This window comes from Tetrao urogallus (genome assembly GCF_951394365.1).
Source record: "Tetrao urogallus genome assembly, chromosome: 2".
Taxonomy (NCBI): Eukaryota; Metazoa; Chordata; class Aves; order Galliformes; family Phasianidae; genus Tetrao; species Tetrao urogallus.
The window spans coordinates 2407688-2479776 of record NC_136814.1 but is presented as its reverse complement, the minus strand read 5'-3'; the positions used below and the strand labels follow the sequence as shown (position 1 = coordinate 2479776).

Here is a 72089-nt window from a genome sequence, read left to right as displayed (position 1 = left end):
GGACGCTGACAAACTTGGAGCTTACATCAATGCTATGAGCATGATGGACAGCACACTTGAAATAAAGCAGCAGCCTTACCCATTCCCTCTCTTTCCACTTTGGCATGATGGTTTGCATTTTTCTCTTTAATTTCAAAGAAAAACTATAAATAGGAGTTGGAAACTGCATGTATGTGGTGATTGATATGGGTTTTGTTTACTGTTCTCATCTACTTGCCTTAAAAAGAAGGTCTAAGCTTAAATTAAGAGCTAATGATCCAGCAGTTTGTCATCCTATGCCATGTCCTTGATCCATTTCCAGCATGTAAGCTTCATTCTCTCATTGTGACATGTCATTGAGTTTTGGCAGGACTGGTTCAAGCCATAACATAGAGCTTTCTTGTTTAACCATGAACAAATATGAAAGACTAATAGATTTGAATTAAACTTCTGTCTTCAAAAATGACTCCTGGGACCCCCTACATGTTTATGTTAGTTTTTATTGTATTTTGCTTGGGAGAAAAAATAAATCAACTTAGTTTTTTGGGCATGTGGTAAGAGCTAGTTTAATCTAGGTCTCCTGATCAGAATGTAGAACATACTGCTATAAGAGGAAGGATGAAGAAAGGCAGTAAAACATTTACAACTGATTTTTGTGTGTGTGTGTGTTTGAGGAGAAAAACTACTGCAAAAATCCAATTATAAATCCCATCAATACTTCCTATAGTTACACTTGCATGTTGCTGTGTTGTTGAAAGCAAGTTTCCTAAAGGAGTTAGGTATGTGGTATTTAGTTTATGTGGTTACTTATGCAAGCTGTAACTAGCTCAAAAGATGCCAGAATTGTTAGTAAAAACATTAATAGTGATAGATGTTAATAGCTGTAAGGGTTTCTTTTAAAACTAGGAATAGGCAAATGCATTTGGGGACCTGAAGTGTGTAGAAGAGTATATGAAGTTTTTAATGAGCAAGAGCAGGTGCAGCCATCAGTGAAAAAAGGACTTCAGATGTAGGGAAGAAAGAAAAAAAAGGAAAGATGCCTCCCCAAAGCCCACATTGCAGGTCTAGCTTGGTACAAACTGGTTGTGTGGGCAAGATCTGCGTGTAATTGCCTCCATCTTCCTAATTTCGATCTCTGGTATTTGTTATTTCTGGTTTGCAGCAAACAGATGATGTTCAACTTCCATAGCCCTGCTTGGAGCTTCCAGTGTTGTGCTGTGGTGCTTCAGTTCCTGTCTTCAGAGCTGCAGCTACAGGATTTTAAGGTGTGTTGTAAGCTACCTTGCAATCATGGCAGTCCCTGTGCACACAAACATCCATTTATGTCTGTCCATCTTTTTGGTGCATTCAGAGATGTCCGAGATTAACTTTAATGCAGAAATTGAGGTCTCCTTCAAATACATTTGCCTTTTTAGCCAGGCAGGTGTGTGGTTTTAGTTGTACTTACAATTTGACGTGGCCTGTCGCATCAGCAGCTGATTTCTCTGCCATGTGACAACCAGTAGGTATTTATCATTACATTTGATCTAATTTTTTTGGCAAAATTGACTATAACATATATAGCTCGCTGATGCTTGTGTACAGTTAAGTTTGGATGCTGCTCTTGCCTTTGACGGAGCAGAGTTGCAAATGAGATCTGGCACCTAAGCAGGCCTGTGTTAGACTGAAATTACTGATATACAGTCAAGTAAGTAAACGAATGAGGAATTTGGAGTCTTTCTAGTTTATTGAGCTTTTTTTCCATTTGGTATCTGCCTTTTTAACATGGAGCTGGCCAGAATGGTCTTGATATTTAAGCTTTTAATCCTAACAGCTCATTTATTTATTTCTAGGAGATGTTATTGGCACGTGTAATAAATTAATGGGATTTAATGAACCCAGAGTAGCCCTAAAAGGGAGGAAGCATGTTTGCAGTGTGATGGATGCATCTGAGCAATTGGGTATTATGTGCTTTGCTGTCAGATTGGTGTCCCTGTAAAGCTGAGCTGCATGGCACTATGGCTCTGTTCTGCACTCAGGTGAGGTGTTGTTTTGCTGAGTGGCCTCTTTTATACTTTGAAGTGCTGTGAAAGGATGTGAGCCTGTAAATAGAAACAGGTGCCCTTGTAAGGGAGAGGTGAAGAGGAAGAGTAGAAGCACATGCCACTGCACATCCCATGTATAAAAGCAGAAATAGCCTCAAAGCAGCTTAATCTTACATGGGAGGAACTGGTGTAACTCCAAAATGAAGCAGCAACCAGCTTTGGCAGCTGCAGCATCCACAAGATGAGCTGTTCTGCATGGTGCTCTGTGTGCTCCTGTCACTGCTGACCTGGGTGACATGTGCCCAGCACCATCTGCCAGTGGCACTTTTGCAATGATCCTGTGCTGTGCTTGGTGTCAAGCTGGCCTTAGAGAAACCAGCCTGTGCATCCTGACAGTGGACTGAGTATTTTGGCCTCTTGGGATCTGTGATGCTGGTGTTCTGGGTGGCTTTTGATGCTGAGACAACCTGTAGCACTTGCAAAATTCTCAGCATCACTGCATTAAGTAGTACTGCAGCATCAGACCTCACTGTATTTAGGCTTCAGGCTTGCATCCAGAGGTATTAAAAAGCTTGTGTTAGGCAGGAATGCTACCCTCGATATAAATTTCCATATAAAAATCTCTACTTGTCTTCTCTCCATGCATTCCCCTGTTTGCCTCACCCTTACATTTTTTTATTGCTGTTTCTGCTTGGCAGTTGCAATCCTCACTGTGTTAGCCTTCAAGGCAGCTGCTCTGGGGCAACACAGGGTGAGCTTTTTAAAATTAAAAAAAAAAAAAATGTTTTTAGGCTTCCTGAAGGCTCTCTGGGGCTTTTTGCCTGCTTGTTTATGCTCGGTAGAGGAAATGTGTGAGCAGTGGGATGTGGCTGTGATGGGGGAGTGACAAAGGATGTGGTGGGGGCACAGTGCCCTGTCCCCCCTTGGTCCCCTGGCCTCTCCTTGGTCCCCCTGTGGTGGCATTTACACCTCTCAAACCTCCTGGGCACTGTGCTGATGAAGGAAGGGCTGTGTGGTTGTTGGCTCCAGCCTCGGCGCTCCAGGGCATGGTTTCAACCATGTCTATGGAGACCAATTTTCAACATCAAAACAAACCCATGTAAGTGGAATTTATATTACCTTTAAAAAGTGCGAGTCAACAGAGCGGAGGGCTCTGCTTCGAGGAAGCCTCTTGGGTTTGTTCAGCGAATTACTACAAATATTTTACATCCTTTCTGGGACTCCAGGCAACCTCAGGAAACAGCTGTCAAAATGCCCCAAGCTGCACGGCTGATCCAGGGTGACTATTGAGCCTGTGGCACAAGAAAGACATCCACCTCCACCTCCAATCCCTTCACTCCATCACCAAATATCCCGCACTGCCTGAAAGCATCATTTTCTTAGATATCTGGAATGTGTATTTTTACTCTGAAGCACTGGGTTTTGGGCTAAGGTGATGGTGGTTGAGAGAAAACAGGGTAGAATCTCTTAATCCTGAGTGCCCCAATGTATGCAAATTTTGGTGACCTAAAGGCAAAGAAATGCTTTGTTCCACAGAACAGCCCCAAGATGGAGATCATCCCTGCAGGTGTGTGACAACAGTGGAGAGATGTGAGTTTAGGTGAGAGCAGGCTGCAGTGCAGGATGTATTGGTTTGCCACCTGCAACCCAGTGGGTAGGCAAGCCACGGATGTATGGTGGGGTGCTCCATTCCCCCTGAAATGTCTCCAGTTGTTTGAAGATGGAAATGTACTCCATTTTATGGTAGGAGGAGAACAGGCCAAATAACGTGTTAGTTAGCTTGGTACCTTGGAGGGTGTGGATTTGAGTGAGATGTTGATGCCTGCAGAATCCTCACCTTGCGTGTCTGCACTGTATGAATGTATCGTATGTAGATAGTATGTACATCTTATCTTTCAGGAGGGCTTTAATGTTATCTTTGCCATGATGTGAATGTGGTTCTTCTGTTTCTAATGTTTCTGTTTGCATGCAAAGCACAAATGGAAGCTCTGCAGTGTTACTGCAGCCTCATTTTCATTTCAGCTAGCTCCAGAAACAAGGGGGAAAATCCTAAACCAAGCAAGAAAACATGCCTGAAAAATATTTGAGATGGAATTTGGCAAGTTTCAAGCTGCTATGATGTAAATTTTAAGAGCCAGCAAGGCCTGTACTGTGCAGAAGGGAAGAAAGGGCTGTTGGAGAGGGGCAGCTTCCTAATACAAATGAGAAGCCGAACCACAACAGGTCTGCTTTCAGATGGAGCAGGCTATCAAAGTGTTCTGCTCCTGCAAACCATTCCCAGCACTAGTGGGGAAAATGATGCGGGTTTGCAATAAGACATTAGCATCCATCAACTTGATCTGCTCTGCATTTGCAGAAAATAGTAGAAACTGTAGCCTTTGTGTAATAGATTAGAAACAACTGCTACTACATGGACTACTGGTCCGTGAAATCTTAACGCTGTGTTGGAAAAGTTCACCATATAATTTGGGTCTTTCCCTCCCCAGCATACCAGTGCAGAGGCAGAAATTTTCTGACCCTGATGAAATCTCATGTTACCATTTCAGTCTTCAGGGTTTGATTTGCAGTGCAAGCTTGCTGGCCTCACAGCGAGCACTAGGCACGGTGCTTCATGTTTTCCACTGCCCATCCACCTCTGCCAGCTTTTAGAGCTCCTGTGAAACAGAAGACTTTGGAAATCTTTCCTGCAGGGAAAGGCAGTAATGCAGTATGGAGGAGATGGGTGCTAGGAGTGAATGTGCTTTTTTTTGTTTCCCAAAGACTGTGGAATAGTGCTAACTTGAAATGTCTGAAAAATAAGCAGATCATAGAATATCCTGAATTGGAAGACCCATTAGGATCATTGAGTACAACTCCTGTCTCCACACAGGACCACCCAAAAATCAGACCATGTCCAGATGCTTCTTGAACTCTGGCAGCTCGGTGGCACGGCCACTGCCCTGGGGACCCTGTTCCACCTCCTGGAGAAAAACCTTTTCCTGATATCCAACCTGACCCTTTTTGTGCTTTGGCACCCAAAAGTGCACACAGTTGTGAGGTGAGGTGAGATGAGGTGAGGTGAGCTGAGGCTGCACCAGTGCAGTGCAGAGTGTAACAATCCCTTTCCTTGATCAGCTAGCAGTGCTGGCCTTGATGCGCCCCAGGATGTGGTTGACCTTTGTGGCTGCCTGGCCACACTGCTGGCTCATGTTCAGCTTACTGTCAGCCAAGACCCCCAGATCCCTTTCAGCAGGGCTGCTCTCCAGCATCTCACCCCCAGTCTGTATTTATAGCCAGGTGCAGAATCTGCCACTAGCCCTTGTTCACTTCGTGTGGCCGGTGATCGACCAGCTCTCTAATTATTCTAGATCTCTCTGCAGATACCGATATCCTAGCCTTTCAACGGAACACATTTCTTTTATCCCCCATTAGTACCATTACAGAAGGTAGGCCTTTTAAAAACGTTTCTAATTTCAATCATGTGGAATTGAAATCTTGGTATGCTGTGTTTCTGCATTTAGATTTGGAGCAGATTTAAATTTCACCACTTCCACGTTGTCTGGAGCCAAGTTCATTGCAGGGAAAGAAAGAAGCGATTGCAAACATCGGCCTAGAACTTCAAATCACCTTGAGGGTTAGTTCATGTCTGATGAGTGTCTAGAGGTGGCTTTCTTAGAAATGCCATTATTTGCAACAGTCTGGCTCCTACTGCCTTTCATCTGGGTAGCAATACAGGATTCTGCTCACAGTTTTCGTCTCACAAAACGCCTATTTCTGCTCTCCTGAGTCAGAGGAGCATCTTTTACATCACTGCTTTAAAACTGTGACTTTTAGGGAGGAGGTGACAATCCCTGCAAAATACAGTCTGAGTTGGCTTAATGCTTTTGTGACTTTGGCTGAGATGGGTGTGACTGCTGCTCCCCAAACCCGATTCTGATGCAGGTGATGGATGTGGTCTCTCCAGTCATTTCTAGTGCTGGAGCTGTTTTTGGAAGCTGGCATTTTCTGCTGAACTGTTGTCCCCTACAAGGACAGGCTGAGAGAGCTGGGGCTCTTCAGCATGGAGAAGAGAAGGCTCCAAGGAGACCTCATAGCAGCCTTCCAGTACCTGGAGAGCCTACAGGAAAGCTGGGGAGTGACTTTTCATAAGGGCAGGAAGCAACAGGACATGGTGAAATGGCTGTAAACTGTCAGAGGGTAGATTTAGACCAGATATAAGAAAGAAATTCTTTCCTGTGATGGTGGTGAAACACTGAACAGGCTGCCTGGTAAGGTTGTGAATGTCCCCTTCCTGGAAGCATTCAAGGCTGGATGGGGCTTTGGAACTAGATGATCTCTAGATGATCTTAAAGGTCCCTTCCAACCCAAACCATTCTATGATTCTATATCAGTGCCTCCTGCCCTCCCCAGGAGAGTGTGATCAGCTTGAGTCCCCCACTGCTCTCTTGTTGCAGTTGGAGTGGCTTCTCCTCCATGCATGCCACATGACTTCGTTTTTCTGCTCTGGTGTTATCTTGTTTTGGTTGTTCCCCTCATAATGCGAGTCATGTCTTGGCCACATCTGCCTTCTGGGGGCTTCTTGCCTTTTCTGAGCCTAGAAGAGGCTGGCTTTGCCCATCCACGTGTTGGTGAGTTGCTCTTTTGGCCTATTATTTTTTCCTAATTCTTATGCAACCTCAGCTTCTTGGATGATGACTTGATTATAGTAATGCATTTTACCCTTCTGCTTTGGTATACTGGCTTCTCCTCTGCAGCCCTTGCTCTGGGCTCCCAAAATCTGTTTGTTTTCCTAGTTTCCATGCCACCTGTGAGGAGGATTTCGCTCTCTGACTCCTGACTTGGATGTTTGTTATGTATGTTCTGCATAGGAAACATTCCTATGTGTTGCACGTGGATACTGCAGGAACATTCGAAGTGCAAAAAAAAAAAGTGACCTCCAAGGGGAGGAGGTTGCAGATTCAGATGTTTGCCAAGTCACACCGGCAGGATTCAGACCTTGAGGTGTCCGTGCACAGACTTCCATGGCTGTGTCTTAAGATTTAAAGAGGATACCTATATTACTGTTGTCAACCCAACAGTTGGGTTGGGTTTGCTGGGTTGGGGTGGCCGGCAGCCTGTTAAATTTGGAAATGTTGTCTACTTGTTTCTGTGCACTTACTTAGGTGTATGACTGGGGATAGCGACAGAGTTTTTTTTCTGCACCGGATTTGCAGAGGTTTCAGGTTGTACCTCTAGAGGCTGGGGCAGGGGGTGTACAATGAGTGCTTCATTAAAACAGCAATAAATTGCACCAGTGTGTGCGTTTACAGGGCAGGAACAGCTGAGGTTCTTTGTGTTGCTCTGGTGCTGGGGCTGCTGGGCTCAGTGAGCTTCTCCAAGGATGGCACTGCTGGTGGGGTCTTGCTTGAGAGCTGCACCTTTCACTTCAAAGCTCTGAGCTGAAGCCAGTGGGAACGCTTCGTTTTTGAATATCTGTGGTGATACAGTAATAGGTTAAAATGAAAATATTGATCATCTGTGCGTGTTGCTGAGAGGAAGCAGAAGTACAGAGCATGGTGTCCTTTCTGGGACTGTGGGGGCTCAGGATTGGGAAGCGAGCGATTTCCAGCTCAAATGAGTGGGAACGGTTTGTAACCATGTCTACAAACAAAACCTGCAGCTCATCTACGTCCAGTCTGTAAGATGCATTGCTACACATCCTATCCACACAGTCCCAGTCCCATTATTTACATGTTCTGAGACACCAGGGACACCTCTGCTGCCTCTCGGTGTTAGCGGTGCAGCAGTGGTTGCTGTAAATGCTTGCAGCTTTTCCTACTCAGCAGATATAGACCACGAGTGGGATGATTTAGGAGGAATTAACTTCGAGAGAACTTATTTCCCTCTTTAAAAAAAGAAGTTAAATGCGTGTAGCCTAAATCAACATAATATAGAACTGTGTTTTTTTCCCATGCAGAAAAATAACAAGAGCTTTTGCACTCTGTCCTTCAAATTTGCTTTGGCAACTATAAGCCATCTCCATTTTATTAAACAGCTCTCTTTCCTCCTAATATATACAGAAATGTTTGCAGTATAAACAACTTAACTAGACAGCTGCCTCTCCCCAGATGCAGGACGCAGTTAACTTTTTGCCCCGTTTCTGTTCACCAGGGCTGGTAACTTTTCCTGCTGGCCAGATGAAATAAAATTGGATTTTGTACCAGATGCGGCGGAGCTCAGTTTTGTGTTCTGCAGGTGTTTCCCCAGCTGGGGAGTGTGGAAGCGTGCCATTTTGCTGAGATGATGGTGAGGTTTAGAAATGTGAGGGCGTTAAAAATAATTCTCCGTGTTAACAGTGGGCTTTGTCCCTGGTGGGCTCCATATGCCGAACAGCTGACTGGGGCAGCAGCTGGTTTTTTTTTTTTTTTTAATAGGAGAGTTATAAAGATAGAAACATGGATGATCATTCAAAACATAAGCAACTCTTTGCAGTCATGGAAACGGGATACAACAATAAACTTGCATTTGTAAGCCTTCCAAACAAAATAATCCCACTGCTCTGCGTTCAGGTGGTCTCAGGGAAGTGGATGAACTTGGTTTTCTGTTTCCTTAAGTTTCTGTTTACTCAATCCTATTTCTTTAAACCTTTTTCTCTCTATTTCTGAAGCGATGTTAAACTTTGCATGTGATGCTGATTTAGGTGGTTCTCTGAGTGACAGATTTATATGAGAAGCCTCCCTGAAGCGCGTTGCTGATAACCATGGTGGTACACCATTGAGAAAGCTGAGCAAATGCTCTCCTTTCAGCTCATTCCTTGGAACTTCGATGCCCTTTCAACCCAAGCAGTTACTTATACCCCTGTAGCAACTTTGCTGCAGCTCCACATCCTGAGCATGGGATGAATCTGTGAGTTTCCCCACTAACACCACGCAGGTTTTCTGACAGTGTATGAAAGCTCACCAAACCTCAGGCACCAAACCATCTTCTCCTCTTGCTTACAGGCCTTCTGGACCAGTGAAGGCTCAATTGCATACTTCACACCTATCTGAAACAACCCTAGTTGCCCTCTTCCAGCCCCTGGATTGATCCTGCTAGCCTGCCCCATTTTTGTTTCGGAGGGGCTGCTGCTGTTTCAGCTCCCTGCTGCCATGGGAGGGCTGTGATTCACGTTGTGCACAGGAGTGGTGAGCTGAGTCAGCCTATATTGAAGCGATGTGCTCCTGAGCTGCATGGTAACCTCAGGCTTGGCATGGTTGGGCTGAAAGCAGTCTTCTATCAACCTGCATATTGCAAACAGATGGGGGCCAGGGTGCTTGGCTGGACAGTTTGTGCAGAGATAAAAGTGGGTTATATCCAGTGCATGAGCACGATGAGCCATGGAGGAGCGGGTAGGTCGAGTATGGCTTGGGTGCTTGTATGAGCTGCAACTGCCTTTGCTGCTTATGTCATTTGATGCACAAAATATGAAGCTAAGAAAATGTGGTTCCTGCAGCATGTACAGGCTTTGTGGGTTTATCAGGAAATCCAGGTAAACCCCCTGGATTTTGGGATCTTCTGGCTAAGTGTACAGGTCGTATTTATATATGCACATATATAAACCAGTCCGTTTTGTGCTGTTGCGTTGTCAGATAAGCAGAAATTCAAAGGGCAAATGAATTGCTCAAGCACCCGGCACAGCAGTGGCGTGTAAATGGATTTGCAGCTGGATGAACGGAGCGTGTTTGGGGCTGGCTGGTGGAGCTGCAGGCAGGAGTCTGGTACGGCAGCTGCAGTCCTGGCCAGGGCTATGGCTGGGACAGGACGGGTCGGTTGTGGGGCTGCCACAAATGTTTCTCTGCTTTCCCGATGATTGCAAGTAAGTGCTGGTGATAAAGCTGGTGTCAATACGCATCCTGTTTGCATTGGCAGAGGTTGAAGGCAGAGCAGGTCTTTGGGGCAGAGCTTGGCAGCGTGGGGTATGCCAGAGATGGTTTGTGGCTCTTGAATGCACAGCAGGGGCCAGGCAGGCGCTCTGCAGCCTCCTGAATGTGAGGAAAGTGACCTTTTTAAACCTAGGAACAAGAAACCCAATTGCTTATTAGAATGGGCAGTGCTGAATTACACGACTTAGGCAGTTAAAGGAGACCTGACCATTTACTACTGGCGTGGGATGAACTCTCAGACCAAGCGAGTTCATTGCAGTGATAATGAATGGGGAGGAATCCCTCTGGTGGGAGGAAGGAGCTTCCTATGAGCCAGACTTTGCACATCAAGTGTTTTCACTGTGGAAAAGAGATTAAATCCCTCTGTGAAGTGACTGGGTTTATATTGGTGAGCCTGGTTTGCAGAGGTTTATGAACACTACTTGTGTGCTCATCCCACAGCCCTGGGCCCCAGGCAATGGCAGCTTGGTCCGTGCCAGCACTGTTTATTTTTCTGGCCTGTGCCACAAACGTGTGCTCTGACCCCATTGGCAGATGAAGTATTTACTTAAAGCCACAAATGAATGCCTGAAGGAACGATCATTGGGTAACGGGGTCCTGCTCTGCAATTTGTCTGAGTGTGGGGGCTGTGCTGCCCCAAAGCAGAGCAGTTGTGGCCAATCCCAAGCTGTGTCCTGGAGGCAGTTTTGCTGTGTGTCCCAGGATCTCTGCACGCCATATCCTCCAGCCATGCTCGCTGCTTCTCTCTGGGCATTTTTCCTGAAAAGCCATCACCGAGAGTAACAGAACCACTCAAAAAATCTGAATACGTGGGTCTGCACCACAGGGGGATTTTGTATCCAACAAATACAGTGTTCACAAAGTTTCAATGGAAGGTGTTGAGTAGAAAGGAAGCTCCTTCCTTTAGGCCAGCAACTAACGTGTTGGTGTGGCTTTTTTAAATGTCAGTAGGACTCAGTAGGTAATGACTGTCCTTCCACAGAGGAATGGTGTTAGTTTGCCAGGTCACTAAGTGACCTGACATCTTCTGTGCCATTCGTTCCCTACAGAACCAACAGCAGTGAGCGTTCAGCGCTCTAGTGTGGGCTAGGACTTTCTCAAAACAGACTGAACACACTATGGTAAGAGAACTTTATTAAAAATTTTGTACATCAAAGGATTAACTACTACATTTTAAACAGGAAATAAGATTTTACATATTACAAAAGATGCTATTAGTTCTTGAATTAGAAATAAATTTTATGCACACTGTACATGACACATCTGAGTTGTAAGCGCAAGAACAGGACAGTGCTTGAAAATATATGATATAACTTAACAAGCAAATATGCTCGGTTTGTAGTACACAACATAATATTTCTGGAAAAATAGCACATTAGCTTCTGTCTGAAAATGCTGTATCCCTCTAGCCAGTAACTACCAACAGTGTTCTCGGGAGAAAGCGAGTGCCCAGTGCGGCGATTTTCCACTTGGAGTTTTTCATTGGAGGAGAAATGCTCTTACGACGGCCTGTTTCTCTCGGAGAGAGCAGGGTGTTATTCCGTGGTATGGTGAACACAATCTGCACGTAAAAACCCGATGCAAAACACTTCTCACAATGCAACTTTACCCCCCAACCCAGATCAGAAAAAAAAACAACAAGTGATAGCACATAAATGTCTACAGGAATAGATTCTTATTAACTGTTATCTTTTGTTATAAAGTTAGTTACAAAGAAATATATTTAGCTTATCAGAGAACCATTACTTTGTGTGTCATCCATAATACAATTCTTTGCCTTTGAGACTGTCAGTGTAGCTGCATTAGAATTTTAAACAAGAACAATTCAAGATCACCTCTGAACTGTGTGACCTATTGGGCTATGAAGGGTGTGTGAAGTTTTACAGGATAGCATGAACAATACAGTTCTCATACAAAAGTACTATGCATCTAGGCCAAGTAAGGTATTAAAAAGATTTAAATCTTTATACAGAAAGTGACAATGCCCATGTTATACTATGGAACACATCTACTAATTCTGAATTACAGGTGTAATGTGTGGGTTAAGGATATCAACTTACTAAACAAATATATATAAAAAAAAAAAAAAAAAAGAGTAAAATCTATAAATAAAATAGTAAGTGCTTTCTTTAAGATAATATTCTTTGGCTGCTTTAAGTGCCAGTGGAGGGTTATTGAAAACCACTAGAATGCATAAGGTCCCACTATTATTGTTAATCTTAACACTGAGCTTGTACGGTAATTCAAACTGTTGACTGTTAGCATCTCCAGATCCACAATGTGTTCTCTTGGCCCCGACAGCGATTTCACCAGCACCAGCATTGCACTTACGGCGCTTGTTTGCTGAAAGAAGGGAAAAAAGAAAGTTCAATTCAGTCTTAAGCGATTCTCTAGCTGTGCCCAGGGACTGCTTGCCTTACTGCACCATAAAAATGCTCCGTCTCAGCACGGAGATGCACAATGCAAGTATTATTCAAGCACTTCTAAATGGCCGTGACTAATCTCACACCTGGCCTCGCTGGAGGGAAGGCTTTACCTGACTGGGGCATGGAGGAATAAACCACGCTACAAAATCTGTTCCTGGTTATGCTGAGTCCCCTGCAGGACCTGGAAAGTGGTAATCTGTCCCAGGATGGTTGTCGTTTTATCTCCATCTATCAGCTTTTAAGATATATGAAGAACAAGTAGAGAAACCTAATGTGTTTAACAGTGATGCAGCTTATTCAGTGGAGGGAAACTGCACTATGCTTCATAAAACTACAGCAGAAGCTGTGTACCCCAAAAACACTGGGAGTTTTTGCAGCTAGCGTGCCTCAATGCCTCCTGCTCCTCCCCAAAGTTCTTTCCAGGCTGGGGTCTTGCTGCTAGGGAATGAGACTTTGATGGCCCAGCTGAAAGGTGGCATGCCATCAGTACGGTGAAAGGCTTCCTAATTTACAGATGATAAAGGGGGGAAACTCATCTCCCCCTTCACCTATTGTATTTTGCTCCCCATGTGAACCAAGTAGGTTAGACAAATGAATCCATGTGCTGCGTCAGAGAGCGACTGCAAGCTTCACTGAAACAACAGGAATGATTTCTAAGAGAGAGCTCTATTTACCACAGCACTCTGTCAGGAATAAACACAAGCTTCCTTATTTAAACCCCGTGATTTCTTGTTGGGTGGCAACAGAAGATTGGAATTCAGTTTCAAAGTCAATCTGCAGGCTAGACTGGAGTCTCTCCTTACCTAGAATGAACTCGAACTTAAGAGCTGTCCATTTTTTTTTCTTAAAACAACTGTTAATACTTTGGGGGTAGGTATGGGTTTTTGATGTGTAATAAATCCAGGGAAGAGCACTGAGTTATAGGTATACCAGATTAAGTTAGGCACAAGTGAGGAGATGCTTGTTCTATCTTGATGTAAACAGGCAACACAGTGTTCTTCTGCTGTATTATTAGTACACTCTAATCCTCATATTTTAAGAAAAATAAATGAAAACGTTCTAATTAATAACGTTCTGGCTTGTTTTCAGTGCTGATGTTTTTTTTTACTGAGTAAAGCCACATAATGGAAAAAGGATTTTCCAGGAATTTATAAATATATGAAATATCCAAAAAAATTAGATTCCTTTCAAAAAATCTTGAAGCAGAAGTTAGTTTCATTCATCCGTAATCTACTTGACTGCATTATACCAACAGGAAATACTGCTGTCCTAAGTCATTTAAACTTCTGTGGTTTTCTGAAATAGTTGCAGCACTGTGAGAAAAAAGTATCTCCCAATACAGACTTTGCTGCACGTCTGAATTTCTCTCTCTTGGAATCAGTGCCCCATCCTGAGCTATTTCCTGACTTAATTTCTTCTGTGGAGAAAAAGAATACTCATTCAATGCCTTCTGCGTTTTTTTGTGGTTCTCTTCTAAATATGCACAGGTGGGATGTCAGTACGGACTGCAAAATCATAGAGGCATTTTGAATTTTGGGTGCTTATCGCTTGCTAAATATCCATGGTGGTTACTTGTGCTGCAGTCACTTGAACTGTTTGATTCTCAGTTTGTAGAGCTGTTGGGCAGAGCAGGGAAAGGCTTGAAATTTGTAAAGCAAGCACACTTAATAAGGAGCTATTAAAAAGCTGATGAGCTGTGTGTGCTGTGATACTGCTCTTACAGGAACACTGCAACTCCTTGGCAGCACTAGAGGTTTCCATAGCCCGCTCTACCAATACTCACTCTCAGGTAAAATTCTCCATTTTCGTTTCCTGACTTGATCCGGAATGTGTTAATAGTATTAGGATAAATAGTGGTTGCCTGAATCTGGAAGATGTCAGAAGGCACTGTTCTGTCTGAACGGATGCTCATGTATTTGTACACAACGGAGTAGGGCAGCTCTCTGCAGATGGTGTTTGATACGGGGCAGACACAGCGGCTGAAAAACAAAAGCGGGTGACTTTGATAACAGCAAACAAGCAGTACTTGTGTTCTGCCAAATTCGGTCATGCTGCCCGGCGTGGATAACCCTAAAAATGTGTCTGTCTGTCTTTCTCTTACTTCTCAGACGTGAGGACATAGGGCTCCTGACAAGGATTTATCGGGTAACAACGAAATCCTCCATGGTAATTCCAGCAAATTTCATCCTCTCTGCATTCATTAGTCGTCTCACACTCATTTATGTCTAGGAGGAAGGAGAAGGAACGGTCAAAGCAGAAGAAATGAGTTTGATACAAAAACAAACACACAAAGCAACAACCACCAAACAAGCCACCTGCTCTTCTGCTGGAACTCAAGATTTCTGTTTCCTTTACCTGCTTTTCTGGTGCCTGGCTATAAAGCATTTCCCTATGCAGACATGGAACATATTTGTTAAATGCATGTTAATCCTAAACATTTTTTGTTGACTAAAGAAACACAGGAGTCACACTATAATGCAACTGTAGAAATACTGAATTCCAAGTTAGCAAAGAATCATTTTCTAGCATAAGACATCTTACAGGGAGAAGATAGAGGCTTTGTGATTTCATGCTTTTTGCGGGACCTCATTTCTAATTGCCTGGTTTTCACGGTCTAGCAAAAATGCCCATTAAATGGTTACATTTCAACAGAAATAGCTCTGAAAGAAATTATGAAGCCTTGTTTATTTTTGTGTGAAGCAGTGCTTCCTTCCCCCCTCCCCCCCCGGGAAAATAACCTTGAATGGTTATGGAGACAATCAGGCTTGTGTTCTATTAATGTTCTGTCAACTTGTCAGTGCCAGAACCCAACCACTGTCACTCAAATGCTCTCCTGAAATTAACCCAGCCTCCAAAAGGGGTTATTCAAATATAATCTCTTTGATGACACAGATGCTTTTTTAAATTAAAGATGGTCCAAGTGCCCCAAGATGCTCTGTATCAGCTGCTCTTCTTAGTAATGAAAAGAAATTCCAGTCTGAGAGAGAGATGGATGCCTGCTATGGTGCAGAGGCATGGACAGACAGACAGCCCTGTTCTGGGGTCCAGCTAGGGGAGTAAGATAAGCTGGCTTCCCATCTGACAGGGGGTGAACTTGTGCAGGTGACAGTGACTGGACATTTGTCTCTGCTCAGGGACTCTTCTCTCCCCTTGCTCCTGAAGTCCCACTAGCTAATAGATTTCAGGCTGTGGTGTGGGAGAAAGAAGAAGGTATGGATAGTGGCTGAGAACCAGAAAGAGGCGATCACATTAAGAAGGCCCAACTGAGGACCAGTGCTGCTAAAAAAGGCAAAAGGTCTTAGCAATTGGAGATTTTGTGCTGAGAGGCATCTGCTGCCCAGATAACTTCTCTGGAGGCCTTCTGGGGGCTTGCATTCGGGACATCAGGAAGGGGATACTGACTGTGATAAAGCTGGAGGACCACTGTCCTCTCCAGACTTCAAGCTAGGTCACACAAAGCTGTGACTGGGAAATTAAAATACATCAAAAAAGACCTTATGTCCCTTGGGAAGACGTTGAAGGGATCAGGAGTACAGGCAGCGTTCTCCTCAGTCCTCCCAGCTGGAAACTGGGATCCAGGCAGGAGAACAGACCAGTTGAATGATGACTGTGTGAGTGGTGTCACACCAAAGGCTATGGATTCTACGATCTAGGATGCACCTTTGCCAAACCTGGAACGTTGATGTGGGATAGTACAGAACTGACCAAGAGGGAAAGGATATACTAGGGAGCAAGATGGCTGGGTTCATCAGCGGGGCTTTAAGCTAGAGCTGCTTGGGGAGGAGGTGTACTGCTGAGTGACAGAGAACCAGGGAATGCTGTCACTTTAGGAAGCTGAGGGGGAAAAACTCCCATTTGCCCTGGAGGTTTGTGGGAAGGCTCCTTTAGGAAGGCAGTGAGTCTGAAAACCCAGCTGAAGTGCCTCTAAACCAGTGCAGGCAGTGTGGGAAATAAGCAGGAGCATGTGCACTTGGAAAACTATGATCTTATTGTTATCACAGAAACATGGCGGGATGGTTTGCATAGCTGGAATACTGCCATGGAGGGCTATGAGCTTTCTAGAAGAGACAGGCAAGTTAAGAGGGGTCAGAAGAGACAGGCCAAGGAGAGTGTGCCTCCTCTGATAAATGAGAAAGGAGAAGTAGCTACAAGAGACATGGAGAAGATTGAGGTACTCACTGAGTCCTTTGTTTCACTCTTTATTGACAGCCAGGATTCTCATATTTCTCCCATCCCTGAAACTCTTGGTTGGAACTGGGGGAACAAACCTCTGCTGTAAGGGCAGAGTAAGTCTGAGAGTGCCTCATGAGACTGAATGTATACAAGTCCATGGGGCTGGACAACATGCATCCCAGAGTCCAAAGGGAGCTGGCTGATGTGGTTGCAGAACTGCTCTCCATCATATTTTAAAAGTCATGGCTGTCAAGTAATGTCCCCAGGAACTTGAAAAAGGGAAACATCACTCCTATTTACAAGAAAGGGAGGAAGGAGGCTGGTAAGCCTCACCTCTGTACCTAGGAAGATCATGGAGCAGATCCTCCTGGAAGACATGTTAAGGCACATGAAGGAAAAGAAGGCGTTCTGAGGCAGCCAGCACGGCTTCATCAAGAGAAGATCGTGCCTGACCTATCTGCTGGTCTTCTATCTTGGAATGATGGCATCGGCGGACAAAGGAAGGGCAACTGATGTCATCTACCAGAACCCCAGAAAGGCCTTTGACATGGTCTCCCACCACATCCTTATCTCTAAATTTGAGATACAGATTTGAAGGGTGGACTATTTAATGGACAAGGAATTAGTTGGAAGACTGCAACCAGAGCGTTGGGACGAATGGTTCTATGTCCAGGTAGGGGCCGGTGATGAGCAGTGTCCTCGAGGGGTCTGTCTTGAGACCAGTACTCTTTAACATCTTTATCAGATTATCTATTTGACATAGATGATGGGAGCAAGTGCACCCTGAGCAAGTGACACCAAGCTGAGCGGTGCAGCTGATACAGCTGAAGGAAGAGATGCCGTCCAGAGAGACCTTGATAAACTCAAAAGGTGGGCCTGTGTGAACCTAATGAGGTTCAACAAAGCAATGTACAAGGTTTTGTGCTTGGGTTGGAGTAATCCCAGATATATATGCGGACTGGGAGAACTTGAGAGTAGCCTTGCTGAGAAGGACTTAAGGGCCCGGGTAAATGAAAAACGTAGCATGGGCCATCAGAGTGCTCTTGCAGCTCAGAAGATGAGTGATATCCTGGGCTGCATCAGAAGAGGGGTGGCCAGGAGGGTGAGGCAGGTGATTGCTCCTCTCTACTCTGCCCTTGTAAGGCCCATCTGCAGTACTGTGTCCAAGTGTGGGACTCTCAGCACAGGAAAGACATTGAGCTTTAGGAGAGGACCCAGAGGAGGGCCATGAGGATGATCTGAAGGCTGGAGAACCTCTCCTAAGAAGACAGGCTGAAGGAGGAGGGCTTGTTCAGCTTGGAGAAGAAAGACTCCAGGGAGACCTCACTGCAGCCTTCCAATAGTTAAAGGGAGATTATAAACAGGAAGGAAAGAAACTTTTTACATGGGTAAATGGTGACAAGACAAGGGGAAATGGTTTTTAGCTAAAGGAGGGAAGATTTGGATTAGATGTCAGGGGGAAGTTTTTCACTGAGAGGATGGTGAGGTGGTGGCACAGGCTGCCCAGAGAGGTTGTGGATGCTCCATCCCTGGAGGTGTTCAAGGTCCGGTTGGATGGGGCCCTTGGCAGCCTGGTCTAGTGCTTGATCCAGTGATTGGCAGCCCTGCCTGCAGCAGGGGGGTTCCAGCTTGATGATCCTTGAGGTCCCTTTCAACGCCAGCCATTCTATGTTTCTATGAAATTAGTTTGAACTCTAGAACAAAACAATAAGAACAGGAAAAAAAAAACAACCCACGGCCTTACAGCATTTTCATAAAATTGAGTTCTTTCCCTCATCCCCTTCTGACAATTAGCACACCTATTTCTAAAAATAAAGTTTCTTAAGTGAGGTTCAGGATTACAAAGATAAAATTGTTCTTCAGTATTTTGGAAGAAATTGCAGATAACAAATGTAATATAGTGAGAAAAACAAGCTTCAGAACTATAATCCTAGTAATGTGGTGGCACCCAACCAGAACTGAACGACTGACCAGAACATTTGTTTTCTAAACACAAAACCAGCTGCTCAAAGTTCTTGCTTTTTTTTCTTTTTTTTTTTTCTGTCTGTTATCAGAACATATCTTTCATTTCTGTTCTGGCTGCACTTAGGAACCTCTATAAAAAGAAACATGGTTTAAAGCAATGCCTAGTGTCTGTAATAAATGGCCTGATTTTTTTTTCAGATATCTATCTCCGGAACTGAGATTCACAACCTAGACATCCAAGATGAGTTTTACCTCAGAGCTGCAAAAAATTCAATTTTTTTTCCTAAGCATTTGAGGAATTTAGAGTTTGAGCTGAAGGATTCACATAAAAAGAATATGAAATATACAACTGGTCATCAAATGCATCAACAAGTCACTTGTAAGCATGATTATAATGTCATAAAACATAAATAGTTAGACAGCAAGCATTCTTACTCTCGTGTGAAGTGATGTTACTAACAATGCAGAATTGTGAGTGTTAAGATAGAGGCACTTACCTTGACATGTTCTGCCTCCTACTACCTGGTAACCTTCAGGGCAGACGCAGGAGAATTTTCCTGGTTCATTCACACACTGATATTGACATATATAACTTGAAGTTCTGCATTCATCAGTATCTGCAGAGAGCAGAACTTTGGGTTATTTTTTTGACATCTACCTTTCTACAGGATTGACTACAACAGCTAGTTGCTGTTTCTAAGGGAAGAAACAGTGAAGCTGTTTTAAAGAATAAGCTCTCAAGGACTCTGAAATGACTTTACACCTTAAAGTTGGAAACGGAAGGTCTAGTTTTACTCGTGCTGTTGCACACTCTCAAAACTGAGAAATACATTTATTTGAGGAAGCTAAACTAAGACTTCAGAAGTAGTTTGGGAAAACTGGAGTGAGAATCTACAGTTCTTCTATTCTAAAAAAATGACTGCTTCCACAAAAAGCAAATATAAGATAAGCTAGCATAGCAGAAAATGTTGCCTTTGTGTTTCCGAGCTATCCTAATGGAGGAGTCTTTTGGGAAAGAGGGCAAGGCCTCTTTTTTGTCATCAAATAATATTTGAGATATACCCTTTCTTTTCTTCTTTTAATCCTTGTGTAACCATCAGCCCCTTGCCAGAGAGTTGTACTATGAAACTGATTTAAACACCGTATGTCATTGCCTAGAAATGAAATTAAACCAAGGAAAACCAGGGAATGGCTTGGAAAACACTGTAACACCCTCCCTGTACCTCAGATTTGAACCCAGCTCTCGTCTTTTGTCAGGGATTATCCTGAAGGCTGCATTCTTGCTGCTCCCTGTTCTGTTCGCTTGCAAGTAAATTAGCTTAAGAAGCTTGGAGAGGAAGCATCTGTAATAGCTCTGCTGGCTTGTTTAGGAGGGCAGTGGTAAACCAAAAAGACCTCTTTGGCTCACAGACTGGTAGAAGGGATATGGGCTTTAAGAGTGAGATCATCCTGTGTCCAAAAGGAAATTAGAGGACCCCTGTGGAGGCTCTGGCAGAGGAAATAAAGTGTTGATTGTATAATCATCAGGAGACATGCTGTTTGTATACACAGGCTTGAAAGCGCCTCAAAAGCCCAATTGTTGTTTCCCTGCAATCAAAAATTGAAGGTTTTTCTTTTCTGAGGAACCTAACAGCACTCAGAATTTCAATTGTTTTTTGGTTTCCATTCCTTTCCAATTCATTTAATGGCCATCAGCATTAGACCACACACAGTTCAAGTGCTTGTGAAGCCTTATTCTCCCCAGCTGTGATCCGAACAGTAGTGATGTCTGTCCTGTTTTGCCCTTACTGTTCAAGACAGCCAGCCATACCTACACATACCTGAATTAAGCTGCAGCTACGAAGGTGCGTATCAGCAACAACATTTGCAACATCAAAGGAAAAAAGTCAACTCCAGGTTTTTGGCAATGAAACACACCCACAGTTTGTTTCCACTTGAATTCTACCCCTTAGTTCACAGGGAGACTTCTGGGAAAATCAATCCAAAGTGACTGCTCTTCCAAGAAAAGAAAAACGTCGCTTACCTTCACAGTTGATTCTGTCACTACTTAACTCAAATCCTGGGTTACACTGACAGATGAAAGAACCCAGGATATTGTAACACTGTTGTGCACACGGGTTATTGGCATCACATTCATTTATGTCTGAAAGGAAAAATTGCAGATCTTTATCTTTTGTACCCAGTAATTAGGCTGATGAAGTGGATTAGTCCTTAGTCTGGGTCCGCTGCTTAGCCGGAGCTCAGCTGACTACATCACTATAGACCTGCAGTCTCTGGAACAGTGTCAAATCTATGCTTTACATTCCGTGTAGAAAAAAAGAGTATTTTTCCAGGAATGAGAGTTATCCGAATGTGTACTGAATTATTCCAATAATGTTTAGTGTGGCTATTAAACTCCACATTCCAGTGTCTTTTTTTTTCAGGTATAAAATGCCAAGTCTATAAATAATTGATATAAGGAACACATACTGATAAGACCTCTCAGCATGTGGTGGTTAAGATTGGAGCTATTTATTACTCCTTAAATTTGTTCTTTGAAATACCATTACAATTACAGCATGAGCCTTTTAGGCCAGTACAATTTTGCAGAGCTCTAAGGCCTAGACCATACAGGGGGAAGGTATGTTTCTAGGCTAGATTTTCCATGATGTGCCATCCGAAGGATACATGTGAGAACACTGCAATATGGGAAGAGAAGCAATTCAAATGCAAGGTTTATAGAAGTGTAATCACGTTTACAATTTGTAGAGCTCATTTTTATAGGCTGATGACTAATTGTTGCTTCTTTGTTGCTTCCTTATTTTCCCTTGCGTTTCTTTCCTGCATATTTTCCATTCATATTTGTGTTCATCAGCTGTAATCATTAGTAGAGAGCTGCACTGTAAACAATTTTTGAATTCCTAGCTTTTGCAAGTGCTTATATGTGTCAGCAACAGTCACCTCCAGAAACAACCAATAAAACTGCAAAAAAACCAACCCAGCCAAAGACAAGGCATTCATGAGAACTAGACCAACGAGGAGCATATTAATTAGCTATATGATCCTGCTGGACCTGACAATGAATCAACAGGGGAGAACTGACTACCAAGCTTTTTTCCCTCCTTTCATTTGGTTTCTGGCAGCAGTGTGAAGAACGTACATCATGACAACGCTACCAGAAGGAATAAATAAGCAAGCCAAAGCCACAATTCCGTTTGTTTCCCTTCCAAGAAATATTGACCCACTTTCAATATATGCAAAAAGTTGTAAGACAAATGTGATCAGTACAGCTGCAAAGTATCACTTCTGCCAGATGACTGTTGCAGATGTGAGAGTCTGCCTTGATGCAGCAGCCATTCTTTTACAGATTTTCTTGTTAAGATTCACTTTACCTTTCCTGGTGGGAATATGACTTATTAGGCTGGGAGGCCAGCAAGAGTCCAGAGGGACTTCTTGGTGAAGCACCTAGCAAACCTGGAGCTGTCATACGGATTTGTAATTGAAAGAAAACAGCTTGAATTTGAGCCACGGAAAGGGTCAGATGAGTAACAACTTGTCACATGATTATGTTAAGTCCACATGCAATATTTATCCTATTATTTGGTGCAAAGCAATGAAAGCCTCTGTCACTGCAGTGCCGTGCAGCGTGCCTGTGCATGTGTGTATTGAGCCAGGGAGAACTTCCAGCCTTCTCCATCACCAATCTCTTGATTTTCACAGCCATTCTCATTCTTCCTCCTCCTAGCTGAAAACTCAGTTGTGTTAAAGTCAACAGCCAAGGGACCAGAATTTGAGATCCAAGATCATGTTGCATGAAAAAAAAAATTATTGAGAAAAAAGGGAACACAAACCACACTTACTGCTTATTCAGTACTAGGAACATGGAAGGCTACTTACTTATCTTATTTCCTATTCTCTTCCCTAAAGCCTTATTTGGAATTTTGGAGAAGGAATATTGGGCTAAGCAAAACTTTGCTCAGGTTCAGTATGACCATTTATGTTTCTTAGCCCAAATCAGAGAAAAGCAATCTCCTGACTTCCTACCTAGCCTTGTTCCAAAACATGAAATAAAAACAAAGAACAAAAATTACCACCATGGCAACACAGGTTTTATTCTTTATGGATATTTTCAACAACACTCTTGTCTTTCAGTACTGTTACTGAGAAATGTGTCTTTAAATCCTGGAAAATTAACAGTTTTGCTTAAGAAATAGCATCCTTCTCTCAAGTATGTATACCTAATATAAACTTATTCAGTACCTTGTACTTCAGCAGCCGTATTTTCCTTTTTATTATTACGATCTCTGATTCTTTTACAGCAGATCTTATGATTTCCTACAGTCAGGACAGCCTCTCACTACAGCAACTAGTGTGATGTGCTGGTTGGTATTTTTTTTTCCTTTAGTAAGCTGGGATAAAGACAATTAAATTGCCATCACGGCAAGTCATGTGTCGGTGTTTGTCTCTACCAGCTGAGCTTACGTGTAAGTGCGTGTAAAGAAGTTCTTACCTACACAGGTGTGGTTGTTGGATGCCAGCTGGAAGCCAGCATTGCACTGGCAGTAATAGGATCCAGGAGTGTTTACGCATCGATGGTGGCAATAGGGAGGCAGGGTGCATTCGTCTACATCTGAGTTAGCAAAAAGAGAAATTAGTTTGAATGGAATCACGGACATTCACAGCTGCTGTGTTACCCAACTGTGAAGTTAAATGAACTTGATTAAAAGCAGAAAAAAGCTTATGCGGGCTAGATATAGCTTCCACAGATCTCAATGGGCATGCTGCTTTACTCTTCATTAACTTTTTAAGTCTGCTTCACTGATCGTCTTCCAGCCACTACTATCCATACATATGCCAATTTTACTTCTTACTCAGTTCCACAGTACTGGTCATATTTGTTATTTTGTATAGGCAGAACCCAGAATGTTTCATTCAGCTTTTCAAAACCTAAAATGTCCCCTAATCACGCACAATGCTGACCAACATGGTGACTGAAACTCATGGCTCTGGTTTTTTACCCAAAAATTCTCATGCAGCACACTTAGCATATACTAAATCTTTTCAGCCCTGTTAGGAAAAGAGTCCAAATTTTCCCTGTGAGGACAGATGATTAGTGGCCCTGAAAAGGAAACAGATGGCTGTGCTTCCACAGGGATCCCCCACAAACTGGCTGGGTTCCCGAGGGGCTGCTCTCACTCCCTTTCCCCTCCTGCACACCTCTGCATACAGCAGCACTGCACCTTCTGGCTGCGCTCTGGGGCTGAGCAAGGCTGGAGCTGCTGCTATCTCAGGCAGCATTCTCTTTCCCTAGGCTCTCCCTGCAGATTAGCCCTGGTTGTGAGGTGGAGCAGACTGCCTTTCGAAGCTTCAGCATTCCTAATGTGCATTGGAGCAGGCTTTTCACCTGCAAACCACACCAACCGCGCAGCAGCCCGTTTTTTTACCTCTCTGCATTTTAGAAGGTTTCTTTACACTCTGGAGGAGATCCTGCCTGTTTGGCTGCAAACTGATTTTTCAGCTACGTTGCAATGCTAATCGTGCAGAAGTTGTCTTCAGCTATGGCCTGCTTGGGCCTGGTAGAGAAACCCACGCCTGTTCTCTACACGTACACAATGGGAGATTTCAAAGGCTCAGCGCTCAGACAAATAAGACCAGTTTTCACTGGAACAAAGAAAGACACTTCCCATAACCATGCCAGATCTTGAGTTTCCTACCTCCAGCTGTTTCCACCATAGTTGTGTTTCAAAAGAGGCCAAGTTGGTTTTTTTTTTCCTTTTTTTTTTTCTTTTTTTTTTTTTTTTTAATTTTTATTATGAGAAAAGTGTTTGTTTTAATACGGAGTGAAAAAATAATCATTAGAAGTTAACCCCTTCTTTGTCCATTCTGCATCCTCTGTCAGGAGCTAATCTTAGTTTTGGATGAGTTTGAATGAAAAGGCTTATATTGGAAAATCTCTGACTATCCGTGCAGTAGGGGTTGCTGCCACAGCTCTTTTGTTGCAGGGAAATTCTGAAGTAGAAATGGAATAAATGGGGAGGTACAGCAGATCTCACATCCCTGAATTTACAGGACTAAGCTCTACAATTTGCTGTTGAAAGACTGAACAATGTAGGTGTATAAGCGATGCTTTGCATTTTAGACACTGTGTTTCTGCACGGAAATGCTTCCAGGATCACATTCCAATTCAGTGGGAGTTTTCCTTGCAGAGTTAGGCTCCTGTGCTCATCAGCTCCACGTCGACCTAAGTGCTAAGCATAATCTACCCAGTGCTGCCAAATCTTCTGTTTGAAGTCATGCTGGAGTACAGTTCACTCTATCTGCAGTTCTGTGTTTCAGGAAAGACTAATTCTACAATAAGTGAACAACCAAATTCTTAAAATAAAATAATGTAATGTATAAAAGAAATGATGAATGGTTAGAAGTCAGTCCTTTTCTTCCTCTAACTTGAGGCCAAAGAAGTCTGGAAAATTTTTGTTCAAATTTGAAAGAAACATTTCCTCCCATATGGAGAATCTCTATCAAGAACATTTTCTGGCTAAATTGTTAAAAATAAAAATAAAATAAAATAAAATGCCCAAAGACAGGCTTTATTCTGAATTGCTGACAGTACTAAGTGCAGCAACGTACTTATAATTTAGGTCACTGTGTAATATGTAACACAGGTGTTGTTCTTGTTTTTGACCTAAATAAGAGAAGGGAAATCTCACTTTCCAGACAGCTTTAAGTGTAGATTTAGATGCATAAACTGATTTGTGCAAAGATATATGGGTGTATCATACTGCTTTGAGTTCTGTAATTTATGTCCTGTAAGGCTTTCAGGTAGTGCCCTGGGCCATGATATCAAAAGTGTTACTGCACAGCAGTTCTATACTTCTCAAAAAAATTAGATAAAACCCATCTATTTAAAACTTTATATGTATATCAGCGGGCTGTCAAAACTATTCTTGTGCCTACGCTCCCAAACTATTCATCCTCCTTTTGCACAAAGAACTGAGAAATATCAGACACATCTGTATTGACACCAATTTGTCAGTTAAGAGCCTGATGCATACCTTTAGAAAAGATTCTGGGGGTTGATTGCTATAGCCCCCAGCTCAGAACACCTGAGAAAAGCCATGGCCAGAGATTTAAGTTAGACTGGATGCGTACTGAAGCTTCTCCAGTGTCCCTCCTGCAGCCCTTGGTAGGCAGTGGCTACCTACAGCCTTGTCAAGCCTTTTTGGAAGAGCCAGAACTCTTTCCATAAACTTTTTCAAGTTCAAGATCCTTAACATGAAGAAAAAGAGGAAAACATGATCTGTTCCTGCTTTGCTGTGGCCCAAAGAACCGTTTTCTCTTAGGCTGCATAAAACCAGTCTTGTGACTTACAGGATCCTGAATGCCACCTCATGATGTTGATTCTCCTACTTCACAGTTGTTTTTAACATCACTCGACAGACCTCAGGCTTAGGACTGGAGCGCCTATAACAGCACTTCATCCACTGAAACCATGATTAAAGAGGTGCTACAGGCTGACGGAGGACTGCAGGAACAGAGTAATGGCACTTTTGCATAACGTCCCCAAACGAGGACGGAATAGGAAAGATGCAGTGTTTATGCTGCACTTGGATTTAATTTAATGCTCTACTTGTATAGGTCCCAGAGGTGCCAATGGTTTATTTTGGCCCAACGAATAAAGCACAGTGGTTTATAAGTTGCAAATATCGTATACTTGCATTCAGAGTTTCCATCTCTTTCATTTATACTCATAAAACAGACTGTGCATGGGGGCTCTGCAGAGCAGGGATTAGGTCCGTGTGAAGGTAGTGCTTTGTCCTGCAGATCTGGATTCAAATCTCACTGAGGTCAGTGGAAAGACATGCTTTAGCTTTCTGCTATCATAGACTTATGACTGTATCTGGGACATTAGGCAATGCCCCAATACAAATAATAAACACAACAGTAACTATTAAGAAACTTAATCTTGTGAAGTTCAATTCCAAGTGTTGATTACACTCAAAATAGTTTCTAGTTACATGTTTAAGTGATTAATTATTTTGATAAAGTGATTATTTCACTGCATTTCAAAAATACACAGCTTTTTTACCCACGTTTTATTATAAGAGGTTGCAACTTCAAGTAATGAAAGAAAGTAATTTAGGCCAGAGGAAGACTTACCAACACACTGTTCCCCTCGTTTCTGATAACCTGGAGGACACTGGCAGCTGAAGGACCCTCTGAGATTGACACACACTTGGTCAGCTCTACAGTTATGAGTTCCTGTAGCACATTCATCTATATCTTTAGAAAAACAGCAAATATGATGTTAGTGACAAAGCTTACTTAAAGCATTTAACCTGCTGAAAAGTTTTACTCATTTTCAAGCTATCTACAAATGAGGCCAGCAAAGTTCAGATACTCCAAAGATGGAATCTCAAAGCTTATTCCATTTGCAGGATTTAAACTCTGACCACATTTCTCATAGTTTTTAACCACGTTTGAAAATATTTCCAGATAAATTACTTAAAATAATCTTTTTTTTTTTTTTTTGGTCAAGTAGCATTATTATTTGGACTTATCATTATAAAACTTTCTGAATGTGTCTTGCAGCTCTATGCTACTTTACCCATTTGGCTTTTTTTGTTTTCCATGCTGAACTACTCCAGAAAACTTCAACAAAAGTAGCTCAGCTCTTTCTCAAGGGTTAGATGTAGAAATATTTTGCTAATGTTATAAAGGACTCTGGTGATCTTTTTCTTTGCATGGTTCCCATGCTCCACATATTTGAGAGGGACTCGGAACTTGGTATGTGGTGGCCTTCTCATCAGGAAGAGATCTGCCTCTTGTCATTCCCATGAAAATTCCCTTAATTCAGTCAATCTGTTTGAGTGCTTGGAAACGGAGTACGCCTGTTTGTATTTCAGCAGTAGAGCTAAAATGCAAAGACTCGACCAATACTTTTCTGTGTAATTCAGGCAGCTTCTCATTCACACTAAACACAGGCTTATACAAGTATAAAAACATTCTGACTTTGCCTATTTGTTATAACTGCTGGAGGTACTTACATGCAATTAAAGTGCATGTGCTGACAAACAGCTTGCTTAAAATGGAACTGCAATTTTATTTTCTCCTCTGAACACCCAAAGCATTGGAGAGCTTTTTATTGTAACCTGACACAGTACAGTGAAAAGACTTTTAATTTTGGCATTGTACACAATTTGGAGACTCGAGGCTGAATAAACAAATTCCTTAAAACTTATGATCTCTAGTTTACAAATCTCAGCTGACCTCTCTATTTGTATAGGCACTTGGGACGTTAGAACATCACCAGTGGCAGATTCTGGGTGGTGCTTTGGAAAAAATGATGGATTCTTTCACATCACAAATGAAAACAATTTTGACCACAAGATTCAATAAAAAATAAACCATCAACAGTTTGAATTAACTCTCAGTGTTTGCCCTTTCCCCTAATGTCCTAATATTTTACATATACATTTGTATTTTTCAATCTGACAGGAAAAATGAAGTCCTTTTGCATTAGCTCTTTGCATTTCGGTACAGTACTGCTGTGCTGGTGCAGGCCTTGCTGACTGCTTTGTTCTCTAGTGGCAGCTGAAAAGCACATTCTCAGGTGTAAAGATTTGCAGGGACAAGATCTGGCTGCCTCATACCAACCTGACACATCATTAACCACTTGAGCCAAAGCACAGTGGATGCAGTGCAAGTCTTTGCAGGGAATTTGCTACGCTTTGCATGCACCCCCAGCTTCTACAGAAGTTGAAAATAAAATGGCTATAATACTCATACAGATTAAACCCTTTTGAAGTATGCACACTGTTGTGGAACAGAGAGAATTGGTTGGATCCATTGGCAGCTCATATATGAGTGAACTTAACGTGAGCGAGCTTTTAAGGTGGATTAGTTAAAATGCATGGAGTCCATGTGCAGTCACTTGCATCCCTGGTTCGATTTCCAGAGTTTATTTTTCTGTGGAATAATAAGCTACTCAGCTAAAACAAAACAGACTAGATTGACTTATGCACTCGGGGTCTTTGATTTCTGTCCCAATGGTAAGTTCAGTTTGAAAGAAAAACAATTATTGAAAAGTTCTGTTTGCCTGCTAACCTCCTCCCCAGTTGGAAACTGTTGGAGGTTTTGACACTGTGGCCACAAAGATCTGTGTTTATAAGAAGGACCTTTTCTTGAGGCTTATTTCAAGGAACCCCTCAGAACTCTCCTAAGCTTCTTACTTCAGTCAGTGCCCTGGACTGGGCTGCAGCTCACACTGAGTGGGCATGTGTGTCTTGTTTGGCTTCTATGCGCTGTGAAAATGCCCATTAGTACATGGCATCATGTTGGTGGATTTTATTACTGTTGTCGCTATGCACTATCATGGTACTTTTCACTATCTTGATGATTTTTCTGGATGTTTTTTTTTTTCTTCTTTGAGATGGTCGCTAGGAGAGCTAGGGAAAGAGGTTCTTTGAGGACAGGAGGCCGCCATGATTAGAGCGGCCCTGCTCACATCTGTGTGAAGGACTCGGTAATATTAAGGGAAATTAACTGGTAGCCTAAGGACCACTTTTCGTAAGTGCTTCAAGGAAAATACTGTGGGAGGGAACAACAGGCAACTATGCTAGGAAGGTTCCAGTGCTGGAACATTCAGTTCTGAAATCTTTAGTATTGCAATAATTACAGCTATGTCTACTATTGTGATTGATAGAAAAGGGTGAGCAAGTGTGTGAAGATTTCAGTGTTGGAAGTGGCGCCAGATGTGAATTGTATTGGTGGCAGCCCAGCCCTTGTGGAGTAAAGAAAGAAGCACTGGTGGATTTGGCAGTGTGATGTTGCTGCACAAATCTCTGCATCTGCATTCAGTGAGGCCCACAGAAATGCTGAGCTTCCTGGCGCACATCAGTGTGACCTGAATCATCCTCCACCAGAGAAACATTCGTTTTTTCTAATTGCACTGAAAGTTGTTCAAGCAAATAGGGGAGTGGAAGTTGTAGGAAGGAAGCAACATCTGAGCTGGAGGTCTGCTTGGGATGAGGTGGACCATTTTTCTCAAGTGTGCTAGCATTGTTGAACAGTGTATATAAGCACATGCATTTCCCCCTCATGTGAAACACCATCACGTTCACTGGCCTTGTCAGTACTGACCTGAGTCTGCCACTTACTTCTTCGTTCACAGTTCTTGTATGGATAGACTGCCTATAGCTGTGTGGGGTGTGACTATGGCCACAAAGCTTTCAGATCATTCTGTCAGTTATGTCCCTACCGTACGAAAATTGGTAACTCCTAAGTCTTCACTATTCTAAGAACTTGTTTTTCCAGTTTAAATCAGACTTTTCCAATCTGTTAGATTCCTAGCTTGTTTGTCGTAAATTGCACTGTGCCCTCAGATTCTGACAGCAATCTGGAAACTGCATCAATTCCTACGTTAATCTGTATCAAATGCAATAAATACTGGGATGAGACTGTGATTACACAAAGCATGTGTTTTTCCTTAAATCCTACCATCTCATTCCATTTGATGTTTCTTGACAAAATCCCTGGCCTTAAATAAGAGAAGTAAATGAGGTTACTAGGAAGCCATTCTTTTGGTTTCCACCTATTGCAGACCATGACCGGACTGACTTGATAACTGTGAAGACATAGCAAGCTGGGGCAAGGCTGTGACAGAAACTCCTGTAAGAACATCAGAGAGCTCACCAGCTTTAATCCTAAGAGAAAGATAAATTTGTTTGACCTTTCCTCTAGCGTGAATGTTTAATAACATGTGTACGTGCATGTGTATTTATAATAATTAAAAAAATTAAAACAAGACACTCCACTGCACACACTTGTCTCTCTGGGGAGAGGGTGAGAGAACAAACATGTGACAGATGTTTGTCATGTTGCTTAATGCACTACTGGAAAGCGCTCAAGATACCACAGTGATGAGTGCAGTATAAGAAACAGATCTAGAAAGAAAATAACGGGCTTTTACAAGCTCATTCTTGAGCATCTTTCCTCTGCATCTTCTTTTCCAAATTTAGTGTCATCATGACAAAGTTTGTTTCTGTGTTTCAGCAACTGATGCCACAGCAGAAAATGCCAATCTCACACAAGAATCCTGTAAGCTGTACGTGAAAACTCATTCCTTAGCAAGTCTGTTTAAATTTAATTTCTACACATTACACATTTGCTCACTCAGGTAAGCAATTTAAGTTACATTGGTAACCCATAATGAGAATGAGCTTTTCTTAGCATCACTCTTTCTTTATATTTTCTAGTCTCAACTAATCAACTGCAAGTTCACTACTACTACTTCTCTGTTCACTACAGATAAACAAGAGCAGTAGGTTTGTGTTAAATTGTTAAATAATCTGATTTGTAATTGATCATGGATACATGCAACGGATGAAATATAGATGAATTCTTAAACTCACTGTATCCTCACTGAGGATCACTCACGGAGTCTAAGATGCTGCTCAAATAATAGATAATTACTCTGACATCAATGCTGTGATTACTTAATGCTTGCATAAAGGACAAAAAGAGATTGAAAAGCTTTAGCAGCTGAGCCCATGACAGCAAGGAGCATGGCTAAGAAGCTGAGCTCTCCAAACCATGCCAGAGCAAGCACCATCGTTACGGCTTCTCTGCTCATGTCTATCTCTTGTTGCTCCTTGAGTATTAAAGCCTTTATGGGAAGCCATTGTGAGTCAGATGCTGCTGTGTGGCTTTGGGTACTAACATGAGCTTTTACATAAATACACATTTTGTGATAGAGGTTTAATTAATTCTCTTGAGAGTCAAAATATTTCCAAGAAATTCTTCATATCTCTGATTAGCCAGGCTACCTAGCCTTATCTCATTGAGCCAGTACACATTCTGTTGTGGCTGATGCCATTCTGTTCCCTGACAATTACTCTTTGGGCAGTCACAGCCTAGTAGTTGCACAATTTCCTCTGAAATAAACGGAGCCTCTCTAACAATCCTTTCACAGATCCTGTGAATTTGAAAACTGAGCTGGGTTATCTTCAGTGTCTTGATCATTGTAGTATTTACATAGCCTTCTTGTAGCCGAATCGACAGCAAGCTGTTGTTATGGGATGCATTTTTACATTCAATAGTTATCTATCTGTAAACATAAAATGTTTATTAAATAAACGTTGGGATTGAGTGCTTGAATTTCCCTATGTTGCTTACAGTATCCAGAGTACTCACTTGATAGAATGTTACAGTTTGACCATCCAGTACTCGGAGAGTAGGAAATGCAAAATTCGGTTCTCTGACAGCCATAATTTAGGCATGTTATATATAAGAATTATGAGTCTTTAATTGTCTGAATCTCGCATTCTGCTCTCAGGCTTGTTCTCAGTCCAATGTTACCATTCCCAAAATGTGCTAAGAGGTACAGTGCTTTATCCTTGGGGAATGCTGTGACAGAAATTGCAGTGATTACTGCTGTATAAAAACCTTACATAAATTTAAACAGTCAGAGTTAATAGGGAAAGGAGAGAAGAATGTTTCATTTAAGGACAGCGGTCTCTCCATTCAGTTATATACAAGGCACATGGCTCTTCTGGAAGTGTTTATAGAAATACTCATCTATACTCTAGAAAATAATAGAATCATAGAATCACAGAACGGCCTGGGTTGCAAAGGAGCACAGTGCTCATCCAGTTCCAACCCCCTGCTGTGTGCAGGTCACCAACCAGCAGCCCAGGCTGCCCAGAGCCACATCCAGCCTGGCCTTGAATGCCTGCAGGGATGGGGCATCCACAGCCTCCTTGGGCAACCTGTGCCAGTGCCTCACCACCCTCTGGGGGAAAAACTTCTGCCTCATATCCAACCTAAACCTCCCCTGTCTCAGTTTAAGACCATTCCCCTTGTCCTATCACTGTCCACCCTCGTAAACAGGCCATCAGAAAATTATGGCCATCAGATCCCCATGACTCATCCTAATACAAATGCTGCCTTTTCCAATCATTTTCTGGACTCTTCTGGAAGGTTCATTTTAGAAGACTTTCATACTGACAGCCATCTACTGACTAAGACAACACTGATTTGCAAAGGCTGATGTTTGAAGTTTCCAAAGAAATAATGTGAGAACCATGGAGGGCAACAGAGCTTGCTCTTCTTCCTTCAAAATATAAACCAACTTGCATTTCATAGTTTTAATTCCACAAGCCTCACTAATAGCTATACCCAGAGATTCCCTCATTTTCCAAAAATGTACCCACACTCCCTCTTGCAGTGATTTACACAATTATGTCCTTCCACTGCTGACTTTGGCAGCCTGCTCTATATTTCAACCACTAGTTGTGTACAGAAATTTAGCTTGACCTGCTTTTTAGCTATAGCTTTCTCTAAATCAATCTCATGTATGGTTCCCTGTTTTAGAACTAGTTAGTTTTTCTACTTCTTCCCTGCAATCCATTCTCTCAGGCTCTTATCTGTATCCATAAAATTCTTTCCTAGTCCCATTCTGAGCTACAAACCTGGCTCAGTTCCCTTCATGCTGTGACTCATTTTTCCCAAACCCCCTGACTCATGCCGCTTGCTCACTTATGCAACAGCTTAATCTCTGTAATTTTCTTCATATCTTTATGAGAAGTACATAAATTCACAAGATGCATTTCACAAGTGCTTTTGTAGAAAAGGTCCAACCCAAACTATCCTTCGTCTTATTTAAGCCACTTAAATCTTTTCTCCTCTAGCTCGTACCTAGCTGTGTTCTTAGCTAACTCATGTGTGCCTTACTCTTGGGACTGCAGTGCTTGGCTTCTTGCTGCTCTCTGGTTCTCAACATACTGCAGTTTACTACTCTGTTTTCCTCCTCCGTTTGCATATTCATGTGTTCATAACAGCCAGAAAATGCCCCTGGGTCCCTTTCTCTATTCTGTTCTGTAGCAACCCTGCAAGCAGAATATTACAGCAGATCAAGAAGGGGAGCTAGTGACCTTACAGGATTCAAATTCTTTCTTCTGTCCCTGCTGAGCAGCACCAGTTGAGCAGCTCCTGAATGGTTTATACAAACCTAAACCCAGAATAACTCCAACCATGTCAGTGTTGTACTTGTCACTGACTTCAGTGAAGCTGTTCTCAATGTTTTGAATGTAAATGATAAATATTTTGGTTAATCAGTTTAAATTTTCTGAATTCTCAGTATGAGTGAGACCAGAAAATGACTCAGTCTATTTTTCTAATAGATACAGCTGAACTGAAAACATTGCCTCCCACAGAAGCAATGGCACCAGTGAGTCTGATATTAGACATACAACGATCTGCACAGCCTCTAAGGTATCTTGGACAGCTTACTTAACTTCAGGTTTCTGTAATACCTTTCATTTTTTATCCCTTTCGTTACCTTTCCTTCATTCTCTGTTAGATATTTTGTATTAGTATTTCTCAGAAATGACCAGGTAAGGGTAAAATATTTGAAGAAATTAGACCACTAAACCTCTTCCATTAGCATGGCTTGCTTTATTGTACCAAATTAAGTATTCGGTCCCTTATTTATGTTCCTTATATTGTTCTTGCAACTGAAGCCAAGCTCACTGCTATGTCGTTTCCTGGATCCTCCCTGATCCTTTCTTACACATAGGAACAACATTAGCAACCTCCAAATTCCCTGGTTCCCTCCCCAGCCCTAGCAAGCTATCAACAATTTCTGTCAAAGGCTTTTCTATTTCCCTTGCTACTTCCTTCAACATTTGGGATGTTATTCATCTGGGCTGAATGCCCAGACAACGTTTAACTCATTGGTGTTGGGAAGCTGTGTTCTGTGGTGGTAAATACCAGCAGAAAATCCGTTTCATACCATCAGGTTGGTAGGTACCAAGAGACTAAATATTTGGAGGAATTTCTCACTTCTGGAGTGGCAGAACCTACTAATACCAGAGACTTGTACTGCAACAGTGCAATCACTATCCAGTGGTGTCATGAGGTAGCGTCTATAATTCTCTATAACACTGTAGCAGCCCATAAACTCCCCTTTTATTGCTGTTTTTTTTTTCCTCCTTCCTTTTAAATTTTCCTTTGGCTCTCTCATGTTAAGTATATTGGACTGATCGCCCTGGTAACGAGCCTTCACAGTTGAGCGAAGGTAACCTGCACAAATGCTTGTTTGCACAAGAAAAATATAAGCAGGAGCCAAGACCTACATTTAAGCAAATAAGTGAGGTAGAATGTTTAAATTAAAATGATTTTCATGAAAATGGTGTAACTTCTTCTGGTAAGCTGAAACGTTCTCTCGCATATTTGTGAGTACAGCAAAGTGAACTTGTAGATTTGTCTTCTAGTACTACTGGACATCATGGCATTACAGAATAGAAGTAATATGAAGTATTAATGCAGAAAGGGTGGAAAAAAACCAACCTAATGGGGTGCAACTCCATAGTTCCTTGTATAATTTCTATCTTGTGACTGAAAAAGTGTCAGCAGTTACTGTGAGTTTGGGCAAGTTACCCAACCATAGTGATTTCATGAATATGAAGGTACAGGAGAAGCATCCTTCCTCTATTTACTCAACAGAGTTAACAAAGGATCAAGCTGTAATAATCAAGTCTGGACTGCAGTATTTTGTCACAATTATGTATTGTCTCTGGTATGTCCAAACTGAATCAACTTCTCACATAGAATAGCTAAATAAAGGATGAGCCATAGCTTTCAGCACTAGAACATCCCCCACATGTTTGCTTGGGGAGTGGCAGGCAGCTGAAAAGAAAAAAAAATGAATGAAGCTTTGAACTGATGCATTACTTCCTTTCTTCTCCACTTTGCCTCAATCTGTAGCTTCCTTCTCTGGAAGACTATGCCATGCAGTCTGCAAACTCCACTGCAAAAGGTAAATTGCTTTTGATTCAGAAATTACATTTGACTACAATTGACAGTGAGATGCTGCATGCAAAATGTTTTTGCTATCTGTAACATAAAAAATAGTTATAATTATTAAGTTTGAGACAGTTCTTCAGAGGTAAAAAGATCACAGAATCATAGACTCATTAAGGTCGGAAAAGACCTCTAAGATCATCCAGTCCAACCTCCAACCCATACCCACTGTGCCCACTGACCACGTCCCTGAGTGCCACAGCTGCACAGTTCTTTAACACCTCCAGGGACAGCAACTCCACCACTTCCCTGAGCAGCTGTGCCACTGCCTCATCACTCTTTTGGAGAAGAAATTCACCCTAATCCCAGCCTGAATTAGGACCCAAACATATATTCTGTTCCCTTGCTTTCTGCACAGTAGCTGTCCATGCTGGAGATGGCATGGGAAGTTAAAAACCTAGTGCTGTACTATAACTTAAACAATAACTTCTACACTGTGCTGTATATCTTTTTCCAGGCCCCTACCAGTACAAGCCATGGCTCATCCAAACCTGTAGGACTGTGCTCTGCCAAAGGGACATACTTTGATATCAAGCCACAACCACAGGTTATTAAGTGAAGCTATACATACAGCACCGTTCAAATGGCAGTAATTAAAATGATTATTACAATTAAAAGTAGTATGGCTAACATTTGTCTAATACAAGGCCACAAAAACTATTGCCAAGAATCAACAGAATCTTCTATCCATGGCACTTCAACATATATTTCTGAAAATAACGACACAGGTGTACCATATGTCTATGTTTAAAGCTGCTCAAAGGGAAGAATACTTTTTTTTCCCCAACAGAAGAGCAAATAGTTAACTATTAGTCTCTCTGTTCATCAAAAAGGCAAATATTTCACGTTTTTGATCTATGTCCATTTAAAACTTGTATTTTTCTGGGGCCACACATGGGGGTGTGCTTGCTTTCAAGTTGAATCCAATAATTCAGTGCAATGCATCTGTGAATCTCAGAGTGTTTCAAAATGCGAGCTGTCATAATGGTAAACTTTCTGACTTACATTGCAAAAGCTTATTTCTACTTTCAGTAGAGTATTTCCTGCTGTTGCTTTCTTGTGATTTTGTGCTAGAGGTCTGACTTGTGCGTTTTGGTTCATGCCTGCCTAAGTGAGGATCACCCACCCATGATGACCAATACATTTGGACTATACTCAAAAACAACAAGGGTGGATTAAACTATTCCATTATTGCAGATGAAAGAGTTCTCCCCGACATCTGGCATATCATCTTCAAAACTGATATGGAACATTTCCATAAATTCAGCTTAACATTGTTTTTGTGAGTGTTCCAAAGTATTTTTAACATGAAGAAATAGCATGCAAACTAATTTCCTATTTGAAAAGTAAAATGTCTTGTTCTTATTCTTTAATTCATCTAGTTCTTAAAAAAAAAAAAAAAGGAAAAAAAAAAAGAAGAAAAAAAAGATGTTCACTTAACTTGAAGCATACTGTTTTGTTTATTCAAGTTAATGGAAAAGCTAGTCAGTGTTTGATGTAAAGCTGCCCCCTTGCTTGAAAGAAAACCAAACAACTGGTTATGAATTATGAATATCTCCTAATAGTTTCCAGAATTATCTGAAGGATGTATTTTTTTTCTTAATTACATACACTTAAAAGTTCCAAGTTCCCTATTCATTTCCATTTTGTTTATTTCTCTCCTTGGAAACCTCATAAGCATTTTCCTTTAGTGAGGCTTGACTGAACAAAATATTACTGCTACAACCTGTAATATTAGGGAAATAAATGCCTGAAAGCTCATTGTGGTTTTTAATTAGGAAGTGGAAGAATCGCTTATTAAATCTTTGCAAGCCTTTTCACAGCACTTATACTGGTATCTGCTGAGTCCCTGCAAAGGAAAACACCGAGCTTCTACCTAAACACTGTGCTTAAGAATACATTTCAAACCCTTTTTTTTTTTTTTTTTGCATGGCCTCAGAATAGCAGTTCCTGCAAAAAATTTTGCTTTCCTTTTATGCTGGCGTGTCTTAAACTGTTTCAGACCTAACCAGACATAATCTTGTGAGGCATCAGGTGTCTCCGTACTCTGAGGGAGGCATCTCCATATGGGAGCTGCTGGCAAAGGTACCACAATGAGGGATGCAGTCTGGTGAAAACCTGATTGCTCTGCATGGCCCCACCATTGCCTCCTTGCCTTTCTGACAGCAGAGCACTGGTTATCATCAGAACAACTCATTAACACAGCAAGTAAACTGATGGACTGACACTGCGATGTCCAACCCTATTCCAAAATACAACAGCCTCTTTTTTGTTGGTTGTGAATGCAATTCAGGGGACAGCTGTTCCTTTGCTCACTTGGGATAAAAAGAGACCTTGAGGTACAAGGGACTTAATATGTAAGACAAGGGACTTAAAATACTTGATACATTTTATCAATAAAATCTGACTCTCCTGATGCCTTTGCAGGCTGAATGAGCTGTTTCAGGAATTATAACTGTAGTTCCCGAGCTGAAAACATTTAAGTTCAAGTCAAGTTCAAAAGCAATTATCAGAAGGAGAAAGCTTATCTAAATGATGATATTGTTTTTAGCACTAATCATCCTATCTGTTGGCAGTACCAACATGCTGCAATCTCCACAGCTCCCTACGTAAATAAGCAGATTCCTGATGCTGTTCCAACTTTCAGAAATGCCTTTGAAAGCATTATTTAGTTATGAATTTTTCCTACATGTGTTTCTTTTAGTGTTGCTGTACGTACTCACAGATGCTCTGTTTTGGAGAGCAAAACTTATTTATTTTTAAATTACAGTCAGAGAGCACTGGCCTGTGTACTACCTTCTCACGAAATTAGAATGTTGAAAGAAATTCACTTCCATGCCCTCTACAGCTTTTGAGTGATAAAATAATAAAAGCAAAGAATGGAAATAGTACTTAAAAAAGACACATCAGTTGATTCAGTCCAAAATATACTCTAGGGAAGGGAGGGGATTGGAAGAGCTGGGATAGAAAAACACAATGTTCAGGTTGCACAGTTCAAGTGAAGAGAAATAGATGTGCAGAAGTTAAGATTGCTGTGACAATATTAATTTGACAGTGCTACAAACGAGCCCTGCGGCAGGGTATTGATCTAACAAACAGCAGGAATGTTGTGCATTTTTCCCTCTCTTCTTTCCTTACGAACTTCGCATTCGCATTAGCTGGCTCTCCATTCAAATTCTATTGGAAAATCCAGCCTTCCACCTAATTGTTAAAGTGAAGGAGGCTTAAAAGGAAGTTGAAAAGGAAGTGGTACGAGATGAAGCCAGGCAGGTTCAAAAGAGAGGGAGGGACACCAAGGAAACAGAAATGTATCATTTGAAGGTAAAAGGAAAAAAAAAAAAAAGGCAGGATGAATATTTATGAAGAAAAATGAACGTTTTTTTAACAAGAGTTAAAAAGAGATGTCGTGATACAGGTGACTAACTGGAGTCTAAAGAAAAGAATGGGGAAAAGAGTGAGACACATGCATGAGAGGCCCACTGACACAGCTGCTTTTCACTTACAGATGTAGCATTTATTAAACACTGTATTACAATTCAAGACCGGCAGCGCGATCTGGTTTGATGATCAAGGTGCTGCGACGCTCTATTTTCGACCAGGGAGCTGGTGAGTACCTGCCAACGTCTGTCTGCCTGCTTTGCTGCCGTTTTTCCTATTGCAACTATAATTTGAGCTGTCAGAAGAATGACGAAATACGAATTGCCGAGGCGGTGCAATGGCACCCTGCACAGCACAGCGTCCTGCTGGGACACGGTGCGAGCAAGGCGGCAGCTCGAGGGAGACATCGGGGAGGTGTGGGCAGAGCAGGGATGGACAAGAAGGGTGACCGAAGGAAGGGCTGAGAGTGTGCAGCCTACTGAAGATTGTAAGTTGGAGTGGTGCTTGGGAAGTATTTGTTGTTCTTTCAAAAACCTGACAAAAAAATCTTAAAACTGAGAATTATTATTATTTTTGGACCCAAGCTAAGATTTTTCTGGGGTTTAGCCACATTTTTTTTCTGTGCTCGGGAACAAAAAAAGGAAAAAGATGCTGAAAAATACTTTGTTCTTTCAATGAGCCAGTAATAAATAAAAACTAACATTTCCCAAGGAAACTTCTGTTTTTAAAAGAGAGCTATTTTTTTCTTCCAAATTACTTTGCACTGAAATTGCGATCAACTCTGCTCTCAGGCTAGGATCTGACTGCCCAGCTGCCTTTATACAATCAAACAGAAGGAGCAATTAGGATAGATTTCTCTCCCCTCTCCTCCCCCCCCTTTTCCCCCCCCTTTTTTTTAATTTTCCTTCTGGTCTTTAGCTGGGAAGTTTCATGAGTTTGCCTGAGAATAGATGCTGTGCTGCCATAATCCTGGCACTCTCACTGAAAATGAGATTTTGGCAGTTATTTCAGCATAAGCAGAATACTCCTCAAGTCTGCTCGCAGGGCTGTCGAGATGGTGAAATGCAGCAACCTGCTTTTGTTTGTCTGAGCATGTGATTTCTTTTTTATACCTTGTGATCTTCACAGATTTCTGGCGAAGCTTAAAAGGTTAGTTGGAAAAGGAGTGGCTAGCATTTGTTTAGAAAATAAATAGAAAAAAGTAGGCCAAATACCAGTAAAGTTCCAGTTTTAAAATATTAAACTAACACATAACATTGCTGGCCTGGAAAGGTCAGATGAAGGGGGAGAAAGGATGTATTTAGAGTGATTGCCAGGCAGGACGTGGGATCTCTCACTGACTTGGCAGTAGATACTTTAGCTCTATTTGCTATTAGTGCTGTTTCAAATGCTCTATATTTGCTAAGTTCTTAAGTTTGACAAGATCCATGCTTTATTTTCCAGTATTTACATGGTATTAAGCAAGTGTGTAAATCCATTCAGAGAGTAACCAGGACATACACAGCCCCCCCACCCCTCTCCCCCCACCTTTTTTTTTTGCTGGCTGGCAGTAGACAGGATGCTCAGAAACCCAGGACAATGGAAGTCTGGAGGCATTTTGCTTTGGGGTGTGCTATCAGATAACAAGGGTATTTGTGACATGCCTAAACTTGCTAAATACAAGTGGAAGAGGGCCCTCTGCTTCCAAATTTGTCAGTGGGAGTGAAGAAAGAAATGGTTACTTAACAGTAGAGCAGCTACAAGTCCTTCCAATGAAATCATAAGATTTAATGAAAACGCCAATACTCCTTTCTATGGTCTGATTCTAAGGACTTGGCTAGTGTAAAGAAGAAAGCCTAATGCAGCAGCTAAATAATTGCTGCCACATCATCTAAGCATCTAAGCACATCATTATCACTGCTGGATGAGATGAAAGGTATTTACAAACTAGAGTCTGCCAGGAGAACAGAGTCAGCAAAAGCTTGATCCTGCTCCAGCTGTAATCAATAGGAGCCTTCAACTAAATTAGAGTTTAAAGAACAAACTAACTACTTTGTGAAATGTATTACACTTTGAGTTTTGCAAAATTAAACCTGGAGCTCATCAGAAGGGAGGCACGTAGGGATTTGTTGCCTAACAAAGCTCTTTGTTTTACTTCACGCATTCTTTGCTGGTCTTCCAAACTGTATTTCCCACTCAAGCAACCCAGGCTCATTTGCCCATGTTTTTTCTTTTTTCCCCCCTCTCCCTTAAATCCCCCACTTTTACTTTCCTTGTGTTTTTCTTTCTGTATTCCTTTGGGTTCTGCCCTTCTAATTTTTCGAGGCAGAGAATGCGTCTTTGTTTGTGAAGGGCAAAGCAAGTTTATGGCACCCTATTCATTATATTTATGAATCATATCTAACTGAATTTTTCCCATAGCCCAAAGGTGGCTGTTTGCCCAAAGGCACTGCTCTCAGTGCCTGTATTTTCTATTTATAAGGTGTATTTTAGTTTACATCAGAAGCTTAAGGAAAGACTTCTGCTTGATATCACTTCTGCCAAATGAAACCCACAGAGAAGCTGCGGCCAAAGGAACTCTGTACAAAAGTTGTCTGGGCTCTGTAATTTCGTTCACGTGGGCGCATGGTAGTATACATTAGTTGCCAATAAAAACAATCAAAAATAGATAGAGCACTGTGCAAGTCCTGAGATGATCTTAAAAAGTACAGAACGCAGGTAAATGCTGACTGAGAGACACGCTGTCAAAACAGTTTGGTGAGAAAACCAGTTTTTGCAAGACATTTGGGACAAGCTGCTCCCTTGACAACTCATTCTACTTTGTGCACCTTGGTGAAATTCCAGAAAGGAATAGTTTACAAGAGGGTTAAAGAAAATTGTTGTTTTTGAAACTATTTGTGGTTGTGACCAAGTGTGGGCGCTCCCCAGATGTTGACGTTGAATAGTCAGTATAGCTGAGGATAGCAAGGAATTAACTGTTTCAGTCCTCAGGAAGGACATCAGTGGTAGCAGATGTTCAACACGAGGCTCTGGATATGATGGTGGGTGCTGAAAAGCTACAGCAGCATCAAGCCTAGGATGCACGTGGGACGAGGTCCGCTGTGGGACAAGGGTCCATGCAGGTGCCCATTCAAACCAGGCTTTCTGGCTCCAGAGACTGGCAGGAATAAAGGAAGAAACAGGCCCTGATCGAATCACTAGACTTTAATGCAAACAAACAAAAACAACTTTGTGGTATGTTTCTTTTCCTCTTAGCTCCAGGAAGAAAGATGAGTGAGAAGCTCTAGCCACGCTCCTTGACAAGACAGCTGTTAGGACCTCCTTCCTCCCAATCGTTTCAGAAAGTATGTGTCTTGATTTTCAGTTCCTTCCTTCCCCAAAAGGCATGTGATCCCAGATCCTGACGTTTTGCAAATTGAGTGTATGAGCTAATTGCCAGCAATCTATCGCCTGCCTGCATCTCCACGTTGCTGAGGGATGCCCAGAATATTATCAACACATCACTCAGCACTACTGTTTCAGCGCCTGCTTGTCTCTAACTCTACACAGACAGTCATAAACGTCTGGTTAACATCTAATCTAGCCTTTCCAAGCCTCTTGCAGAGGTTAACTAATGAGCACAAGCCTATGGGGGAACATAAGGGTTGAATTCAGCCCAATACTGATTGGTCAAAATGTATTTTGCTTATAGCTTCTTGCAGAGTAGAAGAGATTTCTCAATTTAAACTTCCATCAAAGCTATTGGAAAAAGCTGTCAATCACAGTCCAGTTTTTCATAGATGTCTTGCTACTTCAAACACCTTCCAGATGGATTTAATTCCAGTGACTGATTGTCCACTTGGCTGTGCAGCTGTGCACTCCAGGGGAAAGGTCTACACCATGCTCATTCACGTGCGGGATGGCAAAAAATGACTTCTGGTAGATCTTTCCTCATGACAGTGTTATCTTTCAGTAAATGAAGAGGCAAAAGATGAACTAACAGAACATGAATCTACAGGATGCTTTTTATATCCAAGTAATTCATGCCAAGAGCAAAGAATAGAATTTGAAAGGTAAAGCAAGGAGATAGCTGCTTAGATATTAAAGAGATGATCCATTTATGGGGAAGGAAAAGAAAAGCAAACATTTACAAGCACATTAATTTCTCACAAATATGATAACATAGAGAATCGCTTACAGTTCAGAGAGAGAAATATTTAATAAAACTTTCTTTTGCATTCTTACTGATCATGTACTATTATGAACCCGAATAACCGAAAGGAACTCTCCACAGTACCTGATCCCTATTCCGAGGCTAATCACAGCCAAATTTATTGTGTAAGCTCAAAATGTCTAACGCTATAACTTTATTTCTCTGTGTGGTTAGTTAAGAAGCCCTAGCTGCAGATAAGGACTTTGCTGTATTGCTGATGGGCAAACTGAGCCAACTTTGAGACAGATCGCAGTCTAATAGGAGAGAGTGGATGATTCCAAAGGAAAGCAAGAACTAGTCTAGTAGACAACACTATTTTGTTTTAAGGGACTCAAAGAGTTTGCATATAGCATCCAAACAATTCTATTGATTTAGGGGCTGCTTTTAATTAATCAGATGCTATTGTACCAATGAATGTGCAAAACACTGGAGGAAGACCAAAGACAAGACTGATTTCCAATATTCATTGTAGCTAGGTCTTATCTAAACTGAGGTTCAAGCAGACAATTACTATATTTGAAGATTTCAAACAGATGAAATGAGCAATGTTAAAGAAAAGAAACACTGTGTTGCAATGATAGCATCTTCTGAACTGATTTCAAAGTTTCAAAAACACCTCAGAGAAACGAAAACTAAGCCATGAAAGCTCTTGTATTCTATTGTTTTCAGAAGGACTGGAAACTGTTCAACGTTTTAGGATCAAGTCCAAATGATTTTTAATGAGTTAAATCTCATTTTCAATGAAAGGAAAATAAGAAGGAAGCAAAGCATAACAGATAAGTAATGGCTGATATGGACCAAGAACAGAATTCATTTCAAAGTAAGGAACAACAATGTCTTAACTACAAAATGTTCAGTAAATAGGTTAATTCTGCATATCCAGCTACTCTTGGGCTTGATTTCTTGCTGTTATTTGTGCAATAGCTCTTGTTACCTACCCCATTTGGATTCATACATATTGTTTGCACACATCTAGTAGTGGAGAGCAAACCCCCTAGTCAAAAAAAAAAAAAAAAGAGGATCTGAGAAGTTCATGGAAAAGTTCTGTGGTTCTGTGAAACAGAGCTACAAATCATTTTGTCACAAGTCACCACCAATTCAGGGATAATAATGTCTATTACACTGCTCTGCTCCTCATACTGAAGAAAATGTGGCAGATTTTCATATCACAACAGTTTTGCAACTCAAATTCAAAAAGTGATAATATTTTACAGAGAGGACACTTAGGAGATGATTATTTTAGTCAAGCCAGGCATCACACTTCCTTCAGAAGTGGCATGAAGTATCCAGTTAGCAAATGACAGTGCTTTTACATCTGGCACAGTAACTATGTTCGTATTTAGTCACCATAAATCATAAGTTGTAAAGTATCTAGTTTCCTAAAGGAGCAGCTTTATTTCATTAACATCTTGAAACTCACATTGTAATGTTGCTAATTGTATAGCAATTTATCTGGGATCACTGTGTGAATTGCTGTTCTCAGTCAGCTTTTGGCACTCGTCAGCTTATGAAAAGAAAAGAGAGTAAAGAATTCAGGAAAGAAAAATTACGTGGATGATCTAAAAGGGACCACACTGCTAGATTTGAGACAAGCTGGGATATTCTGAATTATCTAAGAACTCTGTCCCAGAAAGGTAATTGCAAGCCAAGTAAATAGCACTGTTCCTGCAGATCAAGGCTACTCCCTCTGATACTTGCAAGCATTTCCTACCCACTTGTGAATAGGATTGGTCTGTGCTTGGTATTGCAGACTTGCTCTGGCAAGTTTTTTAGTGAGGGCTTTTTAAAATAAAAGTTCCTAGCAACAAGGTGAAGGACTATTTCAGGACAGCATTCCTATCCAGGATAGCATTAAGTAATTGTGTAAATTTAGGCATGTGCAAAGATGTCAGTGAAATTACTGGGATCCAAGCATGTGCTTTAAATGCTGGCACACATTTAAATGTCTTAATACGACACCTCGAAGTAAAAGCAGTAATTCTGTTTACGAAAATCAGTCTCGACGAACTTTATGTACTTCATGACCTGTTTGGTGCAGGTACTCGTTATGAATAAATCTCTGCATTTAGTCAGAGTTTTGCACAATGAACAGCATAGATGCTGATCAGTGAAACTACATTTTTTCCTGGCTTGTGAGGAGATGTTTTTATTTTTTTTTAAACAGACAAACTGGAAAAGCTAAGCTGCAGAGGTTAGCCTGTGGCAACAGTTGGGCCATGGGAGGCTGGGAATGACATTCAGCTTCTGGCCGGCTAGCCTGCTTTCCATGAAAATGTTTGTGCAGCTCAGGGCTGCCCCAGAATTGTGTTACTTTCCTTTATGGAAAGCATTTCCTCGCCTTCACCTTTTGTAGGAAAACAAACAGTCTTTTTCACAGATCTAGCGCAGTTTCATAAAAACTTCAGTTCTGAAAAGCACAGTAAGTAAAGTAGTCTTGGGATATGCAAACTCCAGAAGAAAGGTGTATTTTTTTAACTTTACAGAAGGGAATACAGAGTAAAGAAGAAGGAATGCAAGTCAAATATTAAAAAGTACTAAGATTGAAGGTTTGCTCAGGTAAGCTTTTCTGCTGCATCTATACATACTGTGCCTTCCAGATTTCTGCTGCATCTATACATACTGTGCCTTCCAGAAGAAAACTTTCACGGGTGACTGGCACCCTCTGTGTGCTACACAATTATAGCCAAATAAACAGCACTTCTGAAGAGTCTGATAACTAAAGCTGATGGACCAATAGTAAAACGAAAAATGGAATAAAGGAGGATGCCTCTGCAACTTTAGCATGTCTCTGCTATTGGTCTCTGTTGATCTAAGGTGAGTTTAAACAAGGGGGCCTGACCAGTCAGGAAAAGCCCTCCTCTAAGACATCAATTCCACTAAGACATCAACCTGAAATTCAGGGCAGCTGCAAACAAAGAGTGAAGAAACTAAAGAAACCATTTGGTCATCAGTGAGCTGAATTGTGAAATCTTTGCTAAGAATAGTTAACAATGGGACATCAGCATTTAATTTTTCAAATTAAGGACAAATGATAGGCATGGAAAAACCTACATATTATCATTCCAGTTGTTAAGGGCTGTTGTATATCCAACCCATCCCACTTGCCTCCCAATGGGACAGTAACACCGCCTTGAATCTGAATTTCTGTGACAGAGGCAGTTCTGTAACTTTATGCCATAAAGCTGAAGCATGCTTTAGTTGGTGCATGCAAGAGCCTCTGCGGTGTTCTGCAAGGACAGTCTTGAGCTGATCCAGGCAGATCCCACAGCTTGGGACGCTACAGCCAAATACAAAAAGCATTTGTGTGTCAACTTCATGCCATTTTTTTCCCCATATTTTTAGATGCTTCAGATCATTCTTTCTGGCTGAACCCCCTGAGTGGCCATTCAATCTGCGAAAATCCCAATTGGTCCCGTTGGTCTCTTTAATACCGAGCTTTCAGCCTACCAATCATAGCTGTTGGAGGAGTGAGACTCCACCCTGAGGACAAGGCACTGTGAAATGGCTCCTCAGCCCGTTTGGTCACAGATGAGGCATCTGTATGGAGCCCCCGGGGCTCCCACAGCCTCTTACGAGCCAGAAGTTGCTGAGGCCAGTTTTTGGCTAGGTTGGACTAGACAGATACTAACACAAAGAATCAAATGCAAAGAATGCTTTTGTCCCAAATACAACACTAAACACAGCAACAGTGTTGAGTAAAGTATGCGCTCGGCAACATGTGTGAATGCATGCACTATTTGCAGCAGGACAGGGCCCTTCCACAAGCTGAAGTTGTCCAGAAAAGGAGCTCTGACAGACACAGCAATACAAAATGATGTCACTGCATTTCAACACTGTAAGCTTATCCTTGCAATAAGAGTGATTCCTACAATGAATATGTTCTGCCACCAATTCCTAGTATCTTTTCGAAATAGAACTGGAGGTCATAGAGTAGGGAATGGATACTGAAGCTCTTATGTCCACCAGGAAGATTAATCAAAGCTTTGGTGAATAGGTTAAACAACAGGCAGGAACCACCACAAAGATGGAAAATTTGATGCTGGAAGATCAGTTCTCAAAGCGGTCAGCATGAGTTGTCCAAGAGAAGAATACAGATACTGCCACTCTAGATGCCAGCAATTAACCTCATCCTGACACTGATTAATATTTTAAGATTCTCTTGAGCATTTAATTAGGTTTGCTAGTCCTTTCAAAAGACTTTTTTCTGAACTCATGACTAGTTTCACTGTATAGGATGTCCAGAGCTTTGTTAAATCCAGTTCTTAAAGTCCTGGCTTCACTTGTATGGTAGAACAAGGAGCTCAGAAACTGTTTCCTTTTCTGGGATTGACCTTCTATACCGCCTTTCAGTTTCATAAATGCGGAATTGTCATCACGCAAAGTGGGGAACAGAGCAGTTGCAAGTCTGCTCTCACAATCCCTTAATTTCTGTATGGTTTTGCTATGCTTCTCATCTCTTTTTGCAGCCATTAAAATATCTCCTTGTTCCCTGAATTGCTCTCCCCAGCTATGAGCTGCTCCTGTTTCTCAGAATACTCCTTGAAACGGGCTGAGCAGTATTACAAACAGCCATGCTCCTTATGAGCCTTTTGCTAGGTAAGAAAATCAAGCAAACGAACTGTTTCTGCATCATAAGCAGCCACTCGTAAAGCTCTGGCTTCTCTGCTGGCTGGAGAATCCCCCAGGAAGCTTTCACAAGGGTGGAGAAAGCGGAGACAAGATCAAGACCAGTGCTCTAAAGCTGCGCTTAGGGGAAGAAGCTGAGGGTGTTCGAGGGTGTTGCTGGGTGGATCTCCTTGGCTAGTTTCTGGTTTTGGCTTTATTACATGACTGTGCTTTCAATTTATTTCAAAGGTGCCTGGAGCCTTATAAATCTGCATACATAGTAAGGAAGAGATTCTCTTAACGGTGAATACAGAAATTTGAGTTTAATCACAGTGGAAAGAACATTTTGATTTAAAGACAGAATGAAGCAACCTTTTCATGATGATACATACTAGAAATTGAGATTTTTTTCCTTGTATAGGCATACAGAGCAACAGTTTCTAATAGAGGAATAGTTTACATCTTGGAACTGAAAAATAAAAAGCAGACCCCTCAAAATCATTCACGCACAGCATAACATTAGAATTTACAATCATATTTTTTAGCTTGTTTAAATAATAGTCAACAGTGCTTATGATGGAAAAACAGGTGATTTTCTCCTGTATTCAACTGCTGCATGTACAAACCTACGGCTTGTTTCAGCTCTCCTGCTTCCACAAACCCAGGAGGCAGCGCAGCACCCATCACTATGGAAGGCTGACTTAGACATGCCATCTTTACCTGCTTGCCCAATGCTCTCTGCACCAGGCCTACAATGTTGGCAATATCTTTACTTGGGGCCTTGCAACTATCCTTGACTTTTCTACTCGAGGAATCCACAAGGAGTGAGCTGGAAAGAAATTCTGTTCTGATCCTATGAATTAAGCCAGTTAAGATTAAGATCTAGACACAGTACATGCAAGCAGGATGACTTTGGATGAGAATGGTCTTTTTTTCCTTTTTGCTTGGGAATTGCATTTGGATTCTGTGCGCCTTCCTGATTTGTTTCCCTCCTCTTCTGTAAGGAATCAAGTAGTAAGGTATCTTCCACAGACTATGGGGGCAGATCATTGGGTATTCCAAAGCTTTGTTTATTTTTACATGACAATGCACTAACTGCAGTGCTGTCTATTGAAATACTGTTTAACTAATTCCAAGTGTGACAACCAATACATGGTTTTATTTGGTTCACATCTATCATGTAAAAGCTGTGCAGATATGTTTCCTGATAAGAAAGAACCTTGAGAACACACTTATCTGCTGAGAAAGTGCTTTAAATACAGGAGGACAGAAAAGTACAAGGTCTTTGAATATGGGAGCAAACAAAATGGTTTTGAAACTGATGTAGAACAGCTGTTAGGTACTTAACAAAGACTATCTATTTCTTAAAATCCTGCTAAACTTATCAACTGAGATGAAATTTCTCCAAATATGAACTGTCTTTGCTTTCTACAAATTCTGTTTAATGCTAGCTCTTTTCTAATGCATCCCAGGCATACAAACTTCTCCAATAAATCTCAGTGAGAAAGACATTTCCCACCATTCTGATCAGGATAGTTTTATAACCTAGGTCAAGTTATCTGTAATCACACCTACCCTTCTGCTCATTTTATGCTTCATTCATTTTCTTCTGCACACGTCTGTTACTAAATGTCAGTTTATAGGCAACATCTCTAAAACCATACAGAAAATTGTTATCTGTCCAAAGTCGTTGCAATTTCCAATTCTACGTTATTAGAACAAGCAATGGTTACAGTATTGATAATGATTTCTGTTTAAGTTGTTAATGCTAAGAAATGCTCAGTAATTGACTGTCCAAACGGCATGCTATTTTTTTATCCCACAGATGTCTTTTTCAGCTAACGCCTTCAAATCTTGTGAATTCGAACAGCAAACTTCTACATTTTCTTTGTATATAAAACCTTTGTATAGGTTTCATACAGCAGTATTGCTACTCAGCTTACCAAAGCTTTTCTTTTCCATTGGCCAGTACTCTTTTATAAAAAAGCCATCTCTCTGTTATAAAATTCATGGGTGGACAGTCATCAGTTACTTTGAAAACTCAGGTTGAAGATTTTGCTGGTGTGCTGGACAACAAATATCCATTAAGCCTTTCATTCTTGGAACTCTGAAATCACTGCACTCTCTGTTTCTTTTGCTATCTATAAATTTCATCTCAGTTGATAAGTTTAGCAGCATTTTAAGAAATAGATAGTCTTTGTTAAGTACCTAACAGCTGTTCTACATCAGTTTCAAAACCATTTTGTTTTGCTCCCGTATTCATAGACCTTGTACTTTTCTGTCCTTGAAGCATAAGTTTGAATGCACACGTTATGACCAGTTACCTGTTAACAAAAAGTCCATGCATGCATATGCATATGAAAATCCTGGAACAAGTTCTGCTTGTACTCAAAAAACTACACTGAACATCTGTTCAGACATGGACTGAACACCCTCAAGTGCAATGTCACATCTGCTTATATCATACCGCAGCGGGTCACGCATTAGAGTAGAAATTTATTCCAGATTAAATCCAGCTTGGAAGAGAAAGCTGTTTTCTCCTTTTTAGAACTGTTTTAGATGGGCTTCAACAATGCTTAGATACATCCCCTGAAAGGGCAGATTTTTTTATTAGGAGTTAATAAAGACTGATTCAGAGCATCCCAAATTAAAGCAGAAACAAACAAGCCACAAAAAATTCATAACCAAAAAAACCTAACAATGCAACAAATCCTTTGTACTGGAGAATGACTTAAGTAAGCAAAATAGCTGTGGCCATAGCATTTTTCACTGAGGTGAAGTTACTCATTAAGATATTCACAAACAGGTAAAGGTTTACTGAATATCTAGTTCTAAAAACACTTAATTAAAAAATTAGGATATATTATGCCAGAAAAGGTTTAATTCATGCCTGTGCTTCAGGAACCCTTTCTGAGCAATGTAATTTCTAAAAGCGTGTCTAACAAATGTTTTCTTAGTACCTTTTTCAGCTTCAAAGCTACGGGCTTCTCCATGTAATTATACAAAGCAGAAATTAGTCATTTCTCCGCTATATGTACAACTTCAAACATGATTTGACATGATTAACGTCGTTTTCAGTTCAGCAAATAAAACACAAAGATGTGAATGAGCATAAAAGGTATTTTATGATAACTGCATGTATGTTAAACTATTTCGTAACTCTGATTTCAAATCCCTCTTGTATTTTTAGTTAAGTTAAAATGTAAATGAAAGAAGGTACGAACAGGATTCTGGTGTACTTAGCATGTCTTCTGTTTCTTCCTTTATAGTGCAAAATGGCAAATAGCTTTTTATCTAAAATTACTGCTTTTTGGCTACTAAGAAAAAGCTTAGCAAATTAAAGATGAAAACAGATTACTATCTGTGATATGTCAAGCTTTTTCTTCACCAACGTCATTCAGGTTGATTACTTATTCCATATATTCTTGTCATCTACAGGGAGAAGAGATCTTAGTGGCCAAGTTCAAATCTTTGGGTCCTGTGGACAGAAGCACCTGAACTTTGGCAGGTATGTGGCAAACTTCCCTTTGATAAGATCCTTCCAGCCAACAGGATGCTTCAAGTATGATAACGATCCAGAAAAAAATAGCTCCAAAAGCCTCACGGAGGGGAAAATGAGGGTAAATATTCTTGAAGTGTATTGAAAGGAGATGGCCAAGCTCACCTTATATAAAATCCACCAACAAAAAGTAGAAGTTCCTATCCAGTTAACACACAGGACAGAGAGATCTGCCATGCCAGTTCTGTACAGGAATAGTCTATTATATCACATCTATCAGTATGTTCTGATGCAACCTCGTAAGGTGAAATCCAAAATTCCTCTTTCTTATTGTGGTTTCAAAAAGATCAAAAGTATCTCACTGATGCATCACATCTCATTGTCCTGGATGATAGAGAAAAACCTCAGAAGAGCAGGCCTGAGCAACACACAATTCAAACAATGACTGAGTTTGGTTCGCTTGGCTACACTACAGCAGACTATTTTTTATTTTATCCTTAGCAAAGGATATGCAAAGAAACATAGACATCACTACATGGTGTAGTGAGCAATCAAACAGACTGCTTCTTTATCTGTGGGTAGCTTTGTTCCTCCTTTAGGAATATTTTGGCACATGTAGAAAGCCAAGTGCAAGTAGTAGGTATCATCCTCAGTTGCCATTATCAAAGAGAAATGAAGAAAATCACTTGAAAAGAGAATAAAATAACAAAAATAGCAGTTCTGATCTTCTGCTCTTGAATTAGTTTTCCAGCTGGCTAAATTGTGCAATCTTGCACGTTGGAGATGTGCAAGAAATGTCTAGAAATGTCTTGGACCTTTAAAAAGTATTCATCGGTAACACTGTTATCTTTTAGGGATGTTCTATGGTTAGAAAGAGTGACTGAATGTAAGTCAAACTTCCAATATGAAAATACAACATACTACAATATAGAAACACTCCTGCCTAAGTAATACAAAGCAGGAATCTGGTGTAAAAATAGGAGAAAATGTTGAAGGACAGAAAATTCCCTTAAGCAAACAGCAAGCTAAAGAACTATAATGCAGTAGTTTGGGATGAACTGTAGACAGATGATTGCAAACAGAAACAGAATAATGCGATAACTCTTTCATGAAAGTAAGGCAGGAAGAATCCATGCACAGTGACAATGGTCATCCCTGTAACTTTATCCAGGAGAGGTACCAAAAGCAGCTCTGGGATGGCCTCACACAGCTGTCACTGCTGTGGAAACCCTGTACCACTGCAACTCTGCAGGCCACAAATCCTTAACAGCAAGTTTGGAAACGAGGACCCAAACCTAGCCCACACTCTCACTCATCATTTTCATGCTACCTAATGCTGTCAAATGCAAAAGATGACAGTTATCTTTCCTTGCAAACTTTACTGACTTTTAGGATGCTTTCGACCCAGTTTTTACAACAGATGCAGCAAATTCCTTGCAAAGATATCTAAATACTCTGTGCCTTCTAACAAGGTGCCTGACATACTGAGATGGCCAAGTGGAATCAGACACGTTCTTCCCCTTTGCTATCTAATGTTATTCCCGACTGCGTTACGAAAAGATCTCCAGCTTGCAGCCTGACAGTCTGAAGGAGGACAGATGGCTGAAGGCTTGGACTTCCTCTATGCCTTCTGAATACATTTGGTATGCTTTGTCTGGCGAAGCACTAGCCTCCTCAGAGCTGCTAAGCCAACAGGCTTTACAATCAACAAATTAAACCCAAAAGCAAGAAAGTATAACAGTCAGCATGACCACTCTACAGTCCCATATCTCTTGAACAAGAAAACATGAGAATTGCTAGCGAGTTTACTTAACTTGAACCTGAAGTTTAGTGATTGCTTGCATAATCCCAATTCAAGAAGCTAAGGTAAATACAACTTTCGGAAGCCTGCCTGAATCTAGGACATTTGGCATGATTAGCATATGGTATGAATCTTAATGGCAACAGACTCAGCATTTTCCTGCAGGGGTCAGAATAATGGAAAAGCAGTAAGCAACTAAAGGAAGTGAAGCAGCTGCTAGTATTTATGCTTGTGATGGATGTTCACAGTAAAATGGTCAGACAGAACAGAGAATATCTATCCAAGGTCTTGACATGACACTCACAGCTGTGCAAATAGCACAGATGGGAAGATGATTTAGAGTGGCCAAATCTTGAAAATGCCCAAAAGCAGGCCCTCGGGCCCTCAAAACAAGATGTTTCTTGTGACCTCCCCTCTGGCCCCTTGTGACTGTTGAGGAGAAGCTCCAGAAAGGACTCTGCAGCATTTTCACAGCTTAGCAGCTTGAACAGTTGGTTTGGGATGGGTTGATGAAAGACAATCTCTGCGTGATGTACCCAAATGTACAAGAAATTAACTGGCTTCTATGAACACTCAGTACGAAGAGCTGTGAAAGTGTCAGTTCGTATTCTTCTGTGGATTCTCTTAGATCTGTAAAATTCCTATGGCTGTTCCAAGGAATCAGCATTAGCATGTATAACCAGGTTGGTCTCTTAGGGTGCCTACTGCTGGCAGAGTGTTCTCCACTTGCTGAAGTACTGCAGCAAACATGTATGGCTGAACTTTGCTTGCATAAGCACTTTGATGAACTTATGGCAGTTCTTAGAGTACTCTTACTTTGGATTGTCTTCCTAAAATAAATAACTAGACTTTATTTTTTCCTACCACAGCTCTTTTCCTCACCCCATCCTCCAACTCATTATCTGTTTAGAGTAACAATTCTGGAAATGAACACGGGCTCTTTTAGAAGTCATTCTCAAAAGTAATTTAAAAGAACTCCTTAAATGCAAGGAGAACATTTGGGATGCTGCAATGAGTTCTGACTGCAGGAACTGTTTTACAAAAGGCTCCCCAGAACATTTCTGGGGCCAGCCTAAAACACTGTTAGAGCTATGTTCTTGTTGTGCATTCTAGTTATGTCTAGCTTACATAACAGTCATGGGCAACAGGGACAAATGAGAAGCTGGTGTAGGCATTCCTGAATCCCAGTACATTCCTTTCTGAAGGCCTCTAGGCTTTTGATTTACTTTGCTCCTGGAGCCTGAATGCTCGTTAGTGGCTGTGAAGTATTATCAACGCTCCTGCAGTGCATTTCAGATTTAGTTTCATCTGAACAGGATTGGGATTGCATGTTCCAAGACTGCTCTGCAGGACAGCTTGAAGCACAGTAAGGGGAAGCTCATTAGGATGTGTGTTGCAGAAGTGCACTATACACCCAAGCCAAAATGTCAAGAAAGAGCACCCGAACGAAGGCACAGCAAGCCTCTCCAGCCAGGGCTGGTTCTGAAAAGAGCTGGGCTCAATGCACATGTATTTGTCCCATTTGTAGTTTGTGCTCTTTGCATACTACTTGCACATATAGGTCTTACGGAAAGTAATTTCAGTATGGAAAACAAAACATCATGAGCTGTTTCCCCCTGCTGCTCTCCCCCTAAGAGAGGGAATCTAGAGATGCAAAAGTTAGAATTATGTAGATTTGGACTTACATAACTTCTCAAGATAAAAGCCTAGACTGGGTATAAGTTACTTTGGAAAGTATCAGAAAACTGAACTAACCCCCTCCCTGAACCCTACTTATGAAGGGACCCCTAAAATGATTTTGCAGGGGAAAAAATACAGAACAGAAAAAAAAAGTCAAAAGATGGGAGAAATAAAAAGCAAATAACCAAGTCTGGGCAGAATTACCTGGAATAAATGCACCATTTTTTTTTTTCATATAAAAAGCATTAACCATCATATTACAGCTCCTTTTCCATGTACTCCTCAGTCACAGCAGTGCAAAGGTTTACAAAGAGACTGAATATAGGGCTGCAGAAATATAGGAAGCTAAACTAATGAGGGTGGTCTGGAGAGCAAAATAAATAAATAAATTAATAAAAATTTGATTGCTTTACAGCTTGTATTGCCAGCATGACAGGAAGGGAAAACAAACAGCCAAAAGCCTTCCATTCCCAAATTCACAAGTTACTTGGCATCTTTGCTCCCCCCCTCTTGTTCTCCCCTCTGCCCTCTCATGTAGGTGTTATGACATTCAAGGAAAAGCTCATAGCTTCTTGCAGGCTAGATTTGACAAAATTGAATTAATTGGGTGATTTTCTTTTGATTCCAATAAGAGTAGACTCAAATCACAGAGTCTAACAACAATTCAGTTCTGCAGGCAGGCAACAGAGTTCAAGTATTTGACTAGAAAGAGGCAAAGAAGTACCTGTGTATTAGTAAACTCAGTAATTTATTTAAATATATTTCTTATTCTGTTTTTGGCTTCTCCCATAGTGAGCAATACTCTTGTATTGGCAGGTGAGAAGAATGGTTTCTTGAAAATGCTGGTTGGTGCCATATGGGAATCAAGCTGTTTTGGTGACCAATTCAGCAGCACTTCATGTGCTATTAGGAAGTAGGGTGGGGTCAACATTATCTTGAATTCTGCATTTAATTGTTTTATCACAATTCAATTGTTGGATCACAATTACTTTGTACATTTTCTATGTACACACAGAAAATCTTTATCCAAAATAAACTCCCCTCACTTTCTCATCAGTTTTGGAGATTCCTAGCACCTACTGTTCAGACACAGCATGCTAAGAGATCCCCAGAGTTTTGCTACCTCCACTTCTGACAACCAGAGTTAGACAAGAACTTGGTTTGGATCAAGAGAAGTTATGAAAATGACCTTCACATACAACGTACATACTTCATAGTTATTTCTATGGCCTTGTCTTCTTTGACACAATGTACTTTACTGCCAATCTGCCATCTGTGCTATTGGTATTCTACGTGGCCTGTAATAAATACCAGCATGCATCAGATACAAGAAGTACTCAACACTGATAAAAACTTCAACTTTCACTTGTTTTCTTCAGGTCAGAGGTTAAGAAGGTATTAAAACTCTTGCAGCTCAGACACACAGCCAAGTGCAGAGAATCCCACACCTCCAGGAATCTTTATCCTATCAACAGAAATGGGATCTGGACATACAGTATCTTTCTTTGCCTAAGAATGAAGCTCAGCACATTACTGAAGCTACTTAGTCAAACATGAATAATGTCATTTCTGTATTCCAAGCACAAAATCCAACATGGGCTTGGCCTATCGTACTCTCACAATTCAATGTTTAAAAAAGGGAATGGACAATGTATGGTAACAGGAGGCCCCTACTACTCTAGCATGATGTCAGCAATATAGCTCCTTAGAGCACGTTATTGTTTTAAACAGAGGTCTCCACACTTTCACATTGGTTATAAAATACTTAGTGCTGCTGGACTGGAAGGAAGAATGTCATACATCTGCAAACAATTAGAAGGAGCTGGGCTTCATATTTGATTTACTAAACAATAAAACAAGCTTAAGTGTGACTATATGTATAAGTTACACTCCCTAGGAGCCTCAAGCAGTTATCATAGCAAAGTCTTTTAACCATAATTAAATAAATCCACAGTGGGACCATTGCTGATCAAGATTATTTTTTATAAGACATTTTCAGTAGTGAAGATCATGAAGTTGAATGCATGCTTTAAGTGCTCCTAAAGTCTTTTATCCTTTCTTTCAAGCACACTATCCACTACATTTTCTCCAGCTGGAATTCATTCAGTACAATATATTTCAGCTTTTAGGCAGTAACATTTCCATACTTTCTGCATTTAGAATGAAATTTTGGCACAGGGAGATTAGTAGCAAAACTCTGAATCAGTAAAGCTCAAGATTTCACCATAGTTTGTATGTCTGTTAGTTAGAAGTTCTGGTACTTTAACAAAAACAGTTAGTTGTTATTATAAATTAACCACAGATTTGTAAATTGAATATAAATATTTGGTTTTAACTTCCAGGAAACTAAAACATGGAGAAAAGATAATAATGTATCATTTCTCAAAACAAAACCCTAGCAGCTTATCAGTGTCAAAGTTAACCCTGTCACACAACCTTTATTCAGAATATACAAAGGCATTGGTACCATTTGCCATTAAGCTTTACTATACTATCACTTAAACTTGTACACCTAAAGCCATTACAGCAAGAGTGATGTTTGTGCTTGCAATTTTTCCAGCATTATCTGCAAATATTATAAAAGAGCAGCACCAGGTGCCCAACTGCAAACTCTTCATCGTAACTGACCAGTGAAGGGGAGTTTTTATAGCACAGCAGGATCACCTGCAGTGGCTCATGCTGGATCAAACACAGGAGTTCAGTACTCTCTCCTTGATTCTGCTAGTGCTGTTCTAAATTGAGCTGGGGGAAAAATAACTTGCCATCCTTGGCATTAATTTTTCCTCAACAGCCCCAAATAAACACTTGGGATTAAAGGATAGTACAGTGCTGACCCTCCTCTGACAGGCTCTTCACCTGATATTCTTGAATAGATGGACAGAAATGCCCAGCATCAAAGTAGAAAAGCAACTCCAAGGCTTTGCTCATCAAAACAACTTATCCAGACTCCATGACGATTACTATGCTTCAGAAGCACGGGGAATTTACTCACTGGTGATAAATAACATTCCATATATATATATGAATACCAAAGAGAAAGGAACTACCACTGTATAATACAGCATACTCTGATTATAGTCACTCATGTACTATTTTATATGATTATACCGTTAAGGACCACAGAAATGGAAAGGATGAACCACGGGGTCACAACTTGCCCTCTGTTTGCATGGGTATCCCACTGACATGCTTAAAAGCCAAGTTTATGAGCAAGGAGTAGAATATATTTTTATGAAAGAAAACGAAACAGTGGACAAAACATCTGTTACTTCAGCAAGTATAAGAGTAAACTATTTATATAAAATAATAAATGAAACAGTCTTAGTTTACAGTAGTGCTTGTGAGTCTGGTTCCTGAATGCATACAATTAACATTGCTAATACTCTGAGAATTTTGGCACGCTGTGCAGTGTATGTACACCCAGATGAAAACTCTTCATTGCCATAGTTTCAGAGAGTGGCTAGACCATGACTGGAAATAAGTTGGCTGGGTCTGTGGAGGACTACTTCCACAGAGACCAGAAGAGCACAAGATGTTCAGATGTTTGGTTCCTAGTGCTTGAGGAATGTGTGTCAGACATATATGAGTGACATACAACACTGCGTTGTTCAGCATTACAATCTGATCTAAGCAAAGGCTCACACTTTTTTTTTTGTTCCATCCAGCATCACCTTACTGAAAACAAACCCAGCAGCATAGTTTTGCATGTCTTCAGAAGATGTCTGCAGGACATCCTGCTGTGTTACCTGTCACCTCCTTAAGGAGGTGTGTACGTGTCCAATCTAATGGCGTACAAATTCCTAACAAATTCAGAGACCTAAGCTGTTATTTTCCAGGCTTAGATTTGTTATCACGTACACTCCAGTTATACTGAAAGTGAAACACACGGCAGCTTGCTTACCTTGGCACACATTGTGCTCACTTTGCTCATACCCAGCTGCACACTGAATTTGATGAGTTGGGTTTGGAGGGGCACGGTTAGGATCAGCTGGAGTCCGGCGAATGACGTTGTTTCGACCACTAGTGGATTCAGCTGCTGCTTCTTCTCGCTCATTTACAATAATTTGGGCTGTTCTAGGTAGACAGAGGTATCCTCCATAGTGGTTAACACATTTCATCCCACCTTTACATGCATCTGGGACTATTTCACATTCATCAATATCTGTGGTTAGCAACAACACAAATCATGCTTTTAACAGTCGAATCCTCTGCAACAGCCATTAATACAAACAACACAATGAGGCATGCAAGCACACTCCTTGTCTGAAACAGGAATGTGACAATACTGAAGTAATTCCAGCAGTAAGTTTTTCTTTGGAAGTGATTTACTGTACCTTTGCACCGTTGCCTAACAGGATCCCATTCATAGCCATCTGTGCATTGCTACAGATAAAAGAGGAAAGAAAACATTGGTAAGAAAAATATTGCCCTATACAGGATTCTTTATTTTGGAAAAATAAGGATATTTCAATGAACTCCAAGCTTTACACTGGGAGAAATGCAATGTTTCTATATCTTGGAAAGCTAGAGAAATGGCTATTAGTACAGTATTGCTAGGCAGGAACAAGACCAATATGTACAGATAGAGGTGTTGTCTCAGGAAGGTCCCAAGATGTTGTCCGCAGAGTAGGCAAGGCTTTAATGAGAATGGGAAAAGCATCACTTTTTTCTTGTCTTGTTGCTATTTTCTGTTTTAAAGCATCTGCCGTTGCCTGAGTATCAGAACAGATATTTGTTCAATGGATACAACTGACCCAGCTGACCAGGATGGAAAAGTCTTCTAATGAAAGAAAAAGTTTTTCTTCTTCTTTGATCTTGTTCACCTTCCAAGAGGTGAACATCTTTTATTCCAGGCATGAGTTTGCCAGAGGGACTAATGGACCTCAATACCCCTGTATATCATCTTTTCTCCCATTAGCACACTAGCAATGGGGAAAGATCCCATGACAGCTGGAAATTCATTCACATGCACTTTAACCATGTGACTCCAGGAACTGCAGTCTAGGAAGAACAATTTATATTGTGAGACGTACAATAACCGGTTAGAGTTTATAGCAGCAGGACTACTTATGTAAATAAAACTTGACAGAATTCAAACAAGACTGAACTCAGCAACTATTCGTATCAACTCAGGCTGGTAACTTCAGGAAGAATTTTAAATATTCTGCCCTGCAGTTTAAGAAAATATCTTTGTTATCCCTCTGCCCAAAAGCATTAAAGTGTCTAGAATGCAGTCATTTTAATCACCAGTTACATTTCCAGAAATTAGTTAGTTAAGCATCACAATGCTGCCAGCTACAGCAGACATTTAAAACATCAATGAATCAACTGCTGCATTATGCAGGTGCATATGCATTCTGCACTGCTTAGCATATTATTTTAATGGCCTTACAGAAAAAAAAGAATCGAGTCAATTAATGTAACTAGTCAGAATCCAGCAAGCTAAATGTTACTGCAACTCTTCTGCCACAGAGAACTGCATAGGTGACAAATTTGACCTTCTGGTGCTGAGATCCACTGGTTCCATGCACTATGCTCAAGTTATTTTGAGAAACTTGTTACAGACACTGACTCAGCAACAGGACTGAAAATATTCTTCATTCTTCATTCACAGGTGACGCCAGCCATCTGCTAGATGCAGCAGCGAGTTGGAAGAAAAAGCCTCCAATGTTAGGAAGGGGTAAGTGGACAGCAAAACGTGTATTTCAGTGCTCTGTCTCTAAAGGAATGACTACATGCTGAATTGACAACACCAAAGTTACTGTAGCTGTGAAAACCCAAACCCAAAGGAAAACAGCTAATTCGTGCATCTACTGAATCACCTGGTTCCTGCTGATGCACAACAGGAGGGCAGTCTATTTAATAGGAAGGAGCCGAGTCCAACTATTACTGCAGCTGAAAGGAGTTTTACAATAGCAGTGGATTTGGTCCTAAATGAACACAGTGTACATATGAGAAACAGTAGCATCCAAAGGGTAAAAATTCCAACAGCAAGTTCTCATTGCTAAATAATTTTATATGATTAAAAGCCTAACAATCACTGAAGCACCTGAATGCTAAGACCTCTTTGAAAACATAATAGCAGAATCCAAGTCACACAGGCATGCTAGAAATCTATTGGTTCAAAAAGATCCATTTAGACTTATCACAAAAATGCTATTTTTTTTTTTTTTTAACGTGTAACAAATGCTGAAGAAGAAGGGAGTAGGATCCCTATATTAGTGTGAATTTTCAAAATGAAATTAATTCATCTGTTTCCACTTAGACAGAGGGACTTAAAAACACCCCAGAAGCCTCTAAACAAAATCCTCCCAACTACCTATTGCTTCTACAGCCCAGGGTTACAAGTATTGCATGACTGACTTCCTGATGTTCACTGAAGGCTTCCTGGAGCCCCATCTTCTATGGCAAGGTCCAGCTCTGCAATCTTTACTTGCCTGAGCCATCCCACTGACTTCAGTGGGATTACTTGCAGAAAACACAATCTCAGCCTTTGGCTGTGGTTCTGTAACTTTCTGCATGTGTGCAGAATTTTCTGCTTGTGTGGCATTGCGCTGATGTCTGTATACATATTCTGAGGTCCACCCATATGAAGCAAGTTGCAGGGATTACAGCTGTAATCAGATGTAAAAATGTGGGTTTTTCACCAGCCCAAGCCGATGTAATTGCCACTCCTTCTATGACATGTGTTATACAAGCCAAGGAGTGAGCACAGCAGTTTAGAACCAAGAATTTCCAAAAAGGACTTTAAACTGCTGTCACCTGGTTGTAAGGAGAATCTGCTTTCAGTTTTCCTGTAGAAACTGATCAAGGTGGACAGAACCACTGGTCTAAAGCAGGTCGGCAACTAACATTCATGCAATCACCCCAGGAGCTAAATGCTTCATTAAGAGCAGTGAATTTTTTTTAAGTACTTGCATGTTGTTATAAGCAGCTTGAAACATCCAAAGGAAAACACAGAAAAATGTTTGACCTAATTATCCATCAAGTTCCATGTACTTCAAACGAGGGTCCCAGGGACCTTTACTTGAAGAAGGCAGATACAAAAACTAAGCCTCATAGCTTCGCTCAGTTCATCAGGCACAGCACACAGATAAGCTTTTCAGAACAGGGAGCCAGAGCCCGTTTTGCTCGGTCTTGCAAACTTCAGCTTTTCAACTACCCTTTCAGCATAGGAACAGCTTATTTTAGGCTAGCATTCAAACTCAAAGAACTTTGCATCGCATGCTACGCGTTGGCAAGAAATTTGGTTTTTCTTAAGGGTCATTTAGAAAAGAATCCCTGCAAAGCAGCAATCATCTCCTGCTCTATTAAACCTTACCGTGTACGTTATGGTTTCCTCAGTTTCCTGTGAATGTACTGTAATGAGAATGAGAGCAGCCAAGAACATAGCTGTCAACATCATGAACCTGGAAAGAAAGAAAAACAAATAAACCGGCGGTATTTTTAGCGCTAGAAAACACAGCGCCCAGCGCGGCGCGCGTCCTACCTGGGCACCGCGGCCAGCACGCAGCCCCTTACTGAGCGGCAGCCGAGGGGAAAAGCCCTGGCAGCGCGGCCAGCCCGCTGCGCCCGATCCAGCTGAAAAACAGTCACAGCAATAATAACAATTAACAACAAACCGCCTTTAAAACAACGCGGCACTTAGCGGCACGTCGGGCGAGGAGAACGCAGCTCGCCAGCCCCGCGTCTCGGCTGCTGAAGCGATTTCTCGAGGGAACCGCTGACGGTCAGAGAGGACCTCGGAGCGGCACCGACGGCCAACGCCGCGCCGGGCACCTGCCGAGCCGGGCCGCCGAGGGGCGGCGGGGCGCACATCCACCCGCCATCCCGCTCCTACCTGCGGCGGGGCCGGGGCGGCTGCTCCCGGCGGCGCGCTACCGCGGCGGCTCGGCCCCGTCCGTCTGCTGGCTCCGCTGCGGTGCCGGCACCCGCTCCCCCCCCCCGGGCCTTCAGCTAAATAGAAACGGTCCCGGCTCCTACCGGAGCCTCCGGACGCCCCCTACCGACCCCTCTGGGCGGCCGGAGCCCGGCTGCTGGGCGGGGCGGGCGGGGCGGGGCGGCACGGGGCACGGGGCACGGCCCTTCGCCGCTCTGCGCTCCCGCTCTCCCGCCCGCACGCCGCCGGCCGAGGCGCCCGGAGGCAGGGCAGGTGCGGGGCCCCGCCGCCATGTTGCGTGCGGGAGGGACACGGCGCGGAGCCGCGTTCCGAGGGAACCGGATGACCCCGCCCGCCCCGCCCCGGGAGCCGAAGCCGGCTCGGCGGCACCGGCTTCGTCTCGCCGGACGTGCTCCCGCCCGGTGTCCGTGCACGGTGTCCCGGCAGGCAGAGCCGAGGAGGGCACGGTGAGGGGCGTCGGCTGCCGTCCTTCTGGTGCTGCCCGCCCAGCCCCGCGCTGAGGAGAAGTCGGGGCGAGTGGCGAACTGCGGGACCGCAGCAGAACGTGCTGAGAGGGGAAGGGCCCACCAGCCCTTCCCTCACACAGCGCCGTGCGGCTCCCCGCCGCGGGAGTGAGCAGAATCACGGGATCGTTAAGGTTGAAAAAGACCACTGAAATCATCTAGCCCAGCCACCGCTCCGTCCCGCTAAGCCGTGTCCCTCAGTGCCACATCCACCCTTTTTCTCGAGCACCTCCAGGGATGGTGACTCCAGCACCTCCCCGCTCAGCCTGTGCCAATAATGAAGAAAACAGCAGGGAAAAAACGGCCTGAGGAAGGCGGCGAACGGCGCTGCGCGTCCCAACATCTGCGGTATAGGAGCCCAAATAGCAATAAGTGGGAAACCTAGAGCGACACTCACTGACAGTGCTACTGATGGAAGCAGCCCTCTGAGGTTGGCCCCTAATTACTTGTTTCTGGCTCCTTCTGCGAATGATGCGCTGTATTCCCCTCGGCTTTAGTGAACTCTGTCACATCTCAGCCTTTGCTTCCTTTTAAAACCACGGTTTTCATGCATTCTTTAACGTGCTGTCTTTATGGCCGCATGTTTGCTTGCTTTTTTTTTTTTTGTCTTCCTGGCAGGGCTTGTCGCCACTCCTTTTTGTCCTCAAAAACCCAAGGATAGGTAGGCTGAAGGAAGACTGTGTGTGGTCAAAATGTCACTGCACTCCAGCTAATTCTGGCTGCTGGAACTGTCCCTGGGGGCACTAGACAGCTGGACATGATTTAGAGCAGGCTGAGATTGATATTAGAGGCTAGCCTGAAAATAAGGAAAACAAAATTGCACTTTAATCTCTTCTACTCCCAGATCTGACCCCTTTTCCTGTTCCAAATGTACAGAAAATCAAGCGCACAGCGAGTTTAAGCAACTTATATTTGTCAGCTCAGGGAACCATCGGTGTCAATTTAAGATGATTTCTTTTCCTCAGTATGTCATATCAAGTAACACTGGCGTTGTCTGAACTAAGAGCTGGAATGGTGGAGATGCCATTTTCATGTCGGACTTGCAGGAATTTTAGAACATAAATTATTTTGATAACATGGCAGACTGCCTTTCTGCCACACTTCCTGCAAATGTCAGGTTTTTTTTTTTTCCACGTTTCAACTCGTAAATGACATAGTGCTAGTGAAGGATAAATTGTGAAGAATTATGCGCCTGACTTTACTGCTGATTAAATATGACAAATGTTGAACTTTTATTTGATGTAAGATTTTACAAGTTGATCTTCGAGGGAGGTAATGTGAGCGTATTGCGTCTGATGTCGGGTGTTTCTTTAGTGCAAACTTAATTTGTTAGCAAACTGCTTTCACGTTTTAACAGAAAGCTGGCAGTTAGAGGTAAACCTGTATTTTCTCATGTATGGGAAATCTTGTACGATTTCTGTTGTGCTGAGGCCTTTGGCTAGCTTAGAGCAACTCATAGTGTCACATAGATTTCTAGCAGTGCTCTCTGAGGATATTGAAGTACAACGTTGTTGCCATTTTTAAATTCTTTTTACTTTTACTGAAAGCCAAGCATGTGGTTTGCATGCAGTTTATCAGGCATTCCATTTTGCTTCTGCACTTTACAGAGATGTGCTCACATACTTTGTATGCTTCTGTAAAGTCCAGTGGAAGTGTGGATGCTGGGTGTGGTATTGTATTCTCATCACAGTCCTCTGACATGAAAAGAAAATGTAAGAGTGAGGGCAAGTGGATGAGAAAGGAGCCTCTGCAGAAAGCTGTCCATCTCTTTCATTGCTCTGGCTGTACAGCCACACCAAATCAGGAGACTGAAGGGCTTCAGTAGTGTGAGCAGTTTTTTTGGTATAGCTGAGAATACCAAGTGAAATGAGGGCGTAATCGTGGGGAGAAGGATGATTTCCTTTTACTTTCCATGTCTGGTTTACCATCTCCAGTGTTGTACAGAATCAGCATTTCTCATGCCTGTGCTACTTAATGGCTACTTCATGTTGTAAGAGTTTCAAGTGTCATAAATCCAGGCCTTAATTGGCACCACAATTGCTGAGAAGATTTATTTTGCTAGGCAATTTTATCTGGAATTTGGACACTCTTCCCACCTGTTGCATGTATGGGTATTTCTAACTCATTCAATCATGTTCTTTTGCATAGCAGTTCTTTTCCATTGCTGTGCCTTCCAGTGATTTTCCTTCTCTTGTTCTTTTCTTCTTCGCTCATGCCAGTTAGGAGAAGCAGCACTGGGAAACACGTATCACTGTAGATGTGTGGCTTTTGTAATACCAAAGCTTCCTTTTTCTGGAGAATCAGAACTGCAGCACACAGCAGCTTTAATCTGACAGCGTACGAGGTTTCAACCAGTCCGGGTAATGTAAGGGCTGTCTAGAAGCTTTCCACAGAACTATAATCCATCTGAGGAAAAAAACAGCCTTCTTGATATTCAAAATATTAGCTGGAATGTATGGTTTCCTTTTGATTAAACTATGTCAGCTCCGTTCCTTGCTCTGGCTAAGAGGCAAAATAGAAAAGCCAGAATTCAGATCCAATATTACCCAGAATATGTTGGAGCCAGTTTCATATCTAGCTTTGTCTTCCTAACAAGCTTTGTGCGAGTCATTTAATATATTCCTTGGTACACTGTTGGTCTATAAAATGGAGAAAATATTTGATGCTTGCGCAGGGAACTGGGGAGAGTGCATTCACTTATTTATCAAGGATTTTCAAAGACATTTAATTGCTTTAGATACCCAGATGCCTTTCAAAGTCAGTGGAATCTGGATACTTGCTCGAGAGGTAGACCTCATGCAGCCATGAAGGGCCTGCTGTGGCTCCTTGCCATTGCCTAGAGTGACGGCAGAATCAGGCAGAACATCCTCTGCTGCAACATTTGCATTTCAGAGAGAAAAATGAGTAAAGTCTGTTTCCCCCTGAGTGGGAAATCCGCTTTGCCCTTCCTCAGGCAGGTGGCTCTTTTTTGTCCTGTGCTGCTTTCTGTTTTTGAGAAAAATAAAAGGGAGTTAGTTGGAATCAAATATTTATGTATGACTGGCATATCTTTCTAACTGGCAGGTCAGCTTCAGGAGACTGGGTGTATACATTGAGCATGGTTCAGTGGCACAGTGGTGATGGGCTGACAGTGGGACTAGGTAATCTTAGAAGTGTTTTCCAACCTTAATGGTTCTATGATTCTTTGATTTAAGCTGTTAGTATGCCTTGTATTTTATGTCGCAGTATTCCTGTATAGCATTTATCACAGATTTTCAGAAGGTATTTTGAGTACTTCCAAGCTTTTCGTCTGCAGTTAAAAGGACATCGAGCATTCATGATTTTCAGACAGTGCTAAACACCTTCATGCAGACATCTGTATAATGAATCCAGTTTGAAAACCTTAACCTAGTACTTTCTGCAAAACCTCAAGTGCCAAGAATGGAGTCACAGTGTTGTCATCTGTCAGCACAGCAACGAGCCATCTCAGAAATGCTGCAGTGGAGCAGGGCCTTAGAAGAACAGATTTGTAAAGCAGAACCCTTGCTAGTGACAGTTCTGCTTTTTTTGGAATCCATAAGCATCAAGATCAGCAGAGCTTTTAAGCAGCAATTTGGTTTCATAAGCTTCTTCTGAACTTTCTCAGTTTTTTTCTTTTCCTCTCTTTTGGGAAAAACTTATTAATACCAGAAAAGCAGCAACATTTCTTACTAGAATTGTGTGGGGGTGAACTTGGCAAACAACCTGCCTAGTTAAGCTGTTTATTATTCTACAGAGACCCAGTTTTTCTGGTTAATATCTGCATTATTATGCTATGGGATGTATGTCAGAGCACTTTAATTCCCTAGAATGTTAAATTGACTCAGTGTTAGTCTGTGATGCTCTGAAGGCTGGAGCACCTCTCCTAAGAAGACAGGCTGAAGGAGCTAGGCATGTTCAACTTGGAGAAGAGAAGGCTCCAGGGGAGACCTCATTGCAGCCTTCCAATAGTTAAAGGGAGATTATAATCAGGAGGGAAAAAACTTTTTACATGGGTAAATAGTGATAGGACAAGGGGGAATGGTTTTAAATTAAAGGAGGGAAGATTTGGATTAGATGTCAGGGGGAAGTTTTCTACTGAGAAGATGGTGAGGTGGTGGCACAGGCTGCCCAGAGAGGTTGTGGATGCCCCATCCCTGGAGGTGTTCAAAGTCCGGTTGGATGGGGCCCTGGGCAGCCTGGTCTAGTGCTTGATCCAGTGATTGGCAGCCCTGCCTGCAGCAGGGGGGTTCCAGCTTGATGATCCTTGAGGTCCCTTTCAACCCCAGCCATTCTATGATTCTATGGAAAGCAGAAGAGAAATGACAGTGGGGATTTTTCTTTCAGTGAGGTTATAAAGGGTTATCTTCTCACCCTTCTTTGCAGACGTATGTGGTTGAAAGGCATCATAATTCTGGAAGAGGCATCAAGCTGATACAGCTGAAAGCTGGCACAGAAGAGTCTGTATCCCTCTAAAATCCTAGCCTTCTAAAATATGCTCAACAGAAGTTGAACCACTTCGGGTAAGAAGTCAGTTCTTGGAGGTAGATGGAGGGAATATTGCTGCTCTATGTCACTGAGATAGCCCTTTCAAGTGGCTTCAGAACAACACAAAGCATTCCCTTGGGTAGTAAACTAACACGTAACTTGCAATATATACTCATTTTAAGTTATATGTAACTTGGGGATTCTTTTTATTAATCGGTTCAAGTTCTCTTTCCCTGGAAGCCCAAAGCTCCAAGAAATTAGTTCCTGCTTATTCACAATTTACTGTGCTTTAGGGGCTATTAAAATTTGGAAGACTGCTAACACCAAAAAGTGATAAAGGCCCAAATATAGTGATCGATACAAAGAAAAACAAATACTCCTCTCTGTCCCCATCCAGAGCAGCCTAGTTTAGTTCAGTTAACTCACTTATATCACTTAAGAAAGCTCTGTTTTGCCAACAATGGGCTCAGTGTGTACGGGGCTGTGGGCCTCTTTGGCACCGCAGCTGCAGGTCGTAAATACAGTTCTGGAGATTAAAATATTAAAGTGCCCCTCCTTGGAGGCTGCAGAACAACGCCTGAGGTATTGCCCCCTGCCTCTGAGGCAGCCTATCCGCTCCCAGGGCTGTCCACTGACTGTATGGAGCACACTCAGAAAGGTTCCCACATGTGGATTAGCTGTTCTCAGAAGTGGTAGTTCTGCTTTTCCTTTGCTAGCTAGGGAGTGTTTTGTGACTGCGTTTCCATGTCCTGCAGAAGGCTCCTTAAAGAAAGGTTAAAGTAGTTTGCTGAACATGAAATGATTGTGTGTAAGATAAAGTATAGGTAATGCTTGAAGAGAGGTTCTGGTGACATTGTGTGGAGCAAGTTACAGTTGGAGCACCAATCTGCCATCCTGTCTTTTCATCCAAAACAGTAACAAAAGGAAACATTTGGAAAAATTCACTTGCATCTCTGCAGAGGGACAGGGGGGAGGAATGCATTTACCTGGGCCCTACTCAATGTCTTGCTAGCGCTTACTTCCAGACTCCTTATTTTATTACCTTTCGTCCCGTTTTATGTAGAGAAGTTTTGCTTTCTGGCTCCCTTACTCTTGAAACAAATATACCTCTCTCTGTGGTGTTTGACAGCACTTTAAACAGTGAGCTGTGGCTGCAGAAATTTTCACTTCTAGAAGCAATGATCAGAATGTGTCAGAATGTCTGACCCCAGTCATTTATGCTCACGTTCATCAATCATTTTTCAAGCGTGTACCTTTAAGAGAGAACAGACTTTTGCCAAATAAATTCAGCCTCTTCAAAAAACAAAACAAAACACTGGAACAAGTAAAGCATAATCGATCAAGCTTGCCTCTGCTTTGCTCAAATCTAAGGAGAGTTTTTGGTACAACATTTTTTCAGCAAATTGTAGCTGAGTTATTAATTATCTGTCCCTGTTATTAAGTACCTGGAATTTATAAATCTTTCAGGAAGGCATTTAATACACAAGTCTCCGAATGTTCCTGGAGTTCCTGACTGGTATTATTAAGTAAGCTGTAGATGCTAGGAAACACGTCATCCTAATGATGAGGGAATTAAGTCTGTTAAAGTAGATTGCTTGATTGTAAAATAGCTTCTTTGGCACTTGCTGCTTTAGGAACAAGGGTCAGATTCTTTATTTCCCTTGTGTTGGAGATGCATTGAAACTCATGTGGTCAGACTGCAGTGGGTTTATTGAGCCCGTTAGAGTTGTATGAGTAACTGTGTAATGGCTTTTGGTGACAGGTCTGATAATTGCTGTTACATGGTAAATTTCTTGCTGCTTTAAAGGAGGCATGAAGCCAACAGAGGTGACTTCAGGCTTAAGATTGTGGGACTGCAGTTTATTGGGGAAGTTCTCTGCCTGTTTTTCCCCTGGTTTCTTCAGTTTCCTTCATCACGCTGATTGAAGAGAAGATTAGCCTAAAGCAAGAGAGAGAAAAGAAGTGCCTACTGCATCATGGTGTCACTCATTGGAGTCATTGAAACTTCAGACTTGTTTTGGAAAAAGTAGTAATTACTAAACCTAACACTAAATAAGACTCGGGTCTCCTCCTTTGTGGAATTGGAATGTAATGGATGTTTGTGTGTGTGAATATAGTGCAGTACTTGCACTTGCATCACAAAATCAGTGAAAACTGAGGGGGTTTCAAAGTCAGTGTCCAAGTACATGAGGCTGCTCTGCCACTGTGTCCTGATCCATCTACAGAGCTTTATCTTCTAAAGTAGGCAGTTCCTTGACCTTAGTATCATCTGTTCAGTTTGAAAGTCTGCAAAGATGACGGTTAATTCTGTTTTGATGGTGTTTTTGAGAAGGCAGTGTTTAAAGTTTTTGAGTAGAGCTATGTAAAAATTAAGAGTTTTGTAACAAGAAAAAAAAAATCGAGTGAATTGGAGAATATACTGTCATGGTGCTTGGAAGGGATGGGTAAGAGTGTTAAACGTGGAGCACGTGTCTGTGCAGGTCTGTAACTCCAAGGCTGGATATGGCTGTTACGTAACAGCTCTTCCTCCTACAGCTGCAGTCCGTCCTTCTTGATTCCCTGTTTTCCACTAAAGATTTTTCTTTCTTCAGCTTTAATTAAGAGGAAAATTTATAGAAGGATAAACAATTTTTCTGTGAAGGTAGAGGGCTGAGAGATTTCGTAGCATTCCTTTGGCTAATAATGGTTCAAAGTGAGCAGTGACGTAACGTTCATTTTAGAGGATGTGTGTAAAGAACTCTGCTGTGTTGACAGTTACAGCTGATGGCTGTGCCACAAGGTGTTACTTTGGATGAGATTACTCCAGGCTCTTGACATGCTTCATCCAATTAACTGCAGTTTGCTTTTCAAACCTGGCTGTTATTACTTAGTGAAAGTGTTCTATTATGCAGAAAGTATAGCTGTGATATAGTCCTGAAGTACAGCTGGTTTGGCATGTTTAGAAGTTGGCCTCTGTGAATTAAGTTTTAGTTGCTGAAACCTTCTTCCTGTGTGTATAAGGCACACCAAGCATGGGTTGGCAAAATGGTGAGGATAACACCTTTTTTTTTCTATCTGAACGAATAATTGCTTGTGATAGATAGTTTCTCAGTTTTAGGAGATATTTTTCAAGTGCATCTTACAAAGGTAAAAAGGAGCTACCAAAACAGTTCTTTTGGAGTCTGAAGGCCTCTTTTTACTACCCTTGCTTTTTCAGTCTGATTCGCTAGTGTCAGGCACGGATTATCATGCAGATGTAGAAGAAAGTAGAGTGGGTTAATTTGCAGTAATGTCAGTTAGGGAAAAGCTCTTGACTTTTCCTCTTTCATTTTCCAGGAGGGCTTAAAAATCAAATCAAACATATTGAAAAAGTAGGTTTTTATTTGTTTGTTCATTGGTTGGTGGTTGGTTGTTTGTTTTTTTTTTTTGGTCACGTTGTGACCTGAATGAAATCTTTGTTATCAGTTGGCAATATGTGACACAACATAACTTTTGCAGCAGTGTGTGGGGTATTAATAATGTTGTGTGTTTATTAACAGCAGTGATAAATGATTTTATGACCATTAGGGATTCTCAATAACTTTACTAACTCGAATTTAAAAGTATCTCAACAGTATAAATTAATTATGCAACAATGCTAAATAGAGATGTTTGCTCACAAGTTAACTTGTAGTTCTTAAACTATCTGTTGTTTACTGGTCTGCACCAATGAAGTGCTAAAAGCGAAATACTGTGAAATGTTAAACTTTGATGAAAGATATGAAGAAAGAAACTGTTTCTTTTGCCAACACTGTGGTCAACAGCAGTGCCCTGACCTGATTACTTAAGCTGATGTTTTTCCTAAATCTGTCATGAATCAGTAATTATCAAGTTTTGCAATACTCAATGATTCTCTTGTGAATAGCAAAAAGATTTGTTATTGTAGGTTGGTATTTTCTAACACAAAGTGTTCAACTCTTGCATCTGCAAGCTCTATACAGTATGTTTTTTTGCCTGGAGAGCTGTGGAATGCCACTACAAATCTGAAGACTTTCACAAACTGTGAGGAAACTTAATGTGGCCTAATCTGCAAGTGACCCCTATGACGTCTTTTAAAATAAACCTCCACGTTGCTCTGTTTTTCTGTTAATCATTGGAAGATATCCAGTTCAAGTATTCAGTTGTAGGGCTTGACTTGTAGGACTTGTAGTAGGAAAAGGAACTTTCACAATGCAGTATTATTAGTAAGGTATTCTCATAGTGTTTTAATATGGTACTCCTATAAAAAAATTTCTTTTCTTTACACTGATGCTATGCAGGAATGTGTTGTGGAAGGGGTAAGAGGGGCTCGGTCCCTGAATGAGGCTGGAAATTCAATCCATGCTTTGCTTGAGTGTGATAGCACAATTAGTAGCTGGTTTAGAGACCCCAGTAATCCACACAACTCATGGCTGCGTTCAGAAGAACAAAGGACCAAAACTGAGGTAACTTTGCAGTTCAGGGCACCAAGAGATGTGGTAACATTGTCTGATGAGTCACTTGAAAAAGATGGGATGGCAAAACCTCTGTGGAGCTTATCTGAAGGGTGCTTTTGGTTTCTGTCTGTGCAGATCTGTGGTTAGAGCCCCATTTAAATCAGACATCGCCTTAAACTGTGCGTAGAGCTGTGGTGGAGCCCGCCGACCCTGAGCAAGGAATGCAGCTGAGTATGAGGTCAGTGGGAGAGCTCCTGTGATCTGACTGACAGCAGTCACTTGGCTCAGGATGGATGAGCTTAAAGAGGAGGACACACCAACAGGAAATCTGAAATGTCCTAAATGTTG

The 72089-nt window shown here is 41.7% G+C and overlaps 1 protein-coding gene across 1 annotated transcript; it reads right to left on the bottom strand.

Moving 5' to 3' along the window:
• Positions 1–12067: 12067 nt before the first annotated feature.
• EFEMP1 (EGF containing fibulin extracellular matrix protein 1) lies at positions 12068–61825 on the bottom strand (the record flags this gene model as incomplete). Its single annotated transcript, XM_079532711.1, has 10 exons — positions 12068–12226; positions 14093–14288; positions 14411–14534; positions 18945–19064; positions 20471–20590; positions 22937–23056; positions 26584–26706; positions 58322–58582; positions 58755–58803; positions 61742–61825. The coding sequence occupies 10 exons, from the start codon at positions 61823–61825 to the stop codon at positions 12068–12070; spliced, it is 1356 nt and encodes a 451-aa protein (XP_079388837.1).
• Positions 61826–72089: the final 10264 nt, after the last annotated feature.